Source organism: Crassostrea angulata, chromosome 4, assembly GCF_025612915.1.
Source record: "Crassostrea angulata isolate pt1a10 chromosome 4, ASM2561291v2, whole genome shotgun sequence".
NCBI lineage: Eukaryota > Metazoa > Mollusca > Bivalvia > Ostreida > Ostreidae > Magallana > Magallana angulata.
This window is the reverse complement of record NC_069114.1, coordinates 15,390,140-15,451,087: the sequence shown is the minus strand read 5'-3', so window position 1 is coordinate 15,451,087 and position 60,948 is coordinate 15,390,140. Positions and strand designations below refer to the sequence as shown.

General features: G+C 31.4%; 1 protein-coding gene across 2 annotated transcripts; it reads right to left on the bottom strand.

Annotated features, from left to right (window-relative positions):
• Positions 1–8,832: 8,832 nt before the first annotated feature.
• Positions 8,833–53,425, bottom strand: LOC128180120 (uncharacterized). 2 transcript variants are annotated; one of them, XM_052847985.1, is made up of 10 exons: positions 53,309–53,425; positions 43,471–43,604; positions 30,971–31,058; positions 30,497–30,601; positions 28,557–28,746; positions 25,089–25,199; positions 24,826–24,883; positions 24,388–24,608; positions 9,311–9,382; positions 8,833–9,214 (listed from the first exon to the last, which is right to left on the bottom strand). In XM_052847985.1, exons 4-10 carry the CDS (start codon positions 30,569–30,571, stop codon positions 8,988–8,990), a joined length of 954 nt encoding a protein of 317 aa, XP_052703945.1. In that variant the 5' UTR covers positions 30,572–30,601; positions 30,971–31,058; positions 43,471–43,604; positions 53,309–53,425; the 3' UTR covers positions 8,833–8,987. The 2 variants fall into 2 exon arrangements, with proteins under 2 accessions (XP_052703945.1, XP_052703944.1); XM_052847984.1 differs by lacking the exon at positions 30,971–31,058 and having other exon boundaries at positions 8,835–9,214.
• Between the last annotated feature and the right edge of the window lie 7,523 nt (positions 53,426–60,948).

Sequence of the window (60,948 nt, the reverse complement as noted above, 5' to 3'; positions counted from 1 at the left end):
TTGTGATTTTTTTTTATATCTATGTCTTATTCAACGAGTAATGTGCAATTATTATGGCACGCCAAATTAATAAAAATGAGCTATACATAGTTTCATAGATGATGAATTATGTTCATCGACTGTTAACTATTGTTTACGAACCGCAAACCATGGTTAACGAATCGTCAACTATAGTTTTTATCTGTAAAAATATATATTAACGGTTGTAATCTAACCAATGATAATCTAAGTTTATCGGTCTGCAAATAAGGTTGACAATTTATTTTGCTGATAAATATAGATTCACATCTGTAAACTATAATTTGCATTAGTTAACTATGGTTAAGAGCTGTGAATCATATTTTCACGCTCGTAAAACTATATTCAACAGATAAAATATGTTTTCCAATCGTAAATGGTTGTTTTCAGTGTTAAATATAGTTTTACACTTCTGAAAAATAGATGATCGCATTAACTATGTTTTACAGATGTAAAATATAGATTATCGTCAGAAACTATAGTTTTTTTGTCCGTAAGCAATAGTTTACAACCGTTAAACCTAATTTATTGACTGTGGAACTATGTATATCTTATTTTTGTGAATTTGGCGTGCCATAAACTATCGGAAGAGCCATTATAACAGCTGAACTATTCTGACAAAAATAGTACCAATCGTTTTATTTCAAATAACATACTTTTTTTTTCATTTTAAAAGTTTTGGTATACTGAGAAATTAATAAACAGAATAAATTTAACTGTTAAAAATATTTACATCATTGAAGTAATTATCAGCATAAGTATAATATCAGGTCGTGATCCGGGTTTGAAGTCGATAGGAGAGTCAGACTTGTTTTTCGAGAAATACTGAAGAAAAATTGAATGTATTCGTGCGCACCAGATTTAGTGATTGGCACTGTTAGGGAAGCACTGTACTCGAGCACTTGTGCCTCAACTTGTTAAAAGCGCCTATTTTGTTGTCCTAAGATCACACGTGTGTTTCTTCTAAAGTTTATTTACAAGCGCCTAATTAAAACGCTCCGATTGGATAAGCTTCTCGTAGCTGCAGCCAATCATAAAACGGAGCTTGTCACCGAGTTTTCGTAATGAGATCTGCCAATGGTTTATGGGGAGCAGATTAGACCGAAAACCCTTGGCTTGCAAAGATGATACTTAATATTAAAAGTATTACGGTATTCCATCCTTAATGTTGTGAATTTCTTGTGAAGTATATCACTGAAATCTGTAGACAAAGCTTTTTTTAAAAATACAAGAAAAATAGAGGTCAAATTCCACAGGCACGTAGCATTGATTCAGTTGCCTAGAAATGTATTCATTATTAATCTAACATAAGAAAACATGGCGGTCAGTGATGTCATATAATATTTACATTAAATTTACATTAAATTGTAAAACAAATGTATGAAATGACTGTATACCACATACTTGACATGAAACACTGTTTGCTTATAAAGCTGTTGAGAAACAATTAAATTTTGCGAATAGATCAATGCATTCTAAAAAAAAAACGTAATTATTTTGGATAAAACGTGTCACGTGATCATGATTGCCACCCTTTATTTAAGGCAACCGTATATCTAATACCTTTATAAGTAATTTTGTTGTCCACGTTTTACTGTATCACATGAAATTAACACACGGTACGATTTGAAATATTCGCTATGTTCCGCGAATTTGTAATTCAGCAAATGAATCTGAAATATAATGAAAATACTTTGAATTTTTATTTACCTTAGGGTCAAATGTTCTAATTATTTTTTTAAAAATAATATTTTATGGATGTATCAGCCTTAATTAAATAAAAGGAATATGGACTTTTCTTCATATACCGGTAAGTGTAACTTTTATAAGGATACATGTGTGTTTTAATCTTTTAAAAATATGTAAAATTTGTATATAGATAGAACGAGCAATACACATAATGAATATAATGTGTTATGTAATGAATAATGAATAATATATATACACATAATCTTTAAAAGAACTAGAGCTGTAGCATAAAATGAGAATCATATGAGACAAATGGACAGAATAGAGTCAGCCCAAAATCTATATCGTATTACATATTAGTACACACTAAACCTTTACGTGCTATCTTTATCCGTGCATTAAATAGTAAAGGGTAGCATCTTAATGGCAAACAAACAATGTTTGAAATATTTAATGAAAACCGATACCGTATGACAAACTTATAAATTCTACGTTTTACTACTATTCTGTTAAATCTTGGTCAACCAAACGCCCTGTTTGTGCAAGCCTTCAGGAATTTGCGTTTGCAAAGTGTCTTGTAGAATGAGAATATAGCACCCATGTAAATGCGTTCGGAATGTTTTCTTTAATGTGACAGTTGTTAAGTCTGTAATAGAACTACAGGTGCTAGAATGAAAGTTCACGATACTTTCCCTAGATTTATGCTGTTCCAGTGAAATTGCGAATGGAAGTATGAGCCAGTGTTCAGATAATATTTTCAAATTACGTAAGTATTGATCATTTTACATATCTTGTCTTACTCTCATATATATATATATATTAAAATATATAAAAATCCATAAAGTGAAAATTCTTATTTTAACATCAAACGATAATAAATAAAATGATATCCAGAACAAAGTTCTCGTTCTTGTTCAACGTGGCTAATAAGATTAACATTGGGTTGCGTCATATATTCATTATTATCCCTAATGTTTTTGGTGTTCTCACGGTCAGACCGTAGAGCACCTGATCAAAGGACCCGGGTTCAAATACGGGTCTGGTTCGTCATTATTTCTCCCATCCCGATACATTTGGTGCCGTGACCAACCCCTAATACTGATAGGTTAACCCTTGCCAGAGGTAGAGCCTGGGCCTGATCTTTAAGGACGAATGTCAATTTAACAAGAGGGGTGTGATGGTCAGACCGGTTTGAACGCCGCCAAATAGCCCAGTTGGTAGAGCACCTGGCTAGAGATTCTTGGGCCAGGTTTGAATTCTCGTCTGGTTCATTGTTATTTCTCCCATTCCATTACAGTGTGCAAAGCCATGATTTTTAAAAAAATAACTGAGCGTCTGTTTTGTTTAAAAACGTTCAGGGTATTGTATGATGTTAAAGGAACATTCTGCATGAAATAGTATAGTTTTATTATTTATGCTTTTACTAGGTAATGCACGGATCCGAAATTCATTATGAAAGAAATCTTTAAAAATAAAAATGTGGGTAATATATATATATATATATATATATATATATATATATATATATATATATATATATATATATATATATATATATATATATATATATATATTTATCTGTCTCTCTGTCTCTCTGTCTGTCTCTGTCTCTCTCTCTCTCTCTCTCTCTCTCTCTCATAAAAGCTTTTGAATTCTAATAAAACATAAAACAATGTCAAGAATCATCCGAAAAAATAGTTTATTTTTTGAGACTGAAACATGTTATTTTTTTATTCGTTATTTATGGGAGATTAAAAATGAGCTGATAGGGTCATCCCAATTAAATCTAATGAAATGGCTCATAACCTTTACTGTTTAAATAAACTTTACCCAAATATTGACACTTGATGAAATGTGCAAGTACAGTGTTTAACTTATTAAAGGATGGTATCAGCAGCTGTAATGTTGAATAATGATCCCCGTAGAATAATTACCGGGGATAATTTTTCGACGTAGAATAATGACCCCTGTCATTATTCTATGAAGAAAAATGACCCCTCGGTCATTTTTCTACGTAGAAAAATGACACTTCTGCCTGAAAAATAAGTGTCATTTTCATAAAAATGAGCACATTCTACATGAAGAAAAGTGACACCTGTAGAATAATGACCCCTTATGAATTCAAGATTGTCATTATATATTTTTTTTATATTTTTTGTGAAATAATCTTCAAATTGTTACTGCAATTTTAAAAATTTACAGAAATTAAAATTCATATTCAAATGAACTAAATGTGAAAGAATGGGTATATCTTAGACAATAATAATATAGCATCGAATGATTTATTTTTGACGTCGTCGTGTCAATAACTGCCGTCAGGTGAGCAGACAATTATTCAATTATTCAATCACCTGACGGCAGTTATTGACACGACGACGTCAAAAATTAATCATTTAAAGCTTATATTTACTTTCCCTTACTGAAGAAATCAATTGTTTACTTAAATAAATCGATATAAAGTGCAGATCACGGAGGGAGTGAATTAGTAACAGCAAGAACAGCTGTTTTGTAAAACCGGTTTAAACTGGTTTTCACATAAACTGTTGAGATGAGATCGACGAGCATGAAAATATAATCCATGAAAAACAACTCTTGAAGTGTTGCTTTTAACAATAAAGTCAACTTTTTTGTTGAATAATTATAAAACATGACGTTTTGACAACATTCATAAAATACATTTCTTAACCGATAACATAGAAATCACTGTTTGAGAACTACTTATGTAAATTACTCGTAAATGCTTATGCAGTGAATAGGTGTTGCATTTAGAGGCATTTAAACATCACGGAATTTAATGGAAAAACACAGTAGAATGTAAATATTCCGTTATAACAAGATACTGAGGTATTTAATCGGGGTATGGTTGTCATCTTAACGAGTTACATTTACATGTATATCTCATTATTGCGAGCAATAACACATTAAAAATACTTCGAGATACAAAACATTACAAAACAAAATTATGTTTATTGGCGATGAAAGAGTTGACTCGATATTGTTCATGAATTAAACTTGCAAAGACAAATTTCTCCTATTACAAACTACTGTGTATGCCAGTGCATCACCAGAATTATTGATGAAACCAAAATTTTGAAAAGTTCACTTCATTGTTAGACATTATAGCCATGCTTGAGTTAGCAGCCATTAACAGCAGCTATTAAGCCAGTAAAAGCTAACGGCCAATTAAAAAAAGTCATCGAAGTACTTAGAGCAGAAAATATATTTTACTTTATCATCGGCATACTTTAACTGATATCAGGTTGATTAATGCATCAGTACTCTGTAGGAGCATTTACAACTTTGGGGGCAGTAAAGATCGCCTGTATAAGAAAAAAGAGATGTGTTTTGTGATCAAAATCAAGAGAGATATTAACCCTTCGGAACCACCTGGTGGTACCCGTACAACCCAAATATAGGTCTCCTGCACGACCCTCGTTTGATGTACACTTTAAAGAAAAGGGAGGTAACGGCCCATCATTCACCACAATATCGTTGTGAAAAGTTTCAAAAAATGACAAAGTTCTAGCGGCTAAATGGACATATTTTGATATGATAGAAGCCATCAGACGTTTGTTATAACTATTTAGAAAGTTCCTTTATTTAACGCTTGTGTTTCTAAGTTCATGTGATCGAAATCAAGGGGGATATATACCATTAAAATGAGCCCGAACCCCATATTTAAGTTTTTAGAAATAATCTCTTTTTATTATATTCGATCAGTGTTTATTATCCATTTAAGATTTACTATAATCAGGTACTCTTCACATAATTGCTCTAAAAATAAAGTCTATTAATGATCATAAATATAACAGTACAACAGATATTTAAAATATCGATGTATATGTATTACGTAGAAGAAAACAAAACTAATGTAAATGATTTTTAAAAAATACTTTCCCCAGAAAATGTCTGTAAGAAGTATTAATATTCCTCCGTTACCTGCCTTTTATTCTTTTTCATTAAAATATACATGTATGTCATTCTTCGGTTGAGAATTCATTTACCGATGAATATTGCTTATATTATTACAACAATCATTGTGTCCTGATTATCGTTCGTTAATCATCACACAATCTCCTCTTAGAGATGTTAATTACGCATTGTGTATTAATTTGTTTTTCTTTCGTTTTCTTTTTTTTAATTATGGAATGACTTTACAACTGTAGCAACACCGGTACCTGTACAGATTTCTAAACACACACACGTTAAGACCTGGCAATTTGTTGCTAATGCAATTGTAAAATTGCGATAAAATAAAGTAAAGCAAGCTGTGTATCAATTTTGTAATCAAGTATCGTTTTTGTAAAATAAAGCTATATAAAATGCTGTTAAGAATTCTTCATGGTAAAGGATCAAGTACAGTTCAGTAGATTTCCACACAAGTGCAGCGTTATTTCCCGCCATATGTCGACGAGAGAAGAGACGTAACTGTTAACAATCAATTTGTGGCAATGTAAGTATTGTGTTTGTGTGTGTTTGCTATGGATATGAAAACTATATACAGCTATTTCTTTACAAGTTCGGTGCTTATAACCACAAAATCAGTTGAACAGAGTTAAACTTCAAGTAATTTCCAAGTAAGATATTTTGGATACGGGGTAACCTATTTCTATTCTTTTTTACAACGGGGGTCATATTTCTACAGGGGTCATTTCTCTCCATGTTAAACATGAAGAAATATAACCCCTGGGTCTTTTTTCTTCAGAAAAATCTAATTATTCATCAGCAAAGGGGGTCATTATTCTACGTCGAAAAATGACCCCTGTCGTTATTCTTCTTTACAGCCTTTGCTGAAAGCATATTTATTGGAAAACTTAGTATGCAAAAAAAAAGTTGGATATTTGTGCAATTGAACCACTTCAAACAAGTAAACCTGATTAAAAATGTGATCTACAGGAATTATCGTATACTTTAACATTAAACTGTTAAAAACTTGGTTTAACATGTGGTCTTCGTACTAAAAAACTAGACAAATATTTCAATAAGTGACTTTTATAAAACAATTATGTATACGTATAGCTTAATATATATTGAAAATACAGGCTATAAATGTGTGGTGTGCGTGGTCTTGTGGTATTGCATAGGAGGTATTGATTTTGCGGTAGCTGGATCGATTCCAATAAGTAGTAAATATTTTTTTTTCTTTTTCACTTAGAACATAATAGAAATAACAAGTTAAAATAACATGATTTTTTTTCAAATTCCTTTGTATAATTCTGAGTTTAAACATAACCAATATAAAAAGATCTCTTGTTTATCCTTTGGGAATTACTATTTTCCTATGGGATATTAATTTTTAAATGTTAATATCGCACCTGTCAATCATTAGGTTTATACGGATTTGAAAGAAATTTAATTGCATCTTAAGCGGGTGCAAAAATGCCACCTTGGCACCAGCATAATTATCCGGCACAGTGTTATTTTCATACAAATCGTATGTGATAGTCATTACCATTAATTATTATAAGTTTGTCTATAATATGTTTTACGATGCGACTGTTGGGGCGAGCGCAGCATGTAATCAAATAATGAATTATGATAAATCAATAAAAAAAAAGTACATGTAGCAACGTAACGTAAATGAATTTAAATTAAACATGAAATAAAACATATCTCCTTTTTTCAGTAAATTTTCAATATTGATAATTTGTAAGATTGTTTTATTTATTTATAAGTAGAATTTATCTCAGATACGATGTTGTTGAATACTAAATATTTTAACATAATGTTTATTGAAGTATATTTCCTCTTTTCTTGAAGCAGACATTTTTCGACTTTATTTACTTAACTTTTAATTTTAAACTTACATATATAATTGACTTTTCTACGCACTCCCAATTTTTCACCCTTTTTCCTGTTTATGAGAATTACTATTTTTTTCTTTTTGCTTGTGAAGATTTTTTGAATAAGGCTGCCACGCCCCTTTTGAAAAACGCTCCTGGAAATTACCGTCAATATAATGAATAAAAAAATTGTGAGCATTCATCCAAATGAGAGCAAGTTACAACTGTTTCCTATCTCTGAAGAAATGTCCCTATTCTTTAGCTCTGTAACTAGTTAGAGTAATTTTCCATTATTTGACGTCAAAGTTCACGTCGGTCAAGTGTCTCTTTAAAAACTACCCTGAAAAAAATCCTCAGCAAAATGTACTGTTTAATTTAAATAAAAAGCATGATGTTCTTGAGAATTAACGGCAGTTTTGGAATAAAAATAATTGCATGGAATTGCATTGTGGGTCGAAGTTTACTGACGCCGAAAAATTCTGTCGGATCAACGTGTAAGAAATCCATTGTGATATCACTCGAAAGGGCGATAACTCCTTTATCTTATGTAATGGAATTAAGTTTTCTCAGCAGTATATTTACAATGCATGTACATAGTCCTGAATTATTTTTATTTTGTTCTCGTGAAATACTGCTGGTCCGATGAAAACAGGGCATTACTGGTCTGACTAACAGGCACCAAAATTCCGTTGACATAAAGTGGACTAGTCCAAATTTTCTATTCACTTCCGCCTTGCCTGTAGAGCGAGCTGGCTTCGTGCGCAGGTGCTGCGCGCCGGGGAGCTGCGCTTGCTATTATCAATCAACTCTAGAGGTTATCATGGTCAAGAAAAGAGAAGGGACTTTTTCAATATTTTGAAGCAGAAACAAAAGTCGATCTACTGTAGTATAGTTATTTTTTTGACAAAATACTGTAGAATCATTTAATTTTGTGGGGGCCAGTTTTGTCGATTGTTGGTTTTTTGCTTATTCATGGAGATGTAATTACATGGTTGCGTCAGTATGCAGTTTAAGAAGGAAACTAAATCTACTTTAATTAGTTTTCGTCGAGGATAAGAATTCGTGGGTGAGGGGTATCCACGTGAAAATTGAGCCATTACAAATTCTAATGATTCCACAGTACTCATCACACTTTTAATCAATGTGGGAATTTGAAATCTGAATTGAAACAAAGGAGTGGCGATCTTACTTAATATGTCAGTACCATCAAACATTTTGTCCGTCAATTTTTTCCCCTTTTTGTCCTGTCCGTGTTTTGTTAATTGATATCTTGTTTTTTATAACTTTAGGCATATATTTTAGGCACACAATTACTAGCATTTGTATATCTTAAGGATGTATGTGGAGATCAACGTATCATTAAACAAATTTTCCCGTTACTGATATTGTGGAAAAATTACATCTCCTTTAATCTGCAAATTCATCAGTTTATAATTTATTAGTTTCTTGTTTATCATAAGTTGATTCTATTGTATATAATATTGACAGTTTAAAACTTTAGATTTTTACTTTGTGTTTTGGGTTTATACCTTTGACTGCCATATCCTCGTAACATTTACTAGATTGAATTGGTAATAAACCTTCCTGATGTTCCGAAATCCTCTTGTCTTTTTGATCAGCATTAGTTATTGCATTAATTTCCTCCTTTTCACGACTATCTGCTCCTTTACCATCATATTTTTCATCACCGATTAATGGTTTTATTTCTTCCTCTTCATGTTTTTCTAAAACATATAGGATTTACTGGTTAAGTACATGTACAAGAAAACTACAGGAATCTAGTTTTACAAAACGTAACGAGTATAATATGAAGTACATACCTTTTTTATTTTTTAAAAGATTTTCCTGTCCTGAGCTTTCTACATCACCATTAGTTCTGCATATTTGATGTTCTGGTGACAGAAAAAATAAACTTTCTTTGTAGAGTTAGTGTTTTACTTATTAAAAACTTGGCAATATGAAATTCGACAGGTGTTATGTTATTCAAAGTCACGCCAAAAAATAAACCAACTTTACTCTAAGATATCCTCAAATCACATTTTGCTTAATCATTCATTGTTTATAAATGCCAAGATTTACCCTTTCAAACGTTCATTCTTAAGCTGTCATACCTTTTAAATACAAAGCTAAAAAATTAATAAAAGGTTACGGAGATTTTGCAGAACAGCAGACATGAAATTACCCGGATGTTAACAATGACTAGTTGCGTGAGGTATTTGTTGTACTTCCATATGGAGAAAAGAAGTAAGCATTTCCTATGCCAAATCTACGTAAGGATTTTTTGTTCGTGTTAATCTCTCTGGATTACATTGTAAAAAAAGTAATGAGACAATAGAAATGTAGTAGTTTCCCCCATGTATTGGTTTTAATAGTAAAGGTACATGTATTCTATAGAGTTGACAGATTAATGTATTTTGTTAAAATTCGCTGAAAGTGACAAAACAGTAATATGAGACATAACAACTAAATATTGATGTTCTTAGCACACCTACAACATCAACTGTTACTATCATAGCAACACCATCTTTACTCATAGTTTAGAATTGATTTTCATCAACAAAGTATATCATATTGATGAAAAATTGATGCAATTTAACTTTAAAATTTAAACGTGTTTCTATATATTTATACAGAGCTCATTTGTTCAATAGGCCTAAAAGTTGACACGACGACATCAATCCCTTTTAAGATAGCCATGAAATTTAAGATAAAATTCTATGTACATTGTAAGAATCAAAATTCGGTGGCCACACATATTCACAGAGTTTCTTCATACTTAACAATTTGATAGATTTTCGTGAGTAAAAAAGCCTAACATCATTTATTTGTTGCTATGTGGTCCCGTTGCCATGATAACCGAGGGTAAAGATGTAAAAATGGCATTTTAGTGCTATTTGAGAACATATTGTGAGTGATGTTCACAATCTGGGGTTTCCAGGGTAGATATATTATTTGAAATACTTGCCATTTTTCAAAAGAAAGAAACAAATTCATTGAAAAACGCATATTTTTAGAGCGTTTCCATGGTTACAAGAAAGAAATTTATTAATATGATTACTTCATTTAATTTGAATTAAAAACGCAAATCTTGAACTTTGTGGTATACACTATTGTGGTTGTGCATTTATTAATAAAAACTGAGAACCTTTGCTATGGTAACAAGCTAAAAAATAAGATATATTCTAATATTTTGAGGAATATTTGAATGGGTATTATTCGTATAAAAAGTAAAGATAACTTTTATCCATGGGTGAGAAAATGTCAAGTATGTCCTGAACTTGAAAGCAGCTTGATAAAAATCTGACATTTGCTAAAAAAAATATTGCCGTTGCTATGGACTTTTCAAAAGGTAAGATTTCTGTGTGATTTTCTATGCAACTTTAATTTCCATATCAACAACACTTCTGTGTCGAATTACAAAAACTTTCGTGGTATACAGTGCAAACTTAAGCATATTTCTACAAGTTCCAACAAAAACAATTGCCGAACATTTCTAAAATCAGGAATTACAAAATATCAAAATCATCTTCAATTTTTCAGGTTTTTCTGTTTCTTGGACTTGTTCCCATAGCAACGGGTGTCAGTTTTAATAAATAAAATGTATATTGCATGGACATTGATAAAGATATTAAAAATAAATGATTTACTATTTCAGCTGATAAAAAATACAAAAGACGAATTTCAAAAATTTCAAACAGTTTTCATGGTAACATTTCTAAAGTATTGGTTTCTCCATCAGTTTTCTTCTATAAAATAACAAAGGACAATAGCACAAAGATTATAAAATGTCTTTGATCTTTTACATTAGTGGGCAAAACCTTCTAATATGGCTCTAAAGTAGATAAGTTTTGCTATTTTTCCATCTTTAGCCTTGGTTGCCATGGCAACGGACACCCCCAGCCCCCAACCATTAATGTTTTTTTGGGGTTTTACACCTAGGTGTGTCCATGTATGTTATATAAAGAAAATCGGTTTCTATGCGTTGCCAGACCCTTTTATAAATCATTGATTCTTACATAGAATTGATCTTAATAACAAATACTTTAGGGTTTAAATCATGGTAAATTGATTGCAGTGTGTTCCATATCAAAGCGAATTTTGCATTCGGATTTTCTGGCAATAAATGACCTAGCTTTTCCTTAATTCTAAGAGAAAACTTTTAAATTGCTTTAACAAGAGACCTATGGGCCACAGTGCTCACCTGACAAATTGTTCTTGTTACATTCTCTCAAATTTTTTTTTAAAATAAAGTCTTTTCAAATATTGTAAATCACTTAAAAATTATTACATATTCAAGTTTTGACAATATATAAAACGATTCTTAAAAATGTCGTTATTTTTTACATCATATCTTAAGATCTAATTATAAGATGCATTAACTGACCAATTTTATTATCCAAGGCTTATTATTACTGTTATTAATATTAACTATAAGTACTTAAAAAGTCAAAGAAGGTCACAGTGACCTTGATATGAGGATATGGAGGCGTTCAGATGCTTGTTCAATCTTAAATTAGTAATCCTAACATTAACCTCTTCAAAAAAGGTTTTTAAATATTCTTTTAATTATAATTCGATGTAGAAGTTAGCATCTCCCTTGCAGTCTCAGTATTATTTCGGAGGTTTGTACAATTTACTATCTACACTATTTTATGCTTGCATAGTAACGAAGGGGTGTTAAGGATGCATATGGGCAATTTAGCGTCTTATTTTGACTGTTATATAAAAAATCTTGAGATTAAATAACTTATTTGACTCTGTCCAATAACTTCCTAAAGAAATCCCCGTTACTTTTGCACAGTTTGCGCGGATAAAGGTATGTTGCATGAAAGCAACACAAAACAGGGAATTCTAACAGCACTTTTCAAGTTTTGTATTGACCACACTATTGAAATATATCAAAATGTAAGTTCAATATATACGCGGTAGATTTGTTTACTTTTTTTCTCAAAATGTACAATTTGTGAGATTACTATGCAAGCACCTAATATATTGTACATTCTAAATTTTTCAAACTGTGACCCCTGGACCAATAATGGTGCAAAAAGAGGGGTTCAAAGTTTCATGCAGAAATATATTGGGAAAATGTATTAAACAAATACTTCTCATAAACTACAAGGCTGCAATTTTAGAACTATTAAGCACCCCAGAAAGTGCAGATCTTATATTGTTACAACTGTGACTCGAGACTAATACTGGGCCCCGAGGGGGTTCAAAAATCAACATAGAAACATATAGGGAAAATGCATTTTGATAAAATTCTCAAGACTACAATATATTACAATATGCATGTATTACAATATTAATTCTTCAATTTATGAGATAACAAAATAATTATCAGGTATGGTGATTCAAAATTTTACAAATTATGACTGAGTACCACGTAATTCCGGGAAAAACAAATCTTAGTTATTATGTACATGTACCTACATGTATAGTATTATTTAAACAATGAAGCATAGACTAATAAACAAATAAAAAATACTCGAACGATTATTTTTGGACAAATTAGATTGTATTACGTAGATTTACACATTGGTGAAGTCATGCCTGAAAGTTGAATGTCGTGTAAATTTGATCGGATAGAATAGTTAACAGATTTAAAATATAAGTAATCTAAGAACTCCAAAAATGCATTTTGGTGTGATTTATTGAGAATTGTACAAAATAATATCGGTGTGGCATTTCAGTATGAGGAAACAAGTAAAACATTGTTAGAATGTATCCCTACTGCCCTAATCATTACGGCTTACACCTTGACTTCTTAAGGTTAAAATTAACAAGAGGCCAATTTGCCTTAACGTTCACCTGAGTAGCATATAACCCATACACAAACTTGTTGAGGAGTCTTATATATGCATTTAATTAATTAGGTTTAATTCTTGAGTAGAAAAATTATAAATTTGTAATGACGACCACCTCCCTGCCTGAAATCTTTAAGAAGATTTTTTCACATTATATGCATTAACACCTATATATCCATTTTGGCCCTACTCCAGAGTCAAAACCAATACTCCAGGGGGACATGAAAATTAAAATTTCAGTTGAGGACTTCCTGGTAAATATAATTATGGCCATATAAAATTAATTTGTAGATTCTTATCCTGATTTGGAAAAAATATGGGGCGGGTTGGCAGATTTTTATTTTTTCAAAAGCACCTTTTTCACCGTTTATGTTCTAGAAATAACAACATTTCTTTTGAGTTGTTAGTGCTAATGCAAGTACACAAACCCACTTGTAATCTTTTAATTCCATTTTATTTTATCTTAACTGTTAATGCAGGAAGACATTTGTATAAGAAACATGACATGAATCCGCATTTTTAGGCAGCCATTCAAGTGTTTTGAAATTTTTTTTATACCTAGCCCAATTTTTTTCCCGATTTCTTTTTCCACACAATTTTTTTTATCAAAATAAAATAAAATGCATCGGGGCAGCCCATTTTCAGAGGGCGGGCGTGGATGGGAATCTAATAAATAATTTTATGGGGCCTTAAAGTCAGTTTTGTATACAGATGTGTGAGAATAGAGAAGAACATTTTTAAACATTATATGCATTAACACTATATTGCCATATTGCCCCCTCAAGTTTGATCAAGCTGAACAATAAAAGCATATATGAAAATGCAAAAGCTCTTTTATAGGTATAGGAGAGGGTGATCCAAGTGATGATATAATTTACAAGGAAGGGGGAGGGGTGTTCAGGCGGTTTTAATGCTCGCTCCATTAAACACAGATTGTATCATCAACACCGCTCAGATGGACACAGATTGCCTCTATAAATTCTTTTATTAATTGTTTTTGTTTCAAAATTTTTGTAGGGGTGAGCGGAGTCTCTGTTTCTAAATCTGTGCATGAAATTATACTAAAATATGTTTGTTTCCTAATAAATTAATCGGTGAAATCTCTCTGTCTCTCTGTCTCTTACTCTCTGTGTCTGTGTCTCTGTGTCTGTGTCTCTCTCTCTCTCTCTCTCTCTCTCTCTCTCTCTCTCTCTCTCTCTCTCTTAGTTCATCCGGTTACTAAACAAAATAAAGATAATGAGCCAAAAATGCATAATTTAATTCAATAATTGGTTATAGGTATATATTTGTTTTTCAATTTTAATTATTTCTAGGTCTAATTCTAGATCTGCTAGATACATGTTAAAGATGAAAAGACTCTCAACTGCCTTGTTATATCGGGCAGGATATTTCTGCTTTGTTTGTCTAGACATAGTTTTGTTTGTTTGTGTATATCTAATTAGAGTCTATTGTTTGTCCAACTTAAGAAAACCCCTGAAACTAACACAGAATATACAAGATGTACACAACAGGTGTGTTATGTGCCTAGGTGCATGTTTGTGTATATCTAATTAGAGTCTATTGTTTGTCCAACATAAAAAAACCCCTGGAATTAACACAGAATATACAAGATATACACAACAGGTGTGGCGTGTGCCCAGGTGCACATCAGGGTTTCTAAAGGCGTTTAAATCTAAGTATGAGACAAGTTTTTTTTACATTTGTAATTCATTTTCAAAGTATTATTTCCTAACTCAATGACTCAATGACCTACTTTTTGAGTTAATGGCCATTGAATATTTTTTGAAAATTAAAGAAAAATCCGTAAAAATGTTACACTATGATTGAGATTTTCTTAATTGTGAAAAAATACAAATTGCTTAACTCTTTAACAAATGAAATACAATTTATGAATGGTAGTGACATTAAATAGATACAAAGCAATAAGTTTTTATTCACAATTTTTATAGATATTCTAGTTCGAATTTCCTCTATCAGATTTCAAATTACTACCCATTATTGATTTAATATAACAAACAAGAGGCCCATGGGCCACATCGCTCACCTGAGCAACAGTGGGCGTTCAAAAGATATTGTGCCATATGGCCCTCGGTAGAATTACAAAAAAAAAAAAATATTGTAACGTATTCGAATTTTACACTTTTTTTGCATACACGTAATCTTTGACATTGTACCTTCATGAAATACTGTTTTTAAACAGAATAAGAAAATTCTACGCAAGATATAGAACTAAATATTTCTTAGGGGTACACTGTTATATAACTTCTAATTCCCTGTATTTTCGTTCTGCCCCCTCCCCACTTAATAAAGCGATCAAACTATATGAGAGCATATAGGTACATTTTCTTCCTCAACTACTTACTAGTTAATTTTTTTTTTTTAAATATAATAGGTATTGTATTTTATAAAAAAAATCCTACATGTATATATGTGAAGAAAAAAATTGCACCCCAATGCGCTCAATTTCTCAAATTAAGAATATTCAACAATTTAATTTGTCTTCTCCATTATAATAAATGACTGTTGTTTACTTCGCGTAAACTCGTGACTTTTATAACTTTACTCACACTTGATTGATGAATACACTGGAATGAAAAATGTTGTCACGTGACATGTTAAAGAGCTATAAAAATCAATGCTATCGTATTGACAGTCACATCACTCTAATTTACTATGGCCCACCCATTATTTTCATTTTTATTCAAAAATAACAAATGGCTACAAACCAGGATAATTTTCCGCTGTAATATTTTCTTAGGAATAGCGATAATTCTTTTATCCCCGCAAAAGAAATGTGTCAGAACTATGGAAACTGTTTTAACGATGTCATTGACATTTCACAATATTCATTGTATAAAAAGGGGCACTAGAGAGTAGTAATATACACCATATCATTCTTTAATTTTTTTGTGTACAAATATTTAACATATTACTCTAATTCATATAGAATTTCTAATGATCAACCAAAATTTCAGCGTCAATAGTAGAATTATAAGCAAGATGAGCTCAAACACCCCTGCGAATATTATTGTCATTTAAATTTTAAATCACGTGGTTTTATATGACCCTTTCAGTTTCGCATTAACAATCGTGCCTCGTGTTTATAGTCTATTTTAGAAAATCTAGGTACTTGTAGTCAAATATTATAAATTCTAGAGGTTTATTGATTTTAAACTTTATCTTCATTAATTGGTGGGTAAAATGTGTCCTAGAAATAAATGTGACAATACAAAAATAGTTTTTTTCTGCTGTTGCGACAATTAACATGCGTTGTAAACATCCCCCCTAAGAATTAATTTTCGTTCCGTGCCTGACCTAGTAATAATACTAATAGTGAAACAGACTGTACTATTTTATGAAGAATGTTCCTTGAAAATGGCTCGATATACTAAATTTTTATGCAAAACTTTCACCCATTATTTTTCTAAAAACATGGTATTGCACACCACAAGCATCAAACATAGCTATAAATGAAAATCGACCAGTACTTACGTATTTGGAGAATATTATCCGAACACTTATACTTCCGCTCGAAATTTCACAGGAACTGAACAAATCTCGGTGAAGTCTCGTGAACTTTCATTCGAGCACATCTGGATTTATTACATACTTAGCTACGATAAAGAAAACATTCCGAACACATTCGCAGGGGTGTCAAAATTTAGCTAGGTTTGGGTCATATTTTGTTCACATGAGTTTATTACATTCATCTTAAGGATGACGTTTACTCAGAATGAAACAAATTCCACTGATGATAATGAAACCCCATCTATTGTATGTTATAGACCTTTGATTGTAGTGTTATTTTTCACTTTCAAAAAAGTAGGTCAATGACCTACTTTTTGAGTAAATGGCCATTGAATATTTTTTAAAAAATCAAGAAAAATCCCATAAAATTTTACACTACAATTGAAATTTTCTTAATTGTAAATATATTTCAAATAATAAAGCACTTTAAAAAGTGTAATACATTTTATGAATGGCAGTGGCACTAAATAGGTACAAAACATTTAGATTTCAGCTACAATTTGAAAAAATATTCCAGTCCGAGTTTCCTCTATCAGTTTTCAAATTCCTACCCATTTTTTGATCTAAGTTTACAAAAAATTGAATGATGATAATACAAAAACATTTATAGCATTGAACTACTTATATTGACCTTATTCTGTTGGCATAAAATTTATATGAGATCAATGATCAAAATTTTGAGATATGGTGTATCTTATCGTTTTTAAGCATTTTTTAATATTTTCGCAATTCGTGGCATACAATTATTTTAATGAATAAGTGAGGTAAAACCAGCAGAAAATATGAAAAATTTTATAGACTAAAATATAAAAATCTTAACTTTCAATACTGCCAAAAATGTTTTAGCGGAAAACAAAATCTGCAAAATTTAGTCCGAATTTCCTCTGTTTGGCTAAAAGTCTATTTTTGTTTGAGCCTAATTACGTAATAAAGTGAAAATGTTTTGTCAATAATAATTCATTTTATTAATACTTTTTTTACTCATTACATTGAACTTTATGACAATCCGAATTTGAGAACTCAAACCCTGAGTAAACAACACCCCTAAGTCACGATTTTGGACAAATTTTATTTTTCTGTTTTTATTATTTACAATGCTTTAGGAATGCATTTCTAATGATCAAATGAAATTTTGGGTGCCAGTCAATGAGTTTTAAGTAAGATACAGGGTTCACAATTCTGCGTCATGTAAACAAGGCTCGTGCCCTGTTTTTTAGTTCACCTGAGCTGAAAGCTCAAGTGAGCTATTCTGATCACATTTTGTCTGTCGTCCGTCTGTCTGTCTGTCTGTCCGTCCGTCCGTCTGTCCGTCTGTTTGTAAACTTTTCACATTTTCAACATCTTCTCAATAACCACTGGGCCAATTTCAACCAAACTTGGCACAAAGCATCCTTAGCCTAAGTTGATTTAAAGTTGTGAAAATTAAGGACCACGCCCTTTTGCAAAGGGAGATAATTAGGAATTTATGAAAATTTTCGAGAAATTTTCAAAAATCTTCTTCTCATGAACCATAAGACCAGGAAAGCTGAAACTTGTGTGGAAGCATCTTCAGGTAGTGTAGATTCTAATTTGTGAAATTAATGACCCCAAGAGGTAGGGTGGGGCCACAATGGGGGGGGGGGTCAAAGTTTTACATAGGAATATACAGAGTAAATCTTTAAAAATCTTCTCCTCATGAACCATAAGACCAGGAAAGCTGAAACTTGTGTGGAAGCATCCTCAGGTAGTGTAGATTCTAATTTGTGAAATTCATGACCCCCGGGGGTAGGGTGGGGCCACAATGGAAAGTCGAAATTTAACATAGGAATATACAGAGTAAATCTTTAAAAATCTCCTTCTCATGAACCATAAGACCAGGAAAGCTGAAACTTGTGTGGAAGCATCCTCAGGTAGTGTAGATTCTAATTTGTGAAATTCATGACCCCCGGGGGTAGGGTGAAGCCACAATGGAAAGTCGAAATTTAACATAGGAATATACAGAGTAAATCTTTAAAAATCTTCTTCTCATGAACCATAAGACCAGGAAAGTTGAAACTTGTGTGGAAGCATCCTCAGGTAGTGTAGATTCTAATTTGTGAAATTCATGACCCCCGGGGGTAGGGTGGGGCCACAATGGAAAGTCGAAATTTAACATAGGAATATACAGAGTAAATCTTTAAAAATCTCCTTCTCATGAACCATAAGACCAGGAAAGCTGAAACTTGTGTGGAAGCATACTCAGGTAGTGTAGATACAAAGTTGTGAAAATCATGACCCCCGGGGCTAGGGTGGGGCCACAATGGGGGTCGAAGTTTTACATAGGAATATATAGAGTAAATCTTTAAAAATCTTCTTCTCAAAAACTAATCAGCCAGGAAAGCTGAAACTTGTGTGAAAGCATCCTCAGGTAGTGTAGATACAAAGTTGTGAAAATCATGATCCCCGGGGTAGGGTGGGGCCACAATGGGGAATCGAAGTTTTACATAGGAATATATAGAGTAAATCTTTAAAAATCTTTTTCTCAGAAACTAATCAGCCAGGAAAGCTGCAACTTGTGTGAAAGCAATCTCTGGTAATGTAAATTTAAAGTTGTGAAAATCATGATCCCCGGGGGAAGGGTGGGGCCACAATGGGGGGGGGGTCGAAATTTAACATAGGAATATATAGAGTAAATCTTTAAAAATCTTCTTCTCATGAACCATAAGACCAGGAAAGCTGAAACTTGTGTGGAAGCATCCTCAGGTAGTGTATATTCTAATTTGTGAAATCCATGACCCCCGGGGTAGGGTGGGGCCACAATGGCAAGTCGAAATTTAACATAGGAATATACAGAGTAAATCTTTAAAAATCTCCTTCTCATGAACCATAAGACCAGGAAAGCTGAAACTTGTGTGGAAGCATACTCAGGTAGTGTAGATTCATTGTTGTGAAAATCATGACCCCCGGGGGTAGGGTGGGGCCACAATGGGGGGTCGAAGTTTTATATATGAATATATAGAGTAAATCTTTAAAAATCTTCTACTCAGAAACTAATCAGCCAGGAAAGCTGAAACTTGTGTGGAAGCATCCTCAGGTAGTGTAGATTTATAGTTGTGAAAATCATGATCCCGAGGAGTAGGGTGGGGCCACAATGGAAGGTCGAAGTTTTACGTAGGAATATATAGAGTAAATCTTTAAAAATCTTCTCAGAAACTAATCAGCCAGGTAAGCTGGAACTTATGTGGAAGCGTCCTCAGGTAGTGTAAATTCAAAGTTGTGAAAATCATGATCCCCGGGGGTAGGGTGGGGCCACAATGGGGGGTCAAAGTTTAACAAAGGAATATATATGGTAAATCTTTAAAAATCTTCTTCTCAGAAACTAATCAGCCAGATGATTCTTTATAATTGTTAAGACTTTGGCCCCAGGACAATTCTTTGGCCTCACAAGAAGGTTCAGAGTTTGATGTACGTTTATATCCCATATATAAACAATTGTTAAGGATCTTTTTGAGAACTGCAATACTCAACATATGATATGACTATAAAATCAGCCTGTTAGAAAAGGGACTAATGATTATAAACATAAGAATATCCAGGGGAAAAATGGATTTTATTTATACAGGATCTACATGTATTATTGTACATTGTCCAGATAGTTTGTATTATGACTCCATTAATCTGATTTTATCATACCTATTGTTCCTCAGGTGAGCGATGTGGCCCATGGGCCTCTTGTGTTTACATAGGTTCAATATACCAGTAAAAAATCTCTTTGAAGCTGATTTGTCTATCTTTTTATTCCTTTTAATCATAAATAAACAGTTACTAACGATTAACACATTTCAACAAATTTTCATATTTGGCATTTAAAATGGAAAAAAATGAATGGCCTCAGATCTGTGTACAAACATAGAATTGTGAGCAAATCTCTGTATCATGCTTATAATTCGAAGCTTAACACTTAAATATGGTAAGTAAATAGAAATTGTAAACAATTAAACACAAGAAACATGCACTATAACAAATAAAGAACACAATTTATTTTTCAAAATGAATCATAAACATGTATATACCTACATATTTCCGTCAGCAATATTAAACTCTATTTAAACTGAATAAACTCGAGAAAATGCCGAGCATCTCAATAAAACATATTGCATTATTCTACCATTACGCAAAAGATGATACTGAATTACCGATAGCCTGATTGAATTGCATTTTAGTTTTTTCTTAATACATCAGATGTTGCTTAATTTGCGCAGGTAAACAAAAAACTGTTTGATTTACCGAAGTCTCTGTTTGATTTGATACGTAAAAATCAGGAAATACAAGCGACAGTTCCCAGGTTAACGCAAAGCATAAATGAAAACAAAACGAAAATCACAACAAGCTAACACCACCGTCATATGTGAAAACTGTCAACGCATTGAAATATTTAGCCTCAATTTACTTCATCAAATCGGCACCAATGTATTTTGCATGTTTCAAAGACTCCCTTCGTACACGAACTGTTACACAACAAACAAATTAATCATTGTCAGATTGACCCGTTTATCATATAGTGTCATGGCTGCTTTAAACAAAGAACCTCGTTTTAGAATTATGGAACACGAGTCTTGGTAAAATGGGTAAGCAAACCCGGGCCGGGGCAAAATAAAAGCCGGGGCAGATCGGCAATCGTCAATTCCAATTGCGCATTATTTTGCAGCAATATTTACAGTGAATACAAATATACTGGTCAGTAAAAATCTCGAAATTTTAATGAGATTGGCAGATTAATAACTGTCAAATCTTTTGTTTTGCCCTGGCCTGGTCATGCCTACCCATTTTACTAAGACTCATGGATGCTATAAATTGCTTGAAACACGCCTTTTTTTCTTATTTTTTTCGTAAAAACTCAGATTTGAAACAGAATTAGCCCATAATTTTTTCAATTTTTTTTAAAATGCACCCCCCCCTTTTTTTTTTCCCATTTTTTTTTACAGTTTTGAGGTTTTCTCCGCTTTCAATGAATATTCTTCTTTCATTTCTGCAAATTATATTCATCGATCCATAAGAATGCTTTGAGCCAAATTTGATTGAATTTGGTTAAGTGGTTTAAGAGAAGAAATTCAAAATGTGAAAAATTTACAGACGGACAGACAGACGGACGACGGACAAAATGTGATCAGACTAGCTCACTTGAGCTTTCAGCTCAGGTGAGCTAAAAACTGAATGATGATAATGCTAAAACATTTATAGTATTAAATGAAGTATATTGACCTTTCTCTGCTGGCATAAAATTTATATGAGGTCAATGATCAAAATTTTGAGATATGGTGTCTTTTATCATTTTTAAGCATTGTTCAATATTTTTGTACTGTGTGCTATACGATTATTTAAACGAAAAAGCAAGGTAAAACCAACAAAAATATGCAAAATTATGTTGATTAACAAATAAAATCTTAACTTTAAATATTACAGTACTACCAAAAATATTTAAGTGGAAAACAAAATCTGAAATATAGAGTCCGAATTTCCTCTGATTTGCTAAAAGTCAAACTTTGTCAGAGCTTAATTCCAAAATTTAGTAAAAATATCGATTGTTATGTCAATAATAATTTATTTTACAAATACTTTTTGTTTTTAACAATCCGGATTTGAGAACTCAAAACCCGAGTAACAACGTCCTTAAGCAACACATATAGCTTAAAGGTGGCTTAAAGATCGTCTTTAAGGTACCTTTAAGCACCTTTAAGCTATCTTTAAGGATAACTTAAAGATGGCTATTCATCCTGTATTAACAAATATATAAAGGAGTAGAGAAGAATATTTTCTAAGATTTAATATAGTTTTACTATATGGCCATCTTGGCCCCACCCTAGAGCCAGAACCGCTGACCCATGGGCCATAAATTTCACAATTTTGGTAGAGGGCTTCAAGGACATCATAACTATGCAACCAGTTTTTTCCTCACATGTGTTGGAGTAGAGAAGAAGATTTTTGAAAATTTGGCTTTTTTGCATATTTGGCCCCACATGTTGCGCCTCGGAGGAGGGAGAGCCATAAATTTTACAATTTAGATTCCTGTTACCATAGAGATTACAAGGTAACACTCAGCCTTTTAGTTTTAAAGAATAAGTAAAAACTGTAAATGTTAACGCACGACGCACGACGACGGACGAAAACGGATAGCAATAGGTCACCTGAGTTTAACCAGGTGACCTAGAAATCAAATATAAAGACTTGTTGGCAGGTTTTTATTAACAAGTGTATGTTAATGAAATTTGCAATGAATCGACTATGTTGGGGAATATAGATGATAAAGATTAATTTATTTTATAGATTTTGCTTGGTATTTATAAACAACAATATTATTTTAAAAGCAATCTACTTGTAAGCTTAAATGTTGAATCTTATCAAAGTAACATAAAAAGAGTTGTTCATATATTTTCGACTAGTTGTGAATTCGTATTTTAAATTTTATTTGAATTTTCAGTCTGTTAAATAGGATAAATCTAGATATCTAACGAGATATTTTAAAAAAATACGTTTAATTTTAAAACAACATAGAAAATAGATGAGAAATACGATAAACTTATGTTAAAAATGTTACAATGTTTAATTAACATATAAATGAGGGTCAGCAATTACACTCAACAAATGAAGTATGTACTGACGCATGTTTTTCAAGTTACTTAATTTGTGAATTATTGAAAATTTAATGACCGTAACCAATCACTTATCAAAGATTTGTATTAAAATGCGTTAATAGAACACAACCGTAGAAACTAGTATCCAACAGTGTGTTATTGAGGTTTGAGCAAAATGCATGCATGAAAAATAGTTTAAATTCAGCAATTTTCCAATTCAAGGTTGAAGAAAAAAATTCCTGTAATATTTAAAACCCAATTGTTTGAATCAGGCTGCAATTATTAGCTACATCTGTGTTGATCTGAAACAAAATCAATGCTTAAATACTAATGAAAGCAATAACTCCTTTATTCTAACGTCTTGGTGTTCATTCACACCTGTAACATTCTAACAAAAAAAAAAAACTTAAGAGATTGTTAACAAGGAAACGGCTAAAAATTACAAAAAAATGAATAAATCAAATAAAAGTTGGTCATATAAATAAAATTATCTACTAGAACTATCAAATACAGAACTCGTGATTTGGTATAAGAAAGTGAATATAAAAGTCTGGAGGGTAGTGGCCAATTTTATTGTTTATCAATTTGTTATTCTTTTGATGAAAAAAGCTCTGTAGAAAATATGATTTTAAGCTACATATATGATATTTTTTTTCTTTACTAGACAACAGTTCATAAATACAAAATCACTAAAAGGTTCAGGTATCATGTTGACCACCAAGCCTACTTGAAAAACTGAGAAAGTATTTGAACATTTCTTTAACATTTTCAGTGTAAACTTTATTTTAAAAGTTCATATTTTAAAAGTAAGGTCAAGAACGAAACTTTTTAACTATGTCTTTATATTTTCATTTAAAAAAGCATTTTAAAACCAACCCCGGCAAAAACAGTAAGATATCAATGACTGTAATTATTATAGGATATAATTCATGGCTACGATAATATTTTTTAAAGTGAAGACTTGAGTATTCTTACTTCTTTTTATGTAGTAGCCGCACAGCAAAGAGAGAAAACAGAGAGGAATGAATATTCCTAAAAGGATTGGAACTAATAAAGCGTCGTCATTGTCGTTGATCGGTACATTGTCTAATTGAGGATGTTCTGACGATTGCTGAGGGTGTGTTGTTGTACTTCCATTCCATTTGTTGACACTCTCAAATTGCTGTGTGGTACTTTGAATATGAGGTGGCGTTATACTGTGTAATGGAAATGTTTCCAAGCAACACTTAAAAAGATTGTTTGATTTACAATTTGTACAAAAAAACGAATGGATTGCACTAAAGACATAACAAAAATATTTCCACACAATATATTATGTTAAAACGGGTTCCTCAAGTGTGAAAATAAAAATACTACATGTGTTTGATGTTGTGAACGAATTTTCAGGCCGGTTTTACCAACTGTAAAAATTACCTTTTACAAGATTTTTCAGCAAGAAAGCATCTATTTCCAATTGAAATGCAAGCCGGATCTGTCAAAATTAAGTTCTTCAATAAAGTTACATGTGCATGTATATAGCTCAATGAATGTCAAAACATTTGATACCTACACTAGAATGCTGTTGTTGTCTCAGTAGATAATGGAATTACTTGGCTCCAATTATATATTCAGTAGTTAGGCCTAAACATGTAATATTAATTACAGAATCTCATTTTTTAAAAAGTAGTTGTACTTACGTTTGAAAAATTCACTGCTGAAGAAAGAGTGATCAGGGCATCCTCGCGTAAAACGACTGCAGTTGTATGATTGAACCAGTGAAACGCTTTTTATTAGATATAAACAAATACCTGAAAATAAAAATAAAGCAAAACGTAATTTAGATATATAGACTGTTAATGACTCCCTTTTTTCTATACATAAAAAGTTGTCATCATTAATAATGATTTAATAAAGGTAGACTACTTCACCAAAATTCAAAACAACGGATCATTAGAGTATCATTTCCGAGGCAAGATGGTGTTGTTCTAGAATGATATACTATGTCCTACATTTTTAAGCAAATTTTTGTAGAGTTTAGATTTGAATAAAACCATGATATAAATATTTAATAAAACATATCTAGTAAAGTCTATAAGACGTTTTATTATTTTTTTAATAAAAAAAAACCTGATTAATAACCAAAAAAACTTTTTTCACATTTTCAAACCTATGGATAATTTTTTTTTTTATAGAGATTGAAGTGTCTTGAAGAGAGTAAGGCAATCATTTTAAAAACGGAAATTGAATAAAAATGGCAAAATTTTAGAGATTTGCAAATTTTCAAAATTGAACCACACCCGGTTGAAATTAAACTGATCCAGACTTGAGGGCATTTAAATATATAGCAATCTTGTAAAATACAATTGTCTTTTATTTCCTACCTAAAAAAACACGTCTCTTTAAAATATTTTATCCATAGGTTTGAAAAATATGAACAAAATAATTCTTTTTATTTTTATGAATAATTTAAAAAAGAAGTAAAACGTGTTATAGACATATAAAATATCGAATAAAAAATTAAGGACATGTATATTTTACCCTTCTTTGAACTACGCAATCCTGCTTCAGAAATGGTACACCAACGACCCGTAAATTAAGATTTTGTTGTACTATTCCACCTTCAGAGGTGAAATTATTAAAAATAGTAATACTAGCATTTTAATCTTATAAACTAAATCAGTTGTAGTTTCTTATTCATTGTTAGCTTGACTTGTTGATAATATATTCATAATGAATTAGCTTATTATAAAACACTGACGAAAAAAACTCATAAACTATAAAAAACTCAGAGCGAATACATGTTTTTAATATACAAGTATAGCAGAAATATAGTATCACAGTGAGGTATTCTGTAGCATTTGATTTGCATTAGAATCGGTAGTATAGACGTACAATATTGTGTTGTAACAATCGCAAGTGGTCAAGTGTCAAGTTGTTTGATCAAGTTTGTAAACCATCTGACAAAACCAGGGAGAATACCCAAGTAATTATATGACAAGTTGTCTTGCAAAGTTGCAACGCGAGCATGTTAATGCTTCCCGATGAATTTTACAGCGATGTATAGAAAGTCACTTGAGTGTACTTCATACGATATGACGTCATAATTAACTTCGACGTCACGATCTGCATTCCTGTCGATAGTTCTCAGGGAATGTATCTTAACGTTAAAAGAAAATTATATCAAACTGCATGTTTCCTTTACACAGATGCTGCCATTAATGCTAGACATACATAATTCATTCATAAAAAAACCCAGTATCATATAATAGGCAGTTTTAAAGCTTCGTTTTATGTTAAAGACTACTGTATTTATAGACTAGTGGTTTGGAGACTCTCTCTGCTATATGTAAACAACTGAATAAAGAAATTTTAATGCATGTAAAACCAGCTTGGCGCAGGTGAAAGATCAACACAATTTTAGAATATTTTACGTAAAATTGGTAGAGAATATAAGTACCAATGTGAATCGTGCTCGGGAAATCCACGGATTTACCCCAATTTTTTTGTAATTCGCTTTTGATTAGTAAAAATGTGCATTATTTTGATGATTTTGTGGAATGTTTCAACAATATCTTCCATTAACGAAATATCTATTTCTTTCCCAAGCAAGAACTTCAAAGAATATGACTTAAGGAAGGAGTCTTTTCTTGTTTTCGACTTGTCAAACGTAAATTTGATTAATTGTTCATTAAATCAAGATGAAAGGAAATTAAAATAGTATATTTTTCTTTCTTTTTTACTATCATACAACTTGGCATAGAAAAATGTAATCCATGTTTAGAATGGAAAAAGGACTATATTTTTGGCGTAATATTGGCGTAGGAAAATATCACATGTTGCGCAATTCAGAATTGCTGCAGATTATATATTTATAATGAGTCTGTTTTAGCATTTTAAAAACAATAACAATAATGTTGGATTTTTTTTTACTAATGTGAACTAATAATATGATACTTGGGTTTCAGAATATGTTTTTAAAATATGATTTGCCTATCAAATAACATTTTTATAAGCTTTTTAAAGCGCCCATTCTATACATTGATTTTTGTGAAAAAATCACTAAAATCAGTTTTTCTCTCTTATGAAACGGTCAATATATTAGCTTTTCTGTCAATTTATATCTTTATATAAAGTCTTCATAATACATAAAAATTAGAAATATTTTATTATTGGAAGAATAAAAAAATAATCAAAATTTCTTCAAAATTCAAGAAAATTAGAGGAAATGCGGGCTAAGCAATATCAATTTTATTATGAATATCTATTCCAATTTAGTAGTATAAGCTGATAGACACTCTCATGGTCTATGATTTCATTGAAGATTTGAATCTTCAAATCTTAAACAAATGTCTACAGAACTATAAAGAGCTACACTTATTTTTATCACTCTTTACTTGAGGAAAAAGGTAGTGACCTTGACCTGACCTTTATCCGAAAACAAAAAGGTCAAATTTAATTAAACTGATAGAATCATTAAGTAATATGATCCGTTTGACTGTGTCAAAATTTCATGCATTTCTTATTATAAGAAGTATGTTTGATAATAAAAAGACTCCTTCCTTAACAAAGGATTTTTCTTAATAATATGTATGATTTAATGTCATTAATCACCTGCGCCGATGCGATTTAAATATATCATTTGCAATATTAGGATTCGCCCGTCACATGATTACAAAGAACATATGACGTCACAAAAATGCATCAAATAGAATGTTTAACATCGGTGTCAATAAATGTAACATAGATTTTTAGAAATACTCCCGGTCAAAGTATTTTTGTGATGATTATAATAATATCGTTTTCCAGCCGTGTTTAGCATCGGGACGCCCTAACATTGCTGCGAAGGACAATTGACACTGAAACAACTACTAGCGAGATGAAATATCTGCTTTTTAAAATCAAAACTTTTTCTGATGTTGTCGTGGAACCTGCATTCTCTAACAAATTCGTGTGAATTGGGCGCGGTCCGAGACGCCTGTCCTAGGCCCGACTCATTAAAAATATATATGCTGTACCTAAATGTTTATACAGGAAAGTTTTCCAAAATTATTGCATACAATCAAAATTTTACCAAAAAATATGCTTTGCTCACACTTAAACAAAAACTTGACAAATGCAAATTCAGAAGTGTGTATGAACTGTGAATTTGAGAATGAAATGCTAACCTTTCTGAACTCTCTCAACAGGTTCTCTGTAACAGAACTCCAAGAGCTGATCGATGCTTTCGTTTGGTATACACATGTAGCCGTTACTTTTGTTACATTTTAGAGCTGACGACCTTTCAGTCCATTCTGTTTGAATTCTGGGACAAAAAGCCGTTGTGTACACTGGAAACTTGTATCCTTCAAGCTTTCTCTGAAAGTTTAGAACGTCTATATATGTTACAAAATGTAGAACATGAAGAAAAACCTTAAGGAGAAGAGAACCAATAAATGTGGTTACATTGCAAACTGATGAGCTTTGAGTTTAGTATGTTCTTTTATTATAAACATTTCTAGTCTAAAATTAGGTATATTTGATATTGAAAGTGTTAATATTTAAATGCAGTCTGATTAGTTTATTTATCAGAATTTACAAGCAACCACTTATGATTGAATTCATTTATCAAACGATTAAAAGATCAATAATGATTGATTAGAACATCCTTGCGTAAAACGACTTCAGTTATATGCACCCCTGCGAATGTGTTCGGAATGTTTTCTTTATCGTTCTTTATCGTTGCTCAGTATGTAATAAATCCAGAGGTGCTCGAATGAAAGTTCACGAGACTTCACCGAGATTTGTTCAGTTCCTGTGAAATTTCGAGCTGAAGTATAAGTGTTCGGATAATATTCTCAAAATACTTACTCAGTAAGTACTGGTCGGTTTTTTTAAATATCATATCCTACTTTGATTTATATTAAAACGTGAAAAACGTTTAAGATGTAGTCTTATTTCACCATCTAGCAGTTATTTATATTAAACGATAATATTCAGAACAGAGTTATCGTTCGTGTTCAACCACGTGTAAAGTGGTTGAAAATATAAACATTGGGTTGCTTAATAAAATCTAAGCCATGTTTGATGCTTGTGTTGTGCAATACCATGTTTAAAAAAAAATGGGTGTCTGTTTTGCATAAAAACTCAGTATATCGAGCCATTTTCAAGGAACATTCTGCATAAAATAGTATAATCTGTTTCACTATTGATGTTATTACTAGGTCAGGCGCGGATCGAAAATTAATCCTCAGGAGGAATCTCTTTTATGCATGTTAGTTGTTGCAACAGCAGACAAAAACTGATTTTTTATTGTCACATTTATTTCTAGAACACCTTTTATTCAACAATTAATGAAGAAAAAGTTTAAAATCAATAAACCTCTTGATTTCATATTTTACTACAAGTACATGTACCTAGATTCTATGAAATAAACTATAAACACGAGGCACGATTTTTACTGCGAAACTGAAAAGGTCAAATAAAACACGTGGTCTAAAATCTAAATGACAATAACAATCGCAGGGGTGTTATGGCTGAACAAGTGAAACGCTTTTTACTTAATATAAACAAATACCTGAAAATAAAAAATAAATCAAAGCGTTACTTGAATTCTCCTTAAATCTGAAACTATATATATATATATAGAGAGAGAGAGAGAGAGAGAGAGAGAGAGAGAGAGAGAGAGAGAGAGAGCGAGAGAGAGAGAGAGAGTTCTAAGTGTTACGTTTTACAAAATTTATACTTCAATAATGTTTTGGCTATAAATTGCAATGGTTTGGCACTTTCGGGTGAAAGTTTGATTTAGTGTTAAAAGAATATAATTATACTGAAATGATTATCAAAATAACAATAAAATGATTTTCATTAATGGTCTTGTTGAAAAAAAAAATGCAATGGTTAACGATTGGTATTTTTGTGTGACTTAATAATAAGATTCAAGACGTTTATAAAATGATGTTACTGACAAAGAAATTGTTGACAATAGAAGGTAAAACATACCATTTATACATATTCATAAAATATAACTCTTCTATTTCATGTAAATCCTAAATAATCAATTCCTTAAATTTTTAATAGTAAACCATTGGGGGGTTTATTTTACGAAAAAAGAAAATAGTATACTTACACATTCGTTTTGAACGAGAAGAAAGGCTATGAAGGTCCCCAATACCACAAGACACACTTTGGTATGCAGACTCATTTCGACGCCGTAAAAGTTAATACGAGGACTCTGAAATAAGTTTTTACAATCTTTCAAATTTTCTTCTAGTATGATCTAAATATGTTTTCGACCTGAAAAAAGCATCTCTCTCTCTCTCTCTCTCTCTCTCTCTCTCTCTCTCTCTCTCTCTCTCTCTCTCTCTCTCTCTCTCTCTCTCTCTCTTACCATTTTTAGTTTTTTTAGTATCGCCTGTCCGGGCACAAGAAGGGTTACTTAGATATTAAACGGGTTTAATGATTCAAAATCTCAAAATAGATACCAGATCCTTGTCCTATAAATTACATTTATGTAGCAACAAAAGAAGCACCAACATTATTGATTTAAACCATTTTTTTAATTGACGAAAAAATCTGTCTTGATACGACCCGGCGTCCAGACCTACTCCACCTCCCAAATGCACTGACACAGTGAAATTAAGATGTGATGAGGTACACTTACATGCTCCGTACAGGACGTATGGGTTGTCCTGCAGTTTAAAAAAAGATATAAATAAAAAATGGACCGCCGGTGTACCAAGTCTGGTGACAGTGGTACTATTTTTTCAGTGGCCGGAGGCATATAAGCGAGGTCATGTCAAAACTTAAAACTAAAATCATAATAAATCATGGTTAAAAAACGATGATGAGAATATAAATTTAGAGTTTTACTATAAATTAGATGATTTACTAAATTTGCTAAAACCTGTATACAACCTGGTATGGTTTAATTAAATAGGATTAATGATTTTATAATTATATGATTTTACAATTATATATAACATAAAAATTATATGAAATTGATTATGATTAATTTTAATTGTAATTATAAAGTTAATGAAATAAGACATATGATTTTATAGTTATATGATTTTATAATTATATAATTTCCAAATCATATATTTTTAATATTAATGATTACATAGATTATAATAATTATATAGCATTATACTTATATATGAAATAAGTTATGATAAAAGGACATATCGCATGTTTCTAATGTATGGGAATTTTTACATTTTGTGGTTTCCTTGTGCATCTAATAATTATTTCTAACAGTTTGTTAACAGTATAGAAGCGGTAATTAGCCATAATATCAATTTGAATTATAGCCTCAATCGTTTATAACCTCGTTAATTAGATAGCGTGTCACGTGGTACAGTGACGTCACATGCGACCTTCTTCGAACAGCTGATTGTAAACAAATTGCAGGATTGGCATTATCTTCTTTTAATTTGACACTATATTCACCATGTACGTTGTTTTTTTTTTACATGCTGACTAAATTAAAAAAATCTTTTCTATTATATTCAGTAGTACATGTTTGAACCACCAGTACGGATAAAAAACGATGATATTGCCAAAGAAGCGACGATGAAGTCGGCAATCACGATCAACTCAATCGGTAAAAGGTGTTTATAATATTAAAATCTACAACAGTCTCCTTTTTTGGCGTTCCTAACGACTCAGAATGTTCATTAATGTAAAACTGTGGTGCACAAGAAGTTTGTTTCCTGGTCACAACTTTCTAAGGTTGTTTACTCCATATTACACTATATACATATATATTATAAAAGTAGACAAAAACGTTTTCCTTAATTATTGGTTTTTTTCTGTTAGATCCCATCTCCGTATTTTTTTTTATCCATTTACGTATAAATGTAGATCCACAAACGTATATTTGTCTATTTCTCGCGTAAACATTCAATACCAACAACTCGCTCCTTTGACAAAAAATATAACTCACAGAAATCTCTTGTACTTAAATTATGATTTCTGCAGAGGTGAGCTATGAATGAAGAAATCAGTTATACAAAACCGACACATACATGAACAAATAGTTTAACAATAACAATAAGAAAACAGCTAATGAAGCGAGGCGGTATCCAAAATGGCGTCCCTCTTAGCTTGTTATTTTTCTCCGATGAATTTGCGTTTTATACACAGGCCTCTGTGCATAAACTTCTATTTTTTTCATTTGAAGAATAATTACGATTATTCATGAAATTATAATTACAAAAACATACCATATAATTATTAATATATGTATTGGATGTTTATTCATAAATCCTCCGTCGACAGATAGACCTCCAATTGTCGCAAGATTCCATCATTCTTTCGTAAGGGAAACTTAAAAACAACAGTCCAAATCTCCATTTTCGGCGACTATAGAACCCGCAGGAGGCACAAAACACCATCTTGTCTCGTTATCGACAAAGGTGATAATTAGTTTATTTGTCGTTTAAATCCAATCCAATTACAAAGATGGCTAACAGCACCTTCTCGCTCGAGGTCGCATATGACGTCACACATCATGGCAGGTAGATCGAGAGAGAAAATATGCATATCTCAACATTTGAATTTCATCGCTTTCAAACTTACGAATTAGGCAGATTATTTTATAAAAACGATAATAAACTTCATTTTTGATGAGTATAGAATGATTTTATTTTTAAAATTCTGAAGATTGAAAAACATGCGATACGTCATTTAATATTAATTGTAAATGTTAGGGAAAATGCAAAATATTTTATAGGTGTTTATGTATGGTTATGTTAAAAATGAAATGATAAAGATAAGGACCAAGGGAGAGCCGCCAAAGATGAATTTCGTAATAGAGTGCTACAATATTAAAGTTATATTACCAAATTTATATTTTGAGGTCGTCATCAGGTGCTTCACCTCAGGCCCTATACCATGTATCTGTAGTTAGTACTAGCCGTAGCACGAATGTTATTTGGTGTATTTTTATTCCTAAGTATCTCGTTTTATTGTTTTGTAAAAACAACAGTCTATCGAATAATATTTGAGTAATTTTAATGTAGTATGACCCCCTTCCGCACTGGTTTTATCCCGACTGTTAAATTGAGTGTTTGTAGTAGTTCGAACACCTTCCAAAACATCTTGGGCTTTATGAAGAGTAAAGTATCCTAAACTGGAAGTTTACAGGAAATCAAAAATCTGATTTCGTAAAAAACAATGATTAGTAAAATAATTAACAGTTGTTAAATCAGTTCTTTCAAATCATGAATAAAAATGTGACTTCCAAGTTAAACGAGAGAGAGAGAGAGAGAGAGAGAGAGAGAGAGAGAGAGAGAGAGAGAGAGAGAGAGAGAGAGAGAGAGAGAGAGAGTATACACACATTAAGAATGATACATGTAAACATACTATATGGCATACCAAATCTTACATAAAAATTGTAACAAAGGTGTAATAAAATTTACACAATTTACACAATTAGTTGTTAACATGTTACCAGCTTGTTTCAACTGAGTTTTTTAGACTCTTCATTTAATATATTCAGTAAGTTAAAAACTACAGCAAATAACACGCGTTATATGTAAATAACAATAATTAAAATGGATAAGTCCCTACTAATCTGAAAATTTTGATTATAACTCATACGAAAACAATCAAGACTAAAATACTTACAAACCATCTAGTAAATAAAGACCTACATGTATCTTCATCCCTCTAACATTAACAATTATTGAATTTAATCATTAATGTAAGTAGCAATTAAAAAAAAGTTTACAACGTTCATTGATGGCTTTGTCTATTGTGGCTATTTGGTGTTTTTTTGTTCATGTAAAATATTTCTAAATCAATCAAAACTAATAAGACTAAATTGGGCGAACGATCTTATGGATTTGCTCGAACTGATCTCCGGCTTTAAAATAGTTGTACAATGTAGCAACCGTTGTAACACGATGAAGATAACAAAATTGTCTTCTGCTTGAAATACAAATCGACGAAAATAGTAAAACACATATTTAATAAGAGGATGCAAACTAAATAATACTATAAAAATTGGCAAAATTATATTAGTTTTTTTTTTCTAAAATAATGCCCCAAAAATTTCAGTGTAAAATTTACATCATTATAATGTAGTCAGAATTACCTGTTTTCTAATCGGTATATTTACCTTATCCTTAAATAACTACTAAGATTAGTTGTTAAATCAATATTTTTTTTCATTTTATAGATATATAGTGTGATTAAAGTAAATTTTATAAATTTCAAATATATTGAACTTTTTAACAAACGAACAACTCAAACTCTTATTAAACAACACCCTCAACTCACCTATTGTCTGGTTTGATGGATTCTAAACGGTACGAACAATCTTCTGTCATATTATTTATGATATCATTAAAGGAATGTCGAACTATTTTTATCCGTAACATTCTACTTATGTTAATGGTTTCTTAATAACTGATAGCATATAAATCTTTCCTTTTTAAATCTTATGACTTTTCTTTTTTTCAACTTAATAGCCAGTTTTTTTATTATTTGATTGACTGTACAGGAAGATAACAAAAATATTATTATAATCTTTAAATCACAAAAAAGAATACTGAGTACGTCAAATGAATTAAAAAAATGATATTCCATAGTTTATTATACAGGTATATCATATATTTTACATTTCATGATATTATCGAAGTATATAAGTGACCCCCACCCTTTGTCATAATTAAAATGAAATTGAAAAAAAAAAATGTAAAACTGATGTCAATGAAATTTTAAAATATCGTATGAAAATTGACAAGTACTGCAGATAACGACATGGTATTATTGCGGTACATCGATTTACCCAAAAGGACCCAAAAGAACCCAAAAGACACCCAAAAGGACCCAAAAGGAACACAAAAGGACCCAAAAGGTTTTACTGGGAACGATTTTATAAAGATTTTATATTTATTTCAATAAAAATGTTAAAATTAAGAACTTTTTCGTTGTTTACATTCCAAAAGGAACACAAAATGACCCAAAAGGAATTACTGGGAACGATTTTATAAAGATTTTATATTTATTTCAATAAAAATGTTAAGTACCAACTTTAATTTCTTGTACTACCTATAAAATTAGTTTATATATGTATTTCACGACAAAATTAATTCTGTAATAAAATTATATATCAGAAATAAGCCCTTGGCTTACATCAATTTTTATCAATACTCCCAGATAGTTTTTTTTTCAACCACATATTTATTTTTCTAGAAAAATTTTACTAAGTTGATTTTATTGAAAAAGATAACTGTTATAAGATCGAATTTTTTTTTCTTATTTTAATTTTTTTTTTTGTCGCTTGGCATTTTCAGAAAAACGAGTGGCCAGTATTTACATGTACACTTAACAAACAAGTGATTATCAGTCCGTGGTAAATCGCATTGTTGTTGAAAATAATGCACTTTGTCAAGCAAGAAATATTAAATTTCATTTAATGCACCTCTTTTTTAAGTAAGCAATATTGATATCTGCATCATGCATAAAAAATGAAGAGTAATTACAGTAGTTAGAATAATATTAACGCCACCTGCATCTATCATAAAAAGCGACTAAAATGAGAACTAGACACGATCTCGTTGCGAGCAACGAGGAGGTCTTCCGTCCGCTGAAGACGGAAGACCCTAATAATAAAACACTGTTTTTGTCTAAATCTTAATTAAAGAGTGTTTTTCAACTTGTACTACAGTCAAACACCCTTTTATGTTGAATTTTTTAGTTAGAAAATAAGATAAAAAGGAGAAAAAGAAATAGAGAGAAAGAACAAATCTTGGCTCCGGCGAGATTAGAACACACAGCCTTTGCAGGTGTCTCAAAACATGGCTGACGCGAAATAATTCCCGAATTTGTCTTTGAATTTAGGGAGTTTCCGCCCGGGATAGGAGCTGAGTTTTTGTATGAGATGAAAAACAACGTGTAAGATGTCTGACTATTCAGGTTTGGTAACAGTGCGAGGTCATTTGAAATATTGATGCGTGTTTGTGTCTGGAGGGGGGGGGGGTAAAAAGACCCGAGCTTGATTTTCGTCTTAAATAAATCGAAAATAGAATTTTGAGGTGTGGATCTCGGATTCGGTTAACAACAATTAGGGGAAGTCCTAAAACAATGACTGATGCATTTTACCCATGTATTTCAGTGTTGAGAATGTTTTTTCTTGTCGTTTTCTATTATGTTTGACTGTTTTATTTCAGCAGGATTGATAAAATCTTTATAAATGTAGAAATAACGAAATCAGTAACACGTAAATTTATTCGGTAAAAATTTGATGACAGTAATTTCCACAGTTGTAACATTCATTAGTAGTTTACACGCTATCGTAGATACAGACTAAACGGAAAACAAAAATATACATGCAACAGAAATATTGAATAGTTACGTGTATAAACTTCGGAGAGAGAGATAGAGAGAGAGAGAGAGAGAGATTTTCTAGTTTTTATAGTGTTTAGGGAATGAGTATATCAGCAAATGTCAATAAACACATTATATACATGCATGCGTGTATCTATATATGTAAATAAATACTAATCAGTCTTCCTTTTAAGGCCATGTAGAATACTTACTTAAACGTGGGTGCATTGCTAAATATTGTGTGTGTCATTGAGATGGCGGCATTTCTTTGATGCCGACAAAGCAACCCAGCATACTGCAGGGGTACTTCGGCGGCACGTCTTTGATGCCTGCAATGCGACGAGCGTTTGAATTTAGCGAACTGCTGACAGAAACAAGCTATCTATTTGTAATGAAAAAAAAGCTGCTATTATTCTTTTTTACAATAAATATCAAACGGAAAACATTAAAATCCATCATTTTAAAGATAAAATCGTTAAACAAACCTCAATTAAGAAACAAAAAACGTTCGACACTCGGGAACTGAACCCGGGTCGCCTGGGCACAAGTCCACCACTTAAGCGACTGAGCTACGCGGACTCTCGCTTCAAGACTTTGAAGCCTGAAATCTCGGGAATGCGTGGATCGATTTTAAAACGGATTTCATATTCTGAAGTTATTTATGGGTCTCTATTGAATAGTAACCAAAAAAATTTTCAAAACAAAAAACTAAAAAAATTACTTTTTTTGTTTCCTTCCGGTGACGACCGGAAGTGACGGCGGACGTTCGGATATGCGTAGTACATTGCGGCTGGACATTTTCTACCATCCCTGAAAATTTCAAAGTTCTATCTTAAATACTTTTGGAGAAAACTTGTGAACAAGCAAAAACATAAAATTTTTAATATCTCGGGACCGGAAGTGACGACCAAAAAAATCCCACGTACTTTTCTTACAAATTTTGTCAAAAACAAGATCTGAAAGTTTTATCAAAATCGGCTGAAGCGTTTTTGAGAAAACGTGGGAGAAAAAAAAAAAGAATAATAATAATAGAGGAAAAGAAACAAAGCAAAAACAATAAGGTCTTCCGTTTCCAACGGAAGACCTTAAAAATATAAAAGTAGTTATTTAACCCGACGAAATATTGCAATATATATTTTTTTACTTTCTTTGTTTTCAAATAAAGATAATTTAGGGAAAAAAGAGAAAATTTTATGAAAAAATAAACTTAATACGATATTTTATGTTGTAACTATTTTGAAATAAAGGTAGAAAGATTGAGAGTAAATACATAAGTAACGAATTAGTTATAATTGTAATTCTGGAATATAATTACAGTCACTATCATTTTTACTTTTATATTTTGATACAAATTTTGATATACTTTAATCTAGACCAAATCAATGAATTTTTGAGAAACCGTTTTTTTTTACTTATCTGAATTTACCATTAATGTACGAGCCCGGCTATCAGTAATTTTCATTTAAATATTGCCAGGAAGAATCAGCAATAATATGTTGGGTTTTTTTTTTCAAATTTTATAAATTTGAATCGTAGTGCATATGACTTTACTCTTACTATTTTGTTTGTCTTCAGCATAATATTTTAGAGAGGGTGTGGGTGGAGGGTAGGTTAAATCGATATACGCGGTTAAGAGGGGGTGGGGGTTAAAATCCATATACGACGTAATTAGGGGTGGGGTTGAAATCCATATACTCCGTTTAGAGGGGGGAAGGGGGTTGAAATCCATATACGCCGTAATTAGGGGGTTGGGGTTGAAATCTATATAAGCCGTAATTAGACATAGGTGAGGTGGTTTGAAGTCCATATACGCCAAATTAGACTTAACGGATTGAACTAAATAGATGTTGATAAAAAAAACATATACATTAATCTTTAAAAAATATTACAATATACGATAACCACATTTCCCTTGCACTTTGATTCGATTACAAATAATGGGTTTTCAACTAAGGAGCTGATTGGTCGGCGCTTTGATTCTACAACGCATTTTATCGATTATTTTATTCAACTGGTATATAAGTTAAACCGGACCAGGCATATGTTTTCAAAGTCCGCTCTGATCTGCGTCAGCTGGAGTTTACCCGGGTCAGCTCTGGGTCCGCCCTAGAGGACCCGAAGCAGACTCTAACAGACAGAGAAAACAGACCAAGAGTTTTAATGGAGCTTCTGTAAGGTAGTGTCTAATCCGCACTCACTTTTTATGAAATACACAGCCATTAAGGATAATGAAATTATAATTACAAAAACATACCATATAATTATTAATATATGTATTGGATGTTTATTCATAAATCCTCCGTCGACAGATAGACCTCCAATTGTCGCAAGATTCCATCATTCTTTCGTAAGGGAAACTTAAAAAACAACAGTCCAAATCTCCATTTTCGGCGACTATAGAACCCGCAGGAGGCACAAAACACCATCTTGTCTCGTTATCGACAAAGGTGATAATTAGTTTATTTGTCGTTTAAATCCAATCCAATTACAAAGATGGCTAACAGCACCTTCTCGCTCGAGGTCGCATATGACGTCACACATCATGGCAGGTAGATCGAGAGAGAAAATATGCATATCTCAACATTTGAATTTCATCGCTTTCAAACTTACGAATTAGGCAGATTATTTTATAAAAACGATAATAAACTTCATTTTTGATGAGTATAGAATGATTTTATTTTTAAAATTCTGAAGATTGAAAAACATGCGATACGTCATTTAATATTAATTGTAAATGTTAGGGAAAATGCAAAATATTTTATAGGTGTTTATGTATGGTTAAGTTAAAAATGAAATGATAAAGATAAGGACCAAGGGAGAGCCGCCAAAGATGAATTTCGTAATAGAGTGCTACAATATTAATGTTATATTACCAAATTTATATTTTGAGGTCGTCATCAGGTGCTTCACCTCAGGCCCTATACCATGTATCTGTAGTTAGTACTAGCCGTAGCACGAATGTTATTTGGTGTATTTTTATTCCTAAGTATCTCGTTTTATTGTTTTGTAAAAACAACAGTCTATCGAATAATATTTGAGTAATTTTAATGTAGTATGACCCCCTTCCGCACTGTTTTTATCCCAACTGTTAAATTGAGTGTTTGTAGTAGTTCGAACACCTTCCAAAACATCTTGGGCTTTATGAAGAGTAAAGTATCCTAAACTGGAAGTTTACAGGAAATCAAAAATCTGATTTCGTAAAAAACAATGATTAGTAAAATAATTAACAGTTGTTAAATCAGTTCTTTCAAATCATGAATAAAAATGTGACTTTCAAGTTAAACGAGAGAGAGAGAGAGAGAGAGAGAGAGAGAGAGAGAGAGAGAGAGAGAGAGAGAGAGAGAGAGAGTATACACACATTAAGAATGATACATGTAAACATACTATATGGCATACCAAATCTTACATAAAAATTGTAACAAAGGTGTAATAAAATTTACACAATTTACACAATTAGTTGTTAACATGTTACCAGCTTGTTTCAACTGAGTTTTTTAGACTCTTCATTTAATATATTCAGTAAGTTAAAAACTACAGCAAATAACACGCGTTATATGTAAATAACAATAATTAAAATGGATAAGTCCCTACTAATCTGAAAATTTTGATTATAACTCATACGAAAACAATCAAGACTAAAATACTTACAAACCATCTAGTAAATAAAGACCTACATGTATCTTCATCCCTCTAACATTAACAATTATTGAATTTAATCATTAATGTAAGTAGCAATTAAAAAAAAGTTTACAACGTTCATTGATGGCTTTGTCTATTGTGGCTATTTGGTGTTTTTTTGTTCATGTAAAATATTTCTAAATCAATCAAAACTAATAAGACTAAATTGGGCGAACGATCTTATGGATTTGCTCGAACTGATCTCCGGCTTTAAAATAGTTGTACAATGTAGCAACCGTTGTAACACGATGAAGATAACAAAATTGTCTTCTGCTTGAAATACAAATCGACGAAAATAGTAAAACACATATTTAATAAGAGGATGCAAACTAAATAATACTATAAAAATTGGCAAAATTATATTAGTTTTTTTTTCTAAAATAATGCCCCAAAAATTTCAGTGTAAAATTTACATCATTATAATGTAGTCAGAATTACCTGTTTTCTAATCGGTATATTTACCTTATCCTTAAATAACTACTAAGATTAGTTGTTAAATCAATATTTTTTTTCATTTTATAGATATATAGTGTGATTAAAGTAAATTTTATAAATTTCAAATATATTGAACTTTTTAACAAACGAACAACTCAAACTCTTATTAAACAACACCCTCAACTCGCCTATTGTCTGGTTTGATGGATTCTAAACGGTACGAACAATCTTCTGTCATATTATTTATGATATCATTAAAGGAATGTCGAACTATTTTTATCCGTAACATTCTACTTATGTTAATGGTTTCTTAATAACTGATAGCATATAAATCTTTCCTTTTTAAATCTTATGACTTTTCTTTTTTTCAACTTAATAGCCAGTTTTTTTATTGTTTGATTGACTGTACAGGAAGATAACAAAAATATTATTATAATCTTTAAATCACAAAAAAGAATACTGAGTACGTCAAATGAATTAAAAAAATGATATTCCATAGTTTATTATACAGGTATATCATATATTTTACATTTCATGATATTATCGAAGTATATAAGTGACCCCCACCCTTTGTCATAATTAAAATGAAATTGAAAAAAAAAATGTAAAACTGATGTCAATGAAATTTTAAAATATCGTATGAAAATTGACAAGTACTGCAGATAACGACATGGTATTATTGCGGTACATCGATTTACCCAAAAGGACCCAAAAGAACCCAAAAGACACCCAAAAGGACCCAAAAGGAAAACAAAAGGACCCAAAAGGAACACAAAAGGACCCAAAAGGTTTTACTGGGAACGATTTTATAAAGATTTTATATTTATTTCAATAAAAATGTTAAAATTAAGAACTTTTTCGTTGTTTACATTCCAAAAGGAACACAAAATGACCCAAAAGGAATTACTGGGAACGATTTTATAAAGATTTTATATTTATTTCAATAAAAATGTTAAGTACCAACTTTAATTTCTTGTACTACTTATAAAATTAATTTATATATGTATTTCACGACAAAATTAATTCTGTAATAAAATTATATATCAGAAATAAGCCCTTGGCTTACATCAATTTTTATCAATACTCCCAGATAGTTTTTTTTTTCAACCACATATTTATTTTTCTAGAAAAATTTTACTAAGTTGATTTTATTGAAAAAGATAACTGTTATAAGATCGAATTTTTTTTTCTTATTTTAATTTTTTTTTGTCGCTTGGCATTTTCAGAAAAACGAGTGGCCAGTATTTACATGTACACTTAACAAACAAGTGATTATCAGTCCGTGGTAAATCGCATTGTTGTTGAAAATAATGCACTTTGTCAAGCAAGAAATATTAAATTTCATTTAACGCACCTCTTTTTTAAGTAAGCAATATTGATATCTGCATCATGCATAAAAAATGAAGAGTAATTACAGTAGTTAGAATAATATTAACGCCACTTGCATCTATCATAAAAAGCGACTAAAATGAGAAAAATATAAAAGTAGTTATTTAACCCGACGAAATATTGCAATATATATTTTTTTACTTTCTTTGTTTTCAAATAAAGATAATTTAGGGAAAAAAGAGAAAATTTTATGAAAAAATAAACTTAATACGATATTTTATGTTGTAACTATTTTGAAATAAAGGTAGAAAGATTGAGAGTAAATACATAAGTAACGAATTAGTTATAATTGTAATTCTGGAATATAATTACAGTCACTATCATTTTTACTTTTATATTTTGATACAAATTTTGATATACTTTAATCTAGACCAAATCAATGAATTTTTGAGAAACCGTTTTTTTTTACTTATCTGAATTTACCATTAATGTACGAGCCCGGCTATCAGTAATTTTCATTTAAATATTGTCAGGAAGAATCAGCAATAATATGTTGGGTTTTTTTTTTTCAAATTTTATAAATTTGAATCGTAGTGCATATGACTTTACTCTTACTATTTTGTTTGTCTTCAGCATAATATTTTAGAGAGGGTGTGGGTGGAGGGTAGGTTAAATCGATATACGCGGTTAAGAGGGGGTGGGGGTTAAAATCCATATACGACGTAATTAGGGGTGGGGTTGAAATCCATATACTCCGTTTAGAGGGGGGAAGGGGGTTGAAATCCATATACGCCGTAATTAGGGGGTTGGGGTTGAAATCTATATAAGCCGTAATTAGACATAGGTGAGGTGGTTTGAAGTCCATATACGCCAAATTAGACTTAACGGATTGAACTAAATAGATGTTGATAAAAAAAACATATACATTAATCTTTAAAAAATATTACAATATACGATAACCACATTTCCCTTGCACTTTGATTCGATTACAAATAATGGGTTTTCAACTAAGGAGCTGATTGGTCGGCGCTTTGATTCTACAACGCATTTTATCGATTATTTTATTCAACTGGTATATAAGTTAAACCGGACCAGGCATATATTTTCAAAGTCCGCTCTGATCTGCGTCAGCTGGAGTTTACCCGGGTCAGCTCTGGGTCCGCCCTAGAGGACCCGAAGCAGACTCTAACAGACAGAGAAAACAGACCAAGAGTTTTAATGGAGCTTCTGTAAGGTAGTGTCTAATCCGCACTCACTTTTTATGAAATACACAGCCATTAAGGATAACCGTTTACCATGAATATAAATAAAAATTGTACTTACACGTTCGCTTAGTACGAGAATGTAGGATAGTAGGATGAGTTTCAAAAATCGCACTTAATATACACTTTGAAGTGTTTGCGAAGACTCTGAAATAATGCTGTACAAGGCGTCAAGGCAACAAAACTGTTCTCGACCTAAAAATATAAACATCTTTTTATAATGTTTTCATGTTTCATGTTTATCATGTTTTAAAAGTTTTTCTGGTCTTTTCTATAGAGGGTACTCCTGTTGGGGCACCAGAAGGGTATCTAAAAATTAATGATTGAATTAATACACGCATGACGAGTTCAATATTCTCGATCCAATAAAGAGTGAATGTACGTATAGGAAAAAGAATAAATTCCACAATTCAAAATTGATTTCAAACTAATTATGAGAGTCTATGGAAAACCACACCTGTAATTCACTATCCCAAAAGACTCCTGCATCTAGGGTAAATAAGAAGATATATATCCAAATATGGTGACTGTTTTACAATACAATACCAAGAATCCTCTGGTATAGAACACAGGACGAAGATGGTATTTTTATGCTCGGTTTTGATTACAGAGTCGCATATTTTGAAGAAAAAAAAATGTCCTTTAAAAATGACATTGTTGATGCATATATAGTCCACGACCTGGGAAATTTCACTCTTACGTAATTTCGTAAATAGGATCGTGTGATTATATATCTGTTTATTGGAAATGAATTCAAAATACGGAGTACAATAGTTTACATTTATTTCAGAATCAATTTTGAATGGTTACAGCCGTAAACAAATATGATCAAATAAAAATTGCCCTGTTATTCAATTTGTTTGACTTGTCTCTTCTATAGAAAATCTGTGAACAGCCCCAAATATTTAACCGTATACAATATTAATTTGACCCAAGTGTTACATTTGAAAATTAAACTTTGCGATACACAAAGTATTGTGATGTTAACAGACACCACTTGATACGTGATTAACATACCAAGGTAGACGAGCTTTAACCTTATCGTCGCTTAATAGGCCCACCGTGCCAAATAAGTAATATTATATTTCATTTCACGCAAGACTGTTTCTTGAATAATACATACACCATTCAAGTATAAGATAACTCTTAAATTGCAGTTGTTTTAATGATAACTATATGAAACAACAACGTTAACACCTGGTAAATATTAATTTGTATCAATTGTGATTTACTATGACAGGTATTGTTTTATACGAATTATCTAAAACAATAAGGCTATAAGTTTCTTAATTGTCAACGACTTTATATCTGACAATTACATTGAAGTTTCATCTGAAAATTCATAGATTTTCATGTTACATAAAAGTTTGGTATAAGTTATTCTCAAATTGTTTAAATCCCATCTAATAGTATACTTACTGTACAGAAAAGCATAAACTTAAATGTAACGATTCATACTACAATGTATTTATGAATTCAACGTCATCACAAATTAGCAGGCAGCGGTCATATGATACCCCTATTCCTTGCGTAAAAGAAAAGCTAGTTATTTAAAAAAATAACTACAAATATGTGGATCTTTGACACGCTCCGATAGAGGGCGCCCTTGATATTTTGGTTCTAAAAGGTTGACAACAGAGTCGCATGATTAAGAAGGAGCATATTTCTGGTAAACAAAAAAACAAACCATATTTTTGTTTATAATATTTATTAAATTCGTGAAACAGATGTTGTGATTATTGTCAAGACACAACAGAGAACGTTGAACATCTTATTTTTGAATGTGACAATGTCAAAGAAATATGGTCAAAACTGTGTACGACTTTGCATTTAGATATTATGTGGAAACATGTAATCATAGGCTTCTATTATGAAAATAACCTCAAGGTACAATTTTTGAATAATATTATATCTTATGTTGCTTATAGAATTTACAAATTTAAGATGTTATGTAGATTTGAAGAAAAAAAATGAAACCTCTCAAAGTCTAAACGAATATGTAAAGAATTACTTAATTAGAGATATGAATTACATTACAATGTACTTAAAATCATCGAAATATTCATCAAAACTTAAAACATTAATAAATATATTGTGATTACTGTTGTATACCCTAGACACTTAGGGTCTGCCTATGTGTATATGTGCTACACCCGGGGACCATGTGATGGACTGTATGTAGATGTGTATGTCCTCCGGGTTAGCCAGGGTATTACATGTACATTTACTTAATATATTTCTACCTTTTACTATGATAGCTTACTATGTACCAGTTTTTTTTATATTTGTGTACACAATTGTTGTGTGTGTGTGCACATGTATATTAGACGCAAATATTGTGAGTCAAAGTTATGCATATCTATAGATTATCGACGTACATATATCTCTAAATACATATTACATAAACAATTATATACCAAAATTAAAAACATTATTTCTATGTATAAATATTTATATATATAAACATGTATTAATATACATGTTTTAAGACAAATAGTTAGATACTTTAAAATGTCTTCTCAATGAAAACTTGTACATTATTTGTAGCATTAATATGAAAAATTAAGGAATTATACAAAATGTCTGTACACTAATAATTGAAATTTTTGAAGTTTTTGTATATTTGTTTACTCTTGTGAATAATGTTGATAATAAAAAAAAAAAAAAAAATTCGTGAAACAACCATGAGTATAGACAACCCAAGAAACCCAAAGAGATCTCTAATAGACAATCCAAGAAACTCATAGAGATCTCTAATAGACAACCCAAAAAACTCATAGAGATCTCTAATAGACAACCCAAGAAACTCAAAGAGATCTCTAATAGACAACCCAAGAAACCCAAAGAGATCTCTAATAGACAACCCAAGAAACCCATAGAGATCTCTAATAGACAACCCAAGAAACTCAGAGAGATCTCTAATAGACAACCCAAGAAACTCAGAGAGATCTCTAATAGACAACCCAAGAAACTCAGAGAGATCTCTAATAGACAACCCAAGAAACTCATAGAGATCTCTAATAGACAACCCAAGAAACCCATAGAGATCTCTAATAGACAACCCAAGAAACTCAAAGAGATCTCTAATAGACAACCCAAGAAACCCATAGAGATCTCTAATAGACAACCCAAGAAACCCAAAGAGATCTCTAAAAAAAACAATGAAAGAAACCCAAAGATATCTCTAATAAACACTACCCAAGAAACCCAAAGAGATCTCTAATTCCCCTGCAACCCTAATATATCACTACCAGGTGGATGATTACGATAATCTATGTAAATTGACGACAATGGCTCCATCACTTTTACACTATATCACCATCAACTAATTTGTTTTTCGTGCACAAAACTTACATATAATTAGAAGGAGTGGTTTATAATTAACGAATCGGTTATTATAAGTTTGATTTACTTAATTTAATTACAGTAATCGTACCAATCATTTCTTACGTTTATATCAAGGAAAAACATTTTGATATAATTGAATTAAAATCTGGTTAATGAACGCTTAAAAAATATCTGAATTTTCAAGAACTTTACGAACCCGGTTTTCAGTAATGAAAGACTCATCAATTATTTAGGTTTTTTTTTATTTCATTAATTAATGAAGTAAGTCTAACATACTTTGTTCTGCTATTTCATTTTGTTTTCAGCATAATATTTGGGGGTTGGAAATGTCTGACAGTATGATATCATAGGAACTTTATAAGATTTGAGATTTGTTTCAAATGAAATACTTGAAATAGCAATCCTTTCGTTTCTAAAATATTGTCTTTGTAAAACAAATTATGATTTTTTTTATCTGAAACAGAAAAGGTTTGGGTTTTTTTTTCCTTTTGGAGAAAAAAAATTTGATTGTGTATACATGTAAGTATTGTATATTACTTCACAGAGAGGAAAAAAACTTGTCATCAGCATATACTGCTTAGAAATATTATTCGTACGAACGTGTTATATATTTCAAGTTCATTAATAACTAATTTTCCTAAATTAAAATCTGAAAACTGAAAGATAGTTAGGCAATTGATAGTTAAAAATGAAGTAAGCATTTTTCTAATACAGACGTTTACGAATATCATGATCAAAGGTAGATAAATCTTGGATTTAATTTAGAAAATGTCGTAATCAATGCAGTTATATAGTTTTTTCTTTTATCCAATAATTTAATAAAAATTAATGATATTGTATTTAGCTCACAAAGTAAACCAATATTATTAATTTTTAACAAATTATAACCAAGAGAATTTTGCAGGTAACAACAAAAGATGAAACAAAACAAAAGCAAACTTCATCGAATTTATTCAAAAGATCTAGATCTGGTGGTAAAACATTACGAAATTAAAGAAAGAAACGGGTTTTCATTAATATTCTAGATTGACAGCGCCCGTTGCGGTGAGTTAACAATCAAACATTATTGAACTTGCCTTTGAAAACTATCTATCTATCTATCTATCTATCTATCTATCTATCAATCTATCATCTATCTATATATACATATAAAGCACAGAGAAATTAAACTTATTGGAGCTCCACCTCCGCCCCGGCCGGGGCTTGAACTCACGACTTCTGGAACCCATACTCCTATCAGTGAGCGGCCACCGCGCTAACCAATAGGCCATCTAGGCAGGACAAAAGTCTTGCTTTCAATGACGAAGGGAAACTAGCACGCTGGTCGCTCACTAAACGGGGGTTTGAGATACAGGTAAAATGCAGTTAAACGCCAATTGGAGAGGATTGGGACGATACACATTGCATTGATATATCCATTTAATAAGCACAAACATTGCAATAACTCTCAAATTGACATATACCTGCCCATAGTGAATGATAAAGATATACATTAAGCACAGAGAAATTTACCTTCTTGGAGTTTTACCTCCGCCCTGGCCGGGGCTTGAACTCACGACATCTGGAACCCATTCTCCTAGCAGTGACGAAACACTTATGTATATATCTAAGCAATCTGTATCCTCCCGATCCTCTCAAATTGTCGTTTAACTGCATTCCACCTGTACCTCAAACGACCATGTAGTGAGCGACCAGCCCGCTAGTTTCCCTTCGTCATCGAAAGCAAGACTTTGCCTTGCCTAGATAGCCCAGTGGTTAGCGCGGTTGCAGCTCACTGCTAGGATAATAGGTTCCAGAGGTTGTGAGTTCAAGCCCCGGCCGGGGCGGAGGTGTAGCTCCAAAAAGGTGAATTTCTCTATGCTTTATATATATTCTAATTCTATTCGTTCCAGACTCTGCAGATAAATAATAAACCTGTCTAAGCATAAGATGATATTTCATACCTTCCTTAGAATGGAATCATAAATAATAGAATAATCAATAAATTCCAATCTTTATTTTTAGAGGTATACTTTCAATTTTACGTTCAGAGGTGTTTTAAGGATTACATTTCCTACACCACCACCTCCCATACCCCCACCCCCGCCATGCCTCGTAACTTAAAAAGAATTAAAGATACGCAAAAAAGATAGTTTTACTTAGGAATCAATTTTGAATTGTTACAGCCGTTAACATATATGATTAAAGGAGATGTGTTCTGTTACTCAATCTGTTTTACTTGTTTATTATATTTATAAATCTGCAAGACTGACAATAATCTAATTTTTAAAACTATCTTATACCAATGGCCAAGTAATGCCAAATAATGGGATCTAACCCTAATTATTGTATTTGCATCTGATCAATTCAATGCATGTATTACGTGTACGTATAAACACTACACATTTTCGATTCAAAAGTAATGGGATATTTACAGACACCACTTGAAAATTTTTTTCCAGACCAATTTAGATGGGCCTTGCCGCTAAATAAGCACACCGTGCAAAATAAGAACATTAAATCCCAAGTTACGCAACATCGTTCTTTGTATGATACATACACCATTCTAATACCAGTATTGGATGACTGAACTTAAAACTTTTTTATTATGAGTATGTAAAGCAGCAACAATAATTGATTTTTTTAAAAATACTTTTACTGTTGTTTTTCAAAAGTATTTCAAAGCCAACTATCATTTCAATCATCGTTAAAAGATTACCCTTTTGTTAGAATATTTGTATTGACTTTTTTTTTTACAAAATTCTTGTTGTATGTAATCTTATGAAATTTTGGTATTTGTGTATATAATTTGATATGTAGCATCATTTCAGTTAGGCAAAATGTAAGCGAAAACCTGTATACGGTGACAAATCATTTCGTTTTTAAAAGTTATGCTGCAACCAAACACCAAAAGAATGTTGGTATGCTTAGTGGGTTTGATGATCCGTCTCAGCTACGACGGATTTTAATATACAAGACGTCATACCTGTTGCAGCTGATTGTGTTTTAAACTCTTCTTTTAATAAAATCAGATAGAATTACGTACAGCAAACTATACTTGTTTTCTGTTTATATGACTAATAATATATCTTTGCGTTCTCAGTGGTATAACAGTTTTAAAAAGACATGTTACCAGCTTGTTTTAACTGAGTTTTTCAGACTCTTCATTTGATATATTCGGTAAGTTAAAACTACAGCAAATAACACGCGTTTTGTGTAAATAACAATAAAATAGACTAGTCCCTACTATTCTAAAAAATTCGATTATAACTCATACGAAAACAAACAAGACTAAAATGCTTACAAACGATCTAGTAAATAACGACCTGTTTGCATCCCTTTAACAATAACAATGTAATGTTTATTTTTTGAATTTCCTTGTTAATATAAGTAACAATAATAAAAATGTTTACAACACTCATAGATGGCAGTGTCTATTGTGATTTTTTTGGTGTTGAATTTACGTAAAATATTTCTAAATCGATCAAAACTAAGACTAAATTGAGCGCACAATCCTATGGATTTGCTCAAATTGGTCTCTGGCTTTAAAATATTTGTACAATATAGTAACCGTTGTAACATTCAATGAATATGTAAGAAATTGACTGCGTCTTCCGTTTGAAATACAGATCGACAAAACTAGTAAAATACTTATTTAATAAGAGGGTGCAAACTAGATAAAACCATAAAAATTGGCAACATTAGATTCCCTTACATACAAAAAGTGATGTTTAGTTTAAATAATACCCTAAAAATTCCAGTGTAAAATTTAAATCATAATTATGTAGTCAGAATTCCCTGTTTTCTAATATGTCTATTTACCTTATCCTTTAGTAACTTCTAGATTAGTTTTTAAATCAATATTTTTTTTTATTTTATAGATATTCAGTGTTATTAAACTAAACTTTATGAATTTCAAAGAGATATTATCTTGAACTTTTCAACAAACAAGCAACTCAAACTCATACTTCACAACACCCCCAACTCGCCTATTGTCTGGTTTGATGGATTCCAAAAGCTAGGAAACAATCTTCTGTCATAGTATTTATGATATCATAAAAGGAGTATCGAACTATTTTTATCCATAACATTCTACTTATGTTAATGATTTTCATTTAGAAATTTTCGCAGGCCTAAAGTTGATTATTATGACAAATTAAATAATACATTCCTTTCATTTTTATATCTTTGTATTTGCTACACTTTTATGAAATTTCTTTTTTTCTACTAAATAGCCAGGTTTGTTTTGATTGTTTTCTGAACTGTGCAGGTAGATAACAAAAATATCATTATCATCCTTAAATCATCAAAAAGAATACTGGGTACGTCAGATGAATACAAAAAACAATATTCAATAATGATTGTTTATTATAAAGGTATATCATATATTTTACATTTCATGATATTATCAAAGTATCTTAAGTGCCTGTATGGTGTCTATAAATATCACATTACTTTGTCAATCAAATTTTAAAATATCGTATAAAAATTGACAAGTACTGCAGATAACGACATATTAACATTGTAAGTCTTGTCGAAAATTTTCATTTATGTGTCACGTAAAACGTTTGCAATTTGCAAAGAAGTATACACAGGTACACATAACAAGTGTTTATCAGACCGTGGTAGTTCGCTTTGTTATAAAATAATGCACATTGTCAAGCAAGAAATATTAAATTTCATTTCACGCACCTCTTTTTAGTAAGCAATATTGATATTTGCATCATGCATATAAAATAAAAGAGTAATTACAGTAATTATAATAATACAAACGCCCTTTGCATCTGTCTTAAAAAGCGACTAAAATAAAGAAAAATAACATAGTAGTTAACCCGACGAAATATTACAATCTTTTTTTTACTTCCTTTGTTTCCAAATAAAGATAATTTAAGGGAAAAAAGAGAAAACTTTATAACAAAATAAACTTAATACAATATTATATGTTGTAACTTGTTTTCTAAATGTGAGTTAACTTTTATTTGGGATAACTTTATTTCGGAATTAAACAGCAATAAACTGTATCATAACAACTAATTTTTGTAACAATTTCAATGTGTATTTTAAGTACATTTTCATGAAACCAATAACAACATAGCAAGAACAAAGTTGGCCAACAGTAAGTTTCCGGGGATAAGCTTCCTCATGAGGCCCCATATTTTAATGATTAACAAAAAATGCTAAATTACGATGTCACAAAACTATAATGTTAGCGGCATGAAGAATTAAATTTCTATCTACAAATATGCTTACATAAAATGATATTTTTGTGCCATACATTTGAAACCAGACTCTACCCATATTTGACTTCGGGTTCCTTCAACATCTGATTTTTAAAGATTTGCGCCTGCTATTTCTTAATCGAAGAAATGCCTCTTTTAATAAACACAAAAATGGATTTTAAAAAGTAGTTCAATTCGTGAAATTGTCCATATGCATGCAGCCGCTATTCCTCCCCGGACCCCAAAAATCAAAAAGATTTCTAGTACCCCATTCAAGATAGATATGTTACCAACAGATAGATGATTTTCGGTAATCAATGGAAATTGTAAAAAACAGCTTCTTTCATTTTTACAATGTAAAATCTTTGACAAATATTTAAAAGTGTTTACTTGCAAGACAGTTAAATAAAGGTAAAAGGAAAGGTTAAAAGAAAGATTTAGAGCAAATATATAATTAACGAATCGGTTATAATTGTGAGCCTGAAAATTATTGATAGTCACTATCATTTTTACTTAAATTTATATTTTGATACAAATTTTAATCAAGACCAAATCAATAAATGTTTTAAGAAACCGCTTTTATTAGACTTATCTGAATTTACAATTAATGTACAAGCCCGACTATCAATAATATTCATCAAAAGATTGTCCGTAAGAATCAATAATAATATGTTGTTGTATTTCTTATTTTAATTTTATAACTTTAAATCGTAGTGCATATAACTTTATTTTTACTTTTTTGTTTGTCTTCCGCACAATTCTTTGTGAGGGTTTCGGGGGTTGAAATCCAAATACGCCGTTAAAGGGGGGGGGGGTGTAATCCATATACGCCGTAATTAGGGGGTTGGGTTGAAATCCATAGACACCGTAATTAGACATAGGAAGGGTGGTTTGAGGTCCATATACGCCTTAATACTTAACAGAATGAAAAAGCCAACTAAATAGATGTTAATAAAAAACATACATTAATCTTTAACAAATATTAAACGATAACCACATTAATATTTCCCTTGCACTTTGATTAGTTTACAAATAATGGGTTTTCAAATAGAGATCTGATTGGTTGGCGCTCTGATTCTACAACGCATTTCATCGATTATTTTATTTGACAGGTATATAAGTTAAACCGGACCCGGTATTTGTTTTCAAAGTCCGCTCTGGTCTGCGTCAGCCTGGAGCTTACCCGCGTCAGCTCTGGGTCCGCCCTAGAGGACCCGACGCAGACCCTAACGGACACAGAAAGCAGATCCAGGGTTTCTGTAAGGAAGTGTCTAATCCGCACTGACTTTTTGTGAAATACACAACTATTTAGGTGAACCGTTTACCATGAATAGAAATAAAAATTGTACTTACACGTTCGCTTAGTACGAGAATGAAGGATAGTAGGATGAGTTTCAAAAATCGCACTTAAAATACTCTTTGAAGTTTGTGCTGTACAAGGCGTCAAGGCAACAAAACTGTTCTCGACCTTAAAAAAAATATCTCAGTTTTAAACGCTTGTCTGGTCTATTCTATAGAGGGAAAGGGCACGCCTGTTGGGGCACCAAAAGGGTATCTAAAAATTAAAGATTAAATTAATACACCCATGACGAGGTCAATATTCTCGATCCAATAAAGAATACATGTACGTATGAGAAAGAATAAATTCCGCATATCAAAATTGATTCCAAACTAATTATGAGAGTCTATGGATAACCACACCTGTAATCCACTATCCCAAAAGATCCCTGCATCTAGCGTAAATAAGAAGAAATACATCCAAATATGGAGACTGTTTTACAATACAATACCAAGAATCCTCTAGTGTAGAACACAGGAAGAAGATGGTATTTTTATGCTCCGTTTTGATTACAGAGTCGCATATTTGAAAAAAAAATGTCCTTTGAAAAAATGACGTTGTAGAGGCATATATTGTCCACGACCTCGGAAATTTGACTCTTACGTGATTTTGTAAATAGGATCGTGTTATTATATAATTATCTGTTTACTAGAAATGCATTCAAAATACGCAGAACAATAGTTTACATTTATTTAAGAATCAATTTTGAATGGTTACAGCCGTAAACAAATATGATCAAAAAGAGAAATTCACCTGTTATTCAATTTGTTTGACTTGTCTCTTCTTTATAAAAATCTGTGAACGGCCCTTAATATTAAATCGTATAACAGATTAATTTGACTCATGTGTTACGTTTAAAAACTAAACTTTGCGATACACAAAGTATTGTGATATTAACAGACACCACTTGATAAGTGATTAACAGACCATGGTAGATGAGCTTTAACCTTATTGTAGCTTAATAGGCCCACCGTGCCAAATAAGAAATATTATATTTCATTTCACGCAAGATTGTTTCTTGTATAATACATACACCATTCTAGTATAAGATAACTCTTAAATTGAATTTTTTAATGATATCTATGTGAAACAACAACGTTTACACCAGGTGAATATTAATTTGTATCAACTGTGATTTACTATGACAGGTGTTTTTTTATACAAACTATCTAAAACCAATTATCAGTTTCTTAATTGTCAAAGACTTTATTTCTGACAATTACATTGAAATTTCATCTGTAAATTCATAGATTATCATGGTATATAATAGTTTGGTATCAATTATTCTCAAATTGTTTAAATCCCATGTATATACCTACAGTATAGAAAAACCAACAAATTTAATGTAACGACTCAAACTACAATGTATTTGTAAATTTAACGTCTTAACAAATCAGCAGCCAGCGGTCATATGATACCCCTATACCTAGCGTAAAAGAAAAACAGGTTATCATTAAAAAATAACATACAAATAAGTGGATCTTCTACACGCTTCCTCCGATGGAGGGCGCCCTTGATATTTTGGTACTAAAGGGTTGACAACAGAGTCGCATGATTAAGAAAGAGTATATTTTTAAAAAGAAGTACCATTCGTCTTTTATCTTTTTCATATGTTCACATGTACATGTAATGGCAAACAAAGGAAAAAACCATATTCTTGTTTAATTTTGTTGATAAAAAACGAGGTTGTCCAATATGTATCACTTTCAAATCAGATGACTAAGTGTATATGCATGTTTTAAAATAAAACATCTGGTTACTTATAATCTTGCAGTGTTTAAGGGATCTGATGTTTGATTTGATACGTAGCATTATTTTAGTTAGGCAGAATATGAGCGAGTACTTGTGTACAGTGAAGCATCATTTCGTTTTAAAAGTCATTTCTGCAACCTAACACCAATAAATGTTGCATGGCCAAAGGTGTAGGCAATCCGTCTCAGCTCACGGTTTTAAATCGACAAAACTGCACACGTGCTGCATCTGAATGTGTTCTGAGCTCTTCTATTAATAAAAGCAGATAGGATTAGAGCAAACAATATACGTCCTATATAAATACACGTAAAAATAATTTATTCCTCTGATTTGCAAACGATTGTTATTCAGTTGGAAACTAACATGACTGAAATCTAAGCGTTCTGGTTAATCGATTTACATACGTCTGCAACCTTTTAATGTGGAATGCTACACAAAATCTTATTTTATATTGAAAAATATGAACAAAAGATGGGTTTTTTTTACATAAATAATTTTTATTTAAAAAATGTAAAACATCTTTTTTGACATTATTGGTCATGGTTTATTAGATATTAATATCATGAATTTACTCACATCAAATTCTAAACACTACAGTGCCTTACTTGCGACCAAAACAGATTTTCTACTTTTTCGTAACAACTTTTGAAAAAATCGTATAAAAAATAAGGGCATATATCTTCTTTAAACAAAGAAATCTTTCTTCAGAAATGATACTCTAACGATCCATAAAATAAAATTTAGGTGTAGCATTCGACCTTAACTTTAACTTTGTAGAGGTCATTAAAGTTTAATTAATTGAAGTACAATATGTAGCTATGACAAACAATGTTTACAAAGTTCATTTCTGATTCTGTCCATGATGAACACTCAGTCTTGTGTTAACGAAAAAATATTTTTAAATCGATTAAAATTGAAACTATCTTGAATGCACGATCTCTATTATGAACTAACATGGACTGGCCGACACCAAATTTAAATATTGTATCACATATCGGATCAATATCATCCATATGATACGTATGAAAAGAAGTTGAAGTGAATAATTATGAAACCAAGAAAACAAAGATTCTAGATTGGCCGTGGTTTGGGACTGTCCGTGAGTTTCCGAGGCTAAGCTTCAATGTGTTACTGATCAAGAATGGCAAAAAGATTTATGAGTTACGGAAATTCTGCAATCAGCAATATGAATGCATAAACTTTATATTTACATATTTTTTATTTAAAAATGATAATACATGTATTTGCATCATAATAGGATTGTTTAAACGCACTATGTGTTAAAATGGTTCGGATTAACAAAATGACATAATGTTCGGAGTATTCTTTTGGGACCCGCTTTTTGTACTGAATTGTGATGTGGACCCATCTTTTTTTATAACTGCCTGTAATCCTTGCTCCTGGGTTATCAAATATACACATGTACGGAATACTGTGCTGTTCAAATATGCCTGGCCCAGGTGACAGTTTTGCACACGTCTAAGCTGTATGTATCAAAAATTTAAATATGCATATAATAGACAATCGCTTAAAGAGTTTCGAACCATCTTTGTAATTGATGTATCTTACCTATCAGGTTAGATAATTACCTTAAAAAAATAATTTCTAGTGAAAAATAATTTTTCCCACAAAAACAAACAATTTCCTTTTAAGATATTCGAAATGTCTTACCGGAATACTTGAAAGATGAGACACACTTAAAACAAAACTGCTTATATACCCTTTACACAATGAACTATCATTTGGTATACATAGATTTTTACAAAACTGAATCTGAAGAGAATGCAAAATTGCTACCCTTGCACTGGTATAATTATCTGGCAGTGTTGCACACAGTTTAGTTGTTCTGAAAAGCAATTGCATATGCATTCCTTAAATTTTTTACTACAAAATATAGGATGTAAATCGAAGAAATGCCACTTCGTAAGAACCTTCCCAAAAGAACATTAAATATTTTAAATTAGTTTGACGAGATATTTGCGCTTCTGATTGGTCGAAAAATTCCTTTGATACCTGCATCAATATTTTTTTTCCAGATCTACTTTTCTCTACTGTTCTGATTTAACACTATTTATAGAATGGGAATTTTAAAAAAAACACTGTCGACAAAATAAAAAGTTGTGTTTGTTTAATTGTAAAGTAGAAATAAACTTTTTAAATATATATTTACATCTCCCAAGTATTATTCCCTCTATTTCTTACGGAAACTTATAGTTAATTCATAGCTCTATAAAAACAGCCAGACTGAAAAATATACGCCTTATTTATCGATTGGTCGAAATCTACAGCGGCTGAAACTGACAAACTGACAAACAAGCATTCCTTTGGCAATTATGATATATAAATAGCTAGAAGCAATCAACATGATCAGTTTGATGTAAACTAATTAAAAAATACTGTATTTTTACAAAAAATAGAATATTTTGAATCTATACACCATAATTTCATCATTATAAACCGTCAACAATTTTAATTTTGAAATAAATTTGGGGAAAGCCGTTCGTAAACTCCTTGTCTAGTTTTACATTTTTAACATAATTATTAAATGTTGATGTATCTTCTTCTTCAAAATACTAGGTAGGGCTCTTCAAAGAGCATTAACACGTATACAAAGAAAGAGTTGTATTAAAATAATTTAATGCGATTGAAAAACATTGAATGCCATCATAACTTGCTATTGAAGTCGCATTATAACGTAACCTTGTTCATAAATCAAGCCGTCTTCCTAGCTACTATTATGCAACCTCAATAGATCATGGAGCATCTTCTTATGATCGAGGTCAGTTCATCGAGGTCAGCTGCATTACGGAATGAATCCTTACGCGTGAGACAAAATGTGCATTCTTGAATTAACAGGTCGAACTGTATTTAATGTATGTTTGCATCTATTTAGGTAAATTAATTCAAATAAAAATGAGTAAAATGTTTTATAAATACTAAACCAAAGCTTCAAGTTTTTATAAAAAAAAACTACTTATGCAAGCGGAATGTGTGCGCACGTCGAAGCATTTGCCGGATGCCTCATATGGACACAACAGTGATCGGCCAAAGCCGATCACAAAAATGACAGAACAGATATCGACACGCCCAGTTTATCGATTGGTTCAAACCTATAGCGACCTAGGAAAAATCACTGACTGGACGAAATAATCATGACAATATCAGACTCAAAGTCTCACAGGACACAATTAAACTGTTTCTTTTAGCTAACTAACTTACGTACATCAACAGCTATTTAGTGAATTTTACTTTATTTTCCTAATCAATATATCGATTAGGTTGAAAAAGATGTTAATATAAACAATAAAATGCTTTCTTTGGTAATTCATTCCGGTTATGAAGGTGGTGATCATTGCAAAAAAAAATTACATAAGAAGCTAACGCGGGTTATGTATTTTTTTCTGCAAAGTCACTTCATTCATATCCCGAATGAATCACCAAAGAAAGCATTTTATTGTTTAAATTATTAAAATCAAAAGTTTAACTTTGAAAATGAACAATACACATTACTTAGTAAGTAATAGTGGTTAGCGCGGTGGCCGCTCACTGCTAGTAGAATGGGTTCCAGAGGTCGTCAATCCAAGCCCCGGCCGGGGCGGAGGTGGAGCTCCAAAAAGGTGAATTTCTCTGTGCTTTATGTATATCTTTATCATTCACTATGGACAGGTATATGTCAGTTATTGCAATGTTTGTGCTTATTATATGTATATATCTATGCAATGTGTATCGTCCCGATCCTCTCAATTTGTCGTTTAACTGCATTCCACCTGTGTCTCAAACGGCCGTGTAGTGAGCGACCAGCGTGCTAGTTTCCCTTAGTCATCGAAAGCAAGATTTTGTCTTGCCCAGATGGCCCAGGGGTTAGCGAGGTGGCTGCTCACTGCTAGGAGATTGGGTTCCAGAGGTTGTGAGCTCAAGCCCCGGCCGGGGCGGAGGCGGAGCTCCAAAAAGGTGGATATCTCTGTGCTTACATAAAATTATACTAATTCTATTCGTTCATGACTCTACAGATAAATAATAATTCTGCCTTAGCATAAGATGACATTTCATACCTTCCTTCGAATGAAATAATAAAGAATAGAATAATCAATTAATTCCAATCTTTATTTTAGAAGTATACTTTCAAGTTGACATTCAGATGTTTTTAACGATAACATATCTTACTCCACCACCACCCCCACCCCCCACCATGCCTCGTAAACTAAAAAAAGAATTAAAAATACGCAAAAAAGAGAGTTTTACTAAGGAATCAATTTTGAATGGTTACAGCCGTTAACATATATGATGAAAGGAGATGTGTTCTGTTACTCAATCTGTTTTACTTGTCTATTCTATTTATAAATCCGCAAGACTGATATTAATCTAATTTTTAAAACTATCTTATACCAATGGCCAAGTAATGCCAAATAATGGGATCTAACCCTAATTATTGTATTGTAAGGCATCTGATCAATTCAATGCATGTATTACATGTACGTATAAAAATTACACATTTTCGATTCAAAAGTAATGGGATATTTACAGACACCACTTGATAATTTGTTACCAGACCGTAGCAGACGGGCCTTGTCGCTAAATAGGCACCCCGTGCAAAATAAGAAACGTTAAATTCCATGTTACGCAACATCGTTTCTCGTACGATACACACAACATTCTATGACCGGTATTAGATGACTGAACTTTAAACTTTTTTATTATGAGTATGTAAAGCAGCAACGATAACTGATTTTTTTAAACATACTTTTTGTTGTTTTTTTTTTAAAGTATTTCAAAGCCAATTATCAGTTTCATAATCGTTAAAAGATAACTCTTTGGCTGGAGGATTTGTGTTGACTTTATTTTTACAAAAAAACTTGTTGTATGTACTCTTATGAAATTTTGGTATTAGTGTATGAAATTTGATATGTAACATCATTTCAGTATGGCAAAATGTAAGCGAAAACCTGTATACGGTGAAATATCATTTCGTTAATAAAAGGCATTGCTGCAACCTAGCACCAAACAAATGTTGGTATGTTTAGTGGGTTTGATGATTCGTCTCAGCTACAACGGATTTTTATAGACAAGACATCATATTTGTTGCAGCTGAGTGGGGTTTAAACTCTTCTTTTAATAAAATAAGATAGAATTACGTACAACAAACTATATTTGTTCTGTTTTTATGACAACCAATAGATCTATACTTACTCAGTGGTATGGATAATAACCGTTTTAAATAGACATGCTATCAGCTTGTTTCAACTGAGATTTTAGACTCTTCGTTTAATATATTCAGTTAGTCAAAACTACAGAAAAAAACAAGCGTTATGTGTAATTAACAATAAAAATGGATAAGTCCCTACTATTCTGAAAATTTCGATCATAACTCATATGAAAACAACAAGACTAAAATGCTTACAAACGATCTAGTAAATAACGACCTGTCTGCATCCCTCTAACATAAACAATGTATTGTTTATCTTTTTGAATGTCCTCGTTTATATAAGTAGCAATAATAAAAACGTTTACAACACTCATAGATGGCAGTGTCTATTGTGATTTTTTGGTGTTGACTTTACGTAAAATATTCCAGACTATATTGAGCGCACAATCCTATGGATTTGCTCGAATTGGTCTCTGGCTTTAAAATAGTTGTACAATATAGCAACCGTTGTAACATTCAATGAATATGTAAGAAATGCGTCTTCCGTTTGAAATACAGATCGACACAATTAGTAAAATACTTATTTAATAAGAAGGTGCCAACTAGATAATACCATAAAAATTGGCAAAATTAGATTCCCTTACATACAAAAAGTGATGTTTTGTTTAAATAATACCCCACAAATTCCAGTGTAAAATTTAAATCATAATTATGTAGTCAGAATTCCCTGTTTTGTAATAGATCTATTTACCTTTTCCT

Coding starts and splice junctions, on each gene's coding strand:
- LOC128180120 (XM_052847985.1), bottom strand. CDS start 30,571: ATGAGTCTGCATACCAAAGTGTGTCTTGTGGTATTGGGGACCTTCATA. Junction 25,200..28,556: donor TGTTGAGAGAGTTCAGAAAG/GTTAGCATTTCA, acceptor TTTTATTTTCAG/GTATTTGTTTATATCTAATA. Junction 24,609..24,825: donor GCTGAAAAATCTTGTAAAAG/GTAATTTTTACA, acceptor TCCATTACACAG/TATAACGCCACCTCATATTC.